Source organism: Pinus tabuliformis, chromosome X (genome assembly GCF_031772625.1).
Source record: "Pinus tabuliformis cultivar Carrire ecotype Pingquan chromosome X, CPIR1, whole genome shotgun sequence".
Lineage (NCBI taxonomy): Eukaryota > Viridiplantae > Streptophyta > Pinopsida > Pinales > Pinaceae > Pinus > Pinus tabuliformis.
This window is the reverse complement of record NC_142308.1, coordinates 1,506,411,310-1,506,483,398: the sequence shown is the minus strand read 5'-3', so window position 1 is coordinate 1,506,483,398 and position 72,089 is coordinate 1,506,411,310. Positions and strand designations below refer to the sequence as shown.

At 38.8% G+C, this 72,089-nt stretch overlaps 1 pseudogene; it reads left to right on the top strand.

Moving 5' to 3' along the window:
• The first annotated feature begins 37,040 nt into the window (after positions 1–37,040).
• Positions 37,041–37,748, top strand: LOC149145770 (pyrophosphate-energized vacuolar membrane proton pump 1 pseudogene; annotated as a pseudogene).
• Positions 37,749–72,089: the final 34,341 nt, after the last annotated feature.

The window sequence follows — 72,089 nt, the reverse complement described above, 5'->3', positions numbered from 1 at the left end:
CCAAAACACTAAAAATGCACTTAAGATGATAAACAATCCTTTTTCTTCAATGAACTTCTAGCTAAAGAAAGAGTTGAGAATGCAAATGCTTGTAAAAACAAATCTTTCCTTAACAATCAAATGAAAAGAAGAACTTTTTGTCTTTTCCAATAAACTAAAAAACGAGACAACTAGTTATGCTCACGAAAATTTCCCTTTCTTTTCAAACACTCAAATACTACAAAAACAAACTTTTTCAAAAGAGATTTTATTTTTATTTTTTATAAAACACTCAAAAATATTGAAAAATCTAATCTTGAGATCTATAAATTCTAAAAAGCTAATTGAAGTAAAAGCTTACAAGATTTATTTTCAAGGATGTTTTACTTAGTTATGAGCAAACTAAGGACTAATTTGTCCAGAATCATAAATTAATCAAAAAACAACCAGCTTTTGTTTTCTTTTTTTAAAAATGAAATCCAAAACTTTCAAAACAAGTTCTTTTGAAGCTTCGCAAAGAGAAAAACGAGACGTATTCCTAAACAAAGGCGGATTTTACAAATTGGTCAGACTCATAAGGAGACTTGCAAAAACCAGGGTGATCTGAGGTTTCTAAGGCTTCTAAGCTCTGAGTTACTACAAAGACCAAACAAAAATCAAGCCAGGCACACAAAGCTTCTAGAAATTCACCTAAAACCTAAATGCCAATGGAATTAACCTACGAAAAGTTTCTAACAAGACACGTGTAGATCTGGGCAGAGGCTAAAACACATAAACAAATCCTAAGCTTAACTGAATGAAAAGATTTTAAGTTTTTCAAAATTTTGACAGGGTCCGCAGGCCCCCAGTATACCCAGGTGCGGTACCGCTCTGTGTGTAAAGCAAAAGTGTGGGGATGTCCGCACTGTGTTACAAATAGAGGGTGTGGTCCTCTTCCAAAAGCGTGAAAAAAAAAAAATAATTCAAAATCTAAAAAACTGCCCAATCCCACACATCAAGCAAAAACCAGAAACAGAGAAACAATTTCTCAAGTCAAAGTAAAAAACCAAAAATTCAAGTCCCCAGTGGAGTCGCCATTTTGTCGGGAGGATGAATCGTTCTTGCAGACAAGACCGATCTCCCTAGTATCTAATGATATCTAGTGACAAGCAAAACAAACAAATTTTATCTTTCTCTAAATATGAAATTTATAAATAAAGGCCAATAGGTGTTTTAGGCCTACCTTAGGTCCAGTGCTAGTTTGTGGAAGCCACGCTCCGTTGATCCAAATGAGCTCCCTTTTAAAGAATCTACAAACACAAACAAGCACACATATTAAATAGCACCTGCATAGCCAATATAATAAAACCATGCTTATCATGATGATCAAGGAATTCATGAAATAAACCATAGAAGATGTCTTATTGAGAAAAATGAATCTGATTGTATTAAATTTAATCAAAGAAGAACTTTACAACCTTGGTGCCTTGATGTTGTACAAGCTCCTCTCAGGGTCCAGCAAGAATCTCCTCTACTTTGACAAGTTTCACTCTCTTCCCAAAGAAGCCAAAAGGTATGTAATCTCTCCTCTCAAGCTTAACTAGGAAGTCTCAATTCCAACAGAATTTACCCTAAAAAATGTTCAGCTTATAATCTCCCTAGGAACCAGCCCAATGCCTTAATTTATAGTGCAGAGGAGGGAAGTTACTAGGTCCACCTTCAAAGGGATAAGCTCCTCTCATCAAGGGGTTAGCTCCTTTAGTTATGGGATGCATGAACCACCTAGGAGCTAACCAACCACGTCAAGATTCCTTCTAGAAGCATCCAGAATTAACCCAAATTGAGTTTTTAAGAATAAACTTGCGCCTTTTTGACTTTCACAGCGGTCCACACCCACTCCTTTAGAGACAGAGCAGGCAGGTCCGCAGGTAACATGACCAAGGGGTGCGGGACCATAGGTAATGGTAAGAGAAAGTGCGGAACTAGAGGTTTATAGATTTTTCAAAGACTTTCTCTCATTTTTAAAGCTTGACATGGAGAGCTAAGGTTTGAGACTTGCAAAGGAGGATAGTATGAGTGGTGACAGACTCACACTGACTGCAGAAAGTCATGGTGAAAATATTTTGTGTAACAGTGGCCTCTGGAATGGATTCCTCAATCACTGGAAACAATGGTGTTCTTATTCATGTTGTGTTTCCATTAAAAGAATGTATAAATTCATGACACCAAATCAAGCTATATCCATTGAAGCAATGAAAGGCTGATTCCAACCCTTGATTTTGGAATAGTGACAACATTTATGGATAAAACTAAAAATAGGTTCCATCCAGCTCAAATCATTTTACATCTCATGATCTTCTCATCTCATAAATCCTATAACATCGTAAATCCTTCCAAAACATTCCATCCTCCTGGTCAAACATTGTAAATTGTTCCACAATCTTCAATCATTCTAGTTGGATGTTGTAAACCATTCTAGATCTTTGCTTTGCACTGCAAATGGTTTTTCAGAAATGATGGAAATTACTGTTTAGGGAAAACTATGCGGATTTAGGGTTTGATTTTAAACTTCTTTATTATGACTCAAAATGCTGCTAAATTTCATATCAAGGATAATAAGGCATACAAATTTGTTAGAAACCAATTAGGAATTGGAAATTATAGGGACAACAACTTGAGAACATAATTTTTAGTTTTTCCTCTCAATGCGATGAAAATATTTCGTAGCGTAGTAGTATGAAAATATCTCATAGCACCAACTATAAGCTTGTGATAGGCTGATTTTGTTGCAAAAAATTAGGGAATTCTTAGGATTTGGTTAAAAAACTTGTTTATATATGTTTATTATCTTATATTTTAATTTTTACAAAACAAATTGGAAGGCCCTTACACCCCTTTCACAATTAATTGAAAATCACAACCTATGAACATTTAGGAAAGGTACAAACTTGGTTCTAATAGCTAGCTCCAATGGGGATATTGTCTCCCCAGGAAATAGTAAAGAACATGTAAACCATGTGCCTGATCCATCAAGCTTCTCCCAAGCCTTACCTTGCAACCTACAATTGTGACCCTATCCTTTAGCAGAGATCAATCCTTATTGAAAAATGAAAACCAAATCAAACTGCTGGAAAATTGTTATGACTATGAGCTTATTCAAAAGAAACCTAATCTAATCCACTGAGTTTGTAACATCTCTCAGGAAAATTCCATGTAATAAAGGTTAATAAAGGCAAAATAAATAACCATGGTTGATGGTCAAGACATCCTACGGGGTGTTCATTTGGTTTATTATGGCTAAGGAAATTGGCAAAGGAAATGGCTAATGCTTTCGAAAGGTAAAATGGTATTTTTGGCACATTTATTTATGAAAATAATGGAAATTAGGAGAAAATGGAGGCGAATGGTCACAAGTTTCATGTGAGTAAAATTAAGGAAAATAATGGACAATTATTCCAAGTTGAATTTTTTGCAAGACATCACAGGGGGTGTTCATTTGGTTTATTATGGCTAAGGAAATTGGCAAAGTAATTGGCTAATGCTTTGGAAAGGTAAAATGGAATTTTTGGCACATTTGTTTATGAAATTCACAGAAATTAGGAGAAAAAGGAGGTGAATGGTCACAAGTTGCATGTGAGGAGTAAAATGAAGGAAAATAATGGAAAATGAAGAAAATAGAGGCCTCATTCATAAAAAGGCTTCTGAGGATTAGTTGGTAACCTTTTGTCGGTTTAGTTTCTGAGCTCTCTCATTATTCTCTCTCTCTCTCTGTCTCTGTCTCTGTCTCTGTCTCTATCTCTCTCTCTCTCTTGGACACTTAGAGTTTTCTTGGCACATTTTGGCATTGATTCAAGAAAGGAAAAGAAGGCAATAGGGAGCAAAGATCAAACAGGGAATCGAAGGATCAAGCCGCTACAGAAGGATTCATTGTAGGTATCAATTTTCATGTGTATTTTTTTTCTAGATTTGGCATGCATGGTATTTCATGTGGTTGTTTTGTTGTTGTGGCATGGGTTTTTCTAGGTGTAGCAGTCTTCTTAGCTGATCCTTGTTATTTCCGGATAGCCATGGTGTCATGGGGTTCTCATGTTTATGTTGAGCTGGATTATAGAATGGATTCAAAGATGAGTGGGGTGGATCTCTAAATGATATAGAACATAGCCTAGTGGTTCCTAAACCAAACTATGGGCCACGGTAAAGCCATTGGCCTAGTGACCCTTGCGCTAGACTGTGGGTTGTTGTAATCTAGTAATGTGTTGCCTCGGTGGGCCTAGGAATCCTTAACGATGAATGAAAAGATATACCGTAAAGAGAATAGGTGGTTTTCTATCTGTTGGGACTACTAATATCAGGTTTGGGATATGCCTTAGTTTAGGGCCTAGTGATCTGGGTTTGGCTTGTGGTAAAGTTTGAGAGTCTAGGAGAGAGGAAAATTACTCATGGTGTAGGTGGATAGATATGGTGGCATCCATGCATGTTTTTCCTAGTGATTGGGTGGAGATAACAGTAAATCATGTTATGATGTGTTAATTGTGGTCACTTAGTGATCCCAGACGGATTACGGTAAAGCATGGTTTCTATTGATGAGGGTGAGGTAGTTTAGCCTCGGTATGCCCTTGTTGGTTCTTTTGGTTTGAGTCCCACATTGATGTTTGTAATATGGCACAGGGTTGAATGAGTAAAGAGATATTTCACTCATCCATTCTATGGTCGGGTGCAACGCGAAATTCCCATCCTGGGTTTGGTTTTTACATCATTAATGAAAGGTTATTTCTCCTTGTATTTCTATGAGTATTTTGATGGATTATATGTTGTTTATATGGCTATACTTTCATGAGTATTTAGGTTGTTATTATGCTCGTTATATGTGTGTTTTATGAGAAAAACTATGTATGGCTCTTAGTATGTTCATACTTGTATATGAATGGATAATGTATCTATGGTTTAATAGATGGTAATGAAGAAAATTACATGAAGGAATAATGGTTCTTAGTGATTCTAAAATAATTACAATATCCCTATGTTTAATTTTGTTTGTTACACATGTAGATTACATGCTTGCAACATGTTTGATGAAATGCTTGTCATCGCTAGTAGGGGTCTAATTAAGTAATTGTTTAATTTATTGCTTTTTCACCATTGTTTCCATGCTATTTTTCTACTCCTATGTTATGAATCCATTCTGGCCATTGACTTGGGCTCTGGGCCTGAAAATGTGACTCAAATCTTGGGGATGATGGCACAGAACTGGAAAAATGAATCTCTAGATGTTGGTAGGAAAACCTGTGAGAGCGATTATGGGTTTCTCGATGTTGTCATGCCTATAGCATAAGAGCGAATCAGTCTTAACATGGTCAAAAACCCATTAGGACCTAAGGAAAAGTTGTCTGAAGTGTTGGATTGGTTCTTGAGGGTCGTGAAGTTGATGTTGAATGTATGTGTGTGATGCTTCCATCGATTCCACTTACTTAAGGTCACATAGGAGGTTGAATCCAATCATAGTATTCTCTCGTCTCATGTTTACCTTGGTTGGCTGGTCACCTAGGTAGATGTGGGAGGAGGGTGTTACAGAGTGGTATCAGAGCACAGTTCACCCGTTAGACTAGATGGGAGTTGTGTTTTGGTCATGCATTAATTTTAGTTGCATGTGTGTATATTACAATTGCATTTCATGTGCTTGTTGCATTTCCTTGATGTTGATGATGATGGTAGTAAGGTTGTCATGAGGAACTTGATGATTGATTTTGTGGAATGCATCATTATAAGTATATGACTGGTTACATAATATTGTATGTTTCTTACATGTTGATTATATGTCTCTTGAGTACATGCTTGTATGTTATCTTGAAATATTGTATGTTTTATTACATGTATCAGTCTTGTAGGTTGGTTACAAGAATTGATCGCTTAAGCTTGACTACATTCGTCTATGCATATGTGTAGTTGATTAGGCATTGCTTATGCATGTTGATTGTTTCATGTGGCATTGTGTACAATGGAGTAATTGTTGTTGTCATGCTTGAGGTCATAGCATGCATTGTTGATATGGCCTTGCATTAATGACTGGACCCTAGCTAGAAATATGTTTATGTGTTTATGCACTCACTTTATATATGTCTATATGCTATTATGTTTATTTTATACATGTATGGCATTGATTTGTTGATATTGTAGATGGGATATGCTCCCAAAATTATACTAAGGTACATTGATTTATTGTGATTTGGTTCGTTTGACATATTATGCATTGTAGGAAATAAATAAAAAATGGCTACCAAGGTGGTAGACTACATAGAATCTCCTTATGAATTAGATGGGAAGCGTGGTGTGGGAAACTCTTCTTATTTGGAAGACACATTGAGAATCTTAAATGAAGAAATAATGAGTTATAAGCATGACAATGACAAGATCATACAAGCATATTAGAAACAAGCAGAGGTTAATCCTATACTTCTTTAGAGTTTGTCTGAATTGCAGTGACAAGGACCACTTCGGATCATCCATAGACAAGATTATAGAACTAATGGGGCATATCCCAGTAGGTCTCTTGGTAGACACAAGTCATATAGATCATATATGGTGAGAGATGTTAGATTTTGGATACTCCAGATATAAGAGGCGATAGATACAGGTACTATTCTAGTTCTAGTTCTGATAGACATGGTGATCATCATTTCTATCATCCTTACAGGATGAATGATATGGAATACTTGCAAGATGAGTTTAATAAAGTGAAGCCACCTACTTTTGATGGAGAAGTGAAGAAGCCGGAAGATGTAGAGGCTCGGATACATGGGATGAACAATTTTTTTAAGTTGCATGAGTAGATACATAACATGAAGGCCAGAGTAGAGATCTCCATCTTGAAAGGTAAAGCAAACATTTGGTGGGATGATGTGAAGCAGGTCAAAGCTATCAAGACAGATGATTTGAGTTAGAGTGAGTTCAAGAGGACTTTTAGGAAGAAATACTTGTTACCAAGTTACTATGATAGTAAGGCCAAAAATTTCTATGAGCTAAATATGTGATGAATGATAGATGAAGAGTACACGACGAAGTTTCTCGAGCTATTGAGGTATGTAATGTGTCTTACTGATGAGAAGGCTAAATTTCAATGGTATTTCAATGGTTTTCCATTAGCATTTAGAGATCAGGTTGAGTATGACGAGCCTTGGTCACTTGAGATACTCATTGGGAAATTGAATAACTTCTATGAACAGTCAAAGAGTAAGAATGAATCTTAGCAATTATGGAAAGGGAAATACAAAGGTAAATGTAAATAGAAGCTTAAGATATCAACGCCTCAGAATGCAGATGAGAAAGAAAATGTGGCACTACAAAAGAGGTTAATGCAGCTATATTGGGACATGAGTTGCAACAACTACATAGATGTGTTGGTACTATTTTATTGGAGTGTTGGACATGTAGAAATGAAAATCTTAAGAGAGATTGGCTACATAATCATGGTTGTAGGCCTCATATATATAGTGCGCAGGAGGCACAAACTATTTGGGATTTTGGTCATAGAATTCCTCATATCTATGCAGCAATGGACAATAGGAAAATAGAGCATCAAGAATCTATCATTGAGAGGGACGGTAAGCTTTGTGATCAAGTTATTTACATTTTCATTGACCCTAGATCAAATCCTAGTTATGTTAGTCATGAATTGGTGGATAAGCGTGGTTTGAGTAAGGAATTGCATTCAGAGTGTTGGTTAGTGCAGTTGGCTATAGTTACAAAGAAGTGAGTGAATTATTGGGTAAGAGCTCATGCATTTGATTTGAATGGTATTCCTACTATAGCACATCTAAATGTATTACCATTGGGATCACAAAGTATGTTTTTGGGCATGGATTGGTTGTATATTCATAGAAACAAGGTAGACTCCTATGAAAAATCCATTGAGTGTGTCGATGAAAATGAAGAACCAAGAGTCTTACAGGGAAAGAAGAAACCCACATCAGTTAGGATGGTGACAACTATGTAAGAAAAGCGTAGTCGTAGGAAAGGTTGTACGGTATTCATAGTGCACATTTAGAGTGATAAGGGTAAGGAGGTTTATGATGCATATGTGTTGAGAAGGTACCCAATTTTGTAGCAGCTTTAGGATGCATTTCTTGATGACATTATAGAGTTGCCACCTCATATGGAGGTAGATTGTTCTATTAAGTTAGTGCTAGGGGTAGCGTCAGCATCAAAATCACCTTACATGATGATAACACCTCAATTGGTTGATTTAAATTTTCATTTTAAGGAAATGTTGGACAAGGGATACATTAGGCTAAGTGTATCACCTTGGGGTGCACTAGTATTGTTTGTGAAGAAGAAACATGGTGCTCCTAGGTTATGAATTGACTACAAAAAGTTGAACAAAGTGACCATCAAGAATAGGTATCTATTACCAATGATTGATGACTTGTTTGATTAGATGAAGGGAGAAGCAGTTTTCTTAAATATCAATATGAGATCCGAATACAATCAAGTATGCATCAAAGAGGAGGACGTTTACAAGACATTTTTCTGGACCATGTATGGGCATTATGAGTTTGCTGTAGTTCCATTTGGCTTAGCTAATCCTCCAACTACGTTTATGTGCATGATGAATAGTGTGTTGTGTCCATACTTGGATAAATTTTTTATTGTGTTCATTGATGATATATTGTTATATTCTAAAAATGAGGAAGAGCATGTCAAGCATTTAGTAGCACTATTGAGGTTATTGAGAGAGCATCAGTTGTATGCTAAGATTAGCAAGTGTAGTTTCTTTCAGATTGAGGTGCACTACTTGGGGGATGTTGTCTCCAAGGAAGGTGTTGCAGTAGATCTAGATAAGATAAGGGCCATCATGGAGTGGGTAGCTCCTAGGAATGTGGACGAGGTGAGATCTTTCATTGGATTGGCAGGCTACTATAGAAGGTTCATCAGGAACTTCTCACAAATTTCTTATATTATGACATCATTGCAGAGGGAAGGTAAGAAGTTATAATTGACAGAAGAGTGTGAGGCTAGCTTTGAGAAGCTTAGGAAGTTTTTGATGCATGCACCAGTGCTACAGATTGTAGATCTGGATAAAAAGTTTGTAGTATGCACAAATTCTTGCAATAGAGGACTTGGTGGAGTGCTTATGCAAGATGGACAGGTGGTATGCTATGAGTCACAGAAACTAAAGGAGCACGAGTAGAACTAACCGACACATGATTTGGAGTTAGTAGTGATCATACATGAATTGAAGATGTGGAGGGACTATATTCTTGGTAGGAGGTTTGAAATAATGAGTGATCATATTGGGTTGAGGTATTTGTTTGACTAGCCAAATTTGAACACTAGGCAGGCTAGATGGTTTCCCAATATTAGTGAGTTTAATTTTTAGATTAGGTACATCAAAGGTAAAGAGAACAGGGTGGAAGATGCTCTCAGCAGGTAGGTATAGGTAAATCACTTGGAAGTTATGAGCTCCTATGGGATAGACTTATAGGATAGGATCTTGCAGGGAGGTCTGCAGGATGTTAGGCATATGGAGATTATTCATAGGATGCAACAAGGTGATGGTACATGTACATGTGATATTATAGTTACAGGTATAGGTTAAGGTATAGGTACAGGTGGCAGTACAAGTTCACATGTACAGGGTATGGATTTTTCTCTTACAGTGAATGGATTAGTCAGATTCAAATATAGGATACATGTGCCAGATAGTAGTGAGCTTAAGAAGCTGATATTGAGAGAATTTCATGCAAAACCTTATTTAGGTCACCAGGGTTATCAGAAGACATTGAATGCAAGGAATTTTTTTTATTATTGATCGAATCTAAAGAGGGATGTAGAAGAGTTTGTGGCTAGTTATTTGGATTGTCAACAAGTGAAGAGAAAGTGTAAACATCCAGGTGGACATCTAAAACTGATTGTGATTCCATAGTGGAAATGGGAAGTCATTTCCATGGACTTCATCACATCATTTCTAAAGACAATGAGACAACATGATTCCATCATGGTTATTGTGGAAAGGTTGACAAAGGTTGAACATTTTATTCCAGTGAAGTCTACATTCATAGCTAATGATGTAGCAAAGGTATTCCTCAGAGGTGTGGTTAGGTTGCATGGTGTTCCAAAGAAGGTTGTGTCATACATGGATGTGAAGTTCACTTCCAAGTTTTCAAAGGATTTGTTTTCAACTTTTGGCACAAATTTGGCCTTCAATATAGCTTTTCATCTGCAGACAAATGGACAAAAAAAGAGGCTCAATAGGATATTGGAGGACATGTTGATGATGCATGTGATGCATCAACAATGAATGTGTTAAGAGTACCTCCTACTGGTATATTTCGCACAGAACAATGGGTATCAGGAATCTTTGAGGATGAGTCCAATTTTTATGGGTGGAGTTGCAACACTCCCATTAGTTGGATTGATCCGGTTAGTAGGGTATTTTTTGGACTAGACATGTTGGCAGACATGGAACGGGAAATGCAAGTGATCAAGAAAAAATTAAAGGCAACATAGGATGGGTAGAATAGTTATGCAGATAAGAACATGTTGTTCAAGGAGTTCCATGTTGTAGAACATGTGTATGTGTGCATCAAGCCAAAGAAGGGCTCCTTACGGATTGGATCATGTGCCAAGCTAGCACCATGGTTTTGTGGACCCTTTAGTATCATTGAGAGGATTGGGCCAGTAGCCTATCAAATTACACAGCCTCTAAAAGTGAAATTTCATTATGTTTTCTAGGTATCATTACTGAAGAGGTATGTTAAAGATGTTGATCTTGTGATTGACTTGTCTGTATTAAAGGTGGAACCAGATGGAGGATTCCAGCCGGAGCCTCAATATATATTGCAGAAAAAGGGTCTCATGCTCCGAGACCGAGAAATCAAGCAAGTTAAAGTGCAATGGAAGAAATTTTGTCCCATTGAAGATGCATGGGAGATGGAAGATCAAATGTGGGCTATGTATCCTTCCTTGTTTTTCGATTGAGGCAAACCATTTTTGACTTGGTGTTTTGGTGTGATTTTGGTATATGCTTTAGTATATGTTTTGATGACGTTTGGTATATGTACATATGTATATGGATGTAAATACCATCATGAGATATGTTATAAAGCTCCAATAAGTGGTATGGGTGTCATGTTGGTTTTCCTTTTAGTAAGGTGATCATTGTAATATTGCATTAAGCTATGTTATAAAGCTCCATCGGTAGTATATTTGCTCTTTAGTGATTTTGTTGAAGTCCTTGTTTGGTCTAACATCGAAGATGGTGTCCTCGAAGGGGGATGGATCTCTAACAACCCTAGTGAAAATTCCATGTAAGAAAAGTTAATGAAGGAAAAGACAATAAACATGGTTGATTGGACAATTATTCTAAGTTGAATGTTGGGCAAGACATCCTAGGGGGTGTTCATTTGGTTTATTATGGCTAAGGAAACTGGAAAAGGAAATGTATAAGGCCTTGGAAATGTAAAATGACATTTTTGGCATAGTTATTTATGAAAACAATGGAAATTAGGAGAAAAAGGAGGTGAAAGGTCACATGTTGCATGTGAGGAGGAAAATGAACGAAAATAATGGAAAATGAAGAAAATAGAGGCCTCATTCATAAAAAGGCTTCTGAGGATTAGTTGGTGACCATTTTTTAGTTCAGTTTTGGAGCTCTCTCATTATTCTCTCTCTCTCACTCTTGGACACTTAGAGTTTTCTTGGAGGAATTTGGCATTGGATCAAGAAAGGAAAACAAAGAAAGAGGAAGAAAAGATCAAGTAGGGAAAGGCAAGATCAAGTAGATAAAGTAGGATTCATTGTAGGTATCGATTTTCATGTGTATTTTTCTTTCTAGATTTGGCATGCAAGGTATTGCATGTGGTTCTCTTTCTGTTGTGGCATGGGATTTTCCATGTGTAACCAAGTTTTCAACCTAGCATTGTCATTTCTAGATAGCCATGGTGTGATGGTGTTGCCATGTTTTAATTGAGTTGGATTTCCAGATGGATTCGAAGCTAAGTGGGGTGGATCTCTAAATGGTAGAGCACATGGCCTAGTGTTCCCTGAACCAGACTTTGGATCATAGTAAAACCACTGGCCTACTAACCCCTAAGGTAGACGTGAGTTTCGATAAAGACAAGATTGTGTTATCTTGGTGGGCCTAGGAATCCTTTCTGGTGAATGACACGATATACGGTTAAGCCAAAAGGTGGGTTGCTCTCTGTTGATCATAGTAATCCTAGGTATGAGATATGTGGTAAAGCCTGGAAAGTGGCTCTCATTTTAGGGCCTAGTGATCGAGGTTTGGATTGCAGTAAATCCTGAGAGACAAGGAGATAGGAAAATTCCTCACGATGTAGGTGGAGAAATCTGGTGGCATCCATGCTTGTTTGGCCTAGTGATCAGGTATAGATCACATTAAATATCATTATGATGTGTTCATTGTGTTGGCCTTGTGATCAGGGATGGATTACGGTAAATCCTAGTTTCTATTCATGAGGTTGAGGTGGTTTAACCTCAGTATGACTTGGTTGGTTCTTTTGGTTTGAGTCCCAGATTCATGCTTGGAATATGGAATGACAGTGAATGGATAAAGAGAGATTTGGCTAAGCCATTCTATGGTCGGGGAGAATGTGGAAGTCCCATCCTGGGTTTGGTATTTGCATCATTAATGAAATGTTATTTCTCCTGGTATTTCTATGAGTATTTTGTTGGATTATATGTTGTTTATATGGCTATAGTTTCATGGGTGTTATTATGTTGGTTATAGATGTGTTTTATGACATCGTCTATGTATGGATCTCCGCATGTTTTTACTTGTAAATGAATGTATAGTGTATATATGGTCTAATAGATGGTAATGAAGGAAATGACATGATGCAATAACGGTTCTTAGTGATTATTAGATAAGTACAGGATCCCTATGTTTAATTCTGTTCGTTACACCTATAGATTACATGCTTACAACATCTTTGGTGAAATGTATACATCGCTAGTAGTGATTTGATTAAGGTCTTGTTTAACTTATTTCTTTTTCGTTATTGTTTCCATGTTATTTTACTACTCCTAAGTTATAATTCCATTTTGGGTAGTGACCTAGGCTCTAGGTCTAAGAAAGTGGCTCAAATATTGGGGTCGATGCCAGAGAACTGGAAAAATGAGTCTTTGGACACTGGTAGACAAGATTGTGACAGTGACTTTGGGTTTCTAAACACTTTTATACCTATAGAATGAGATCTACTCAGTCTTAAGTTGGTCAAAAATTTAGTATCACCCAAGGGCAAGCTATCTGAAGTTTTGGGTTGGTTCTTGAGGGTCCTAAACCTAATGTTGAATGTTTTTGTGTTATGTTTCCATTGATTCCACTTCCTTAAGTTCACATAGGAGGTCAAATCCAATCATAGTAGCCTATTGTCACATGTTTACCTAGTTGGATGGTTACTTTAGTATATGTGGGAGGAGGGTGTTACAAAGTGGTATCAGAGCATAGTTCACCCTTGGGACTGGATGAGCAATGTTTGTTGGTCATGCATGCATGTCAGTTGCAGTTGCAACTCAAACTAAAATTTGAATCTAATCTGAACCTTAAAAAAATTGTACAATTTTAGTCTACTTTCTTACTCCATGCATGTTGCAAAAGGATCCTCACAAAAAACAAAACTAATATGACCGTTTTGCCAAATTTTGTCACGCTAAAAAGCAGTTGTTGGGTGCAGGATCCCCTAAGGGTAGTTTTGGACTGAAGGGCCCATATTTTGGTTAAATTCTATAATCCAAGTGTAAAGACTCCACGTTTTGTGCTCACGGAGCGTGTAGGTGTTAAAGAGTCATAGGGTTGTCGACCATTATTTTGGAAATCTAATGTCAGCTATAAAAGATCTACCCACAGTCCGTGGACCACGAGATTGTATAAATAGATCTAATCTCTAAGTTGTTTGATAGCAAGAATTGAAGATGGAAAAGAAGAGATCATGTATGAAAAACAATGCTGAAGTAGAAGTCTAAGTTTTGGGTTGTAGTGTAGGTAGAGGCTCTACAACTGAGTGCGCAGAGGCTTAGGGTGGAAGTCTACATCTAAGTGTGCGGACCCCTGCAGTTGAGTGTGCAGACCCCTGCAGCTGAGTGCGCAGACCCCTACAGCTAAGTGCGCAGGGTGGGTTGAGTCTATAATCTTCTAGAATTATCAATAAAAAGAAGTATTCTATAATTTCTGTGTCTTTATTTCCTGTTTATGCATCTTGTTATGTTGAGTAGGAGTTTCACTTATAATGCTTATATGATTCATGAATGTTTGTAAATGTATTGGTTAAGTGAATGCAAGTAACAACATCTATTTACGCGAAGCTAACTAGGATCAGTTAATAAGATAAGTAATACACTTATCCTAGTTTGGGAGATATCATAGTTAACTTTCCTTGCAGTGCGAAAGTCCCTGAGCCCATGTTGGGGCTGTGTGAAGGTTGATCGTATACTTTCACAAGGGTATTGAAGGCCGGAATAGAGGGTTTGTCTTACAAGCCCTAGAGTGAGATCACCTGCACGAAGGCAGGGATGGGAGAGATCAAACGACATCACAACCATCTCAAGGGTGCGAAAACTTGGTTCCAGCATCCCCCCATACTACTTCAAGTGAGACTTCAGTCCCCGCTCTGTGGGCTGATGCCAAAAGGGCCAGTAGTGTAGCAATTTGTTTGGCTAATTAATGTTGAAGCTATGTCAGCCCCCCTCAAGCCAACAAATTGTACCATTGTTTGGATCAGGATCTGCATAACAGATGTGTGACATCGTATCATAGGAATCCAACTAAGAAGGAGATTGGAGACTGGTTGGATAAAAAAATCCACAAATTCATGGCACAGGAGAAGAAAAACCCATGACTGAGAAAGGAATAGTGATTGGATCGGTACCTGTATATAGAGATCCACGAGATATTTTTCTACTCTTTCCCTATTGAGCTATACAAGTGGATCACGAAGCTAGCAAATAGCCAAGGAAGGTGGAAACTAGACGGTCCTATTGTGTGGACCCCAGAGTTAGTGCAAAGTTTGGAAGCATCAGAGGATATGATCAGCCGTTATCGATCATTGGCTTGATTGCATCATAAGAGGATTTTTTATTGAATTCGCGGTCGACACCTCAGTCAGCTATAGCAAGGCAAAGTGACACTTTTTAAAATGACCATGAGGTAAGTACGTAAAATCTTTGAATACTTGGTTTAAAATGTTGTTGTGCAAAAAACAGGTTAAGCAGCTACCTTGATGTTTGGGACTATGTGAAGCAGAAAATTTTCCACAAACAAAGGAAATAAGGGTCCAAAGTATAGCCCCTTGATTTCACCTCCACGAAGGGATGAAGAAGTGATAGCAAAGGTTTCTCTACAAAGTGCTATTCAGTTAATAAGACAAGGATTCCCGCGAATACCACCTCTTCCCACACCACCTCCGACTTCATCGCCATCACCTCAAACTTCACTTGTACCACCTCCACAACGGTTTAGTATGGAAAATACAGTGAAGTTGTCTTTGTTCAAAGGCTTTGGAAATGAGGACCTGGACCAATTCTGGTTCGTTGTGAGGGCTATATGGGAAGCTCAAGGTGTTACAGATGATCACATAAAGAAGGTGACACTCGTTAGTGCTTTGCAAGATCCCGCGCTAACCTGGTATATTAAGTACTCTAACAATAACCTGAATGCTGGAGTAGCAAACATCCAGGCAACACTAAATAAGGAATTTAGTAGGCCTAAATCTAAGGTGCAGTCGATTGTGGGATTCAAAAGATCACAATGCAACTAGACAAGATGCCTTGGGAACTAGATCAGAGGTTCAAATGTACAATCCATGAAACCAACATGAATTTCACAGATGGACAACATCGCGAGTGGTTTGTGGCTTCGATACAACCACACTTAAGAAGTGTGTTGTCATAGCAGAAGATAACAACTCAGGCAAAGGCCTTGGACATTTCCATGAGACTACATGAGACTCTGTTGCAAGATCCTAATCTAGGAGTTCAGCAGATCCATGCACAACTGAAGAATCTTTACCTTGAGATGCAAGGTCTAAAGCAGGATAGGGCGGTTCAACTAGAGGTATTATGCGAGGAAGTATGCTTCTTGAAATGCAAGAGTCAGGGTCATGACAAAGACCATTGCCTGTTCTTTGTGAATTACCGTGCAAGGGGAGGACCAATTCCTTTAAGTCTGGAAGCTCAAGCAAGACGTAGTGTGGGGCCTGCATTATGGTGCGCTATCTGTCAGGTAGCTGGAAAATATGCCACGGATAACTGTCACTTGCTACAAAAGTATGTACAAGCACTGCAACAACTATTCTCCAACTTTTGTAGGTTAATAAGACATGATGAGCATACTTGCAGGAGCTATGAATTGATGATGGATAGAACTCCTGCCTACGGGGTTTAGGTCGAAATGCGACCCCTCGACTAGATTGTAGGAATGGCGCGGACGGAATTTCTAGGGCATGGACAAGGCCGAGGTGAAGGAGGACCTGGTAGAGGTCGAGGAAAGTTGATTTGCTACAATTACGGAGGACCAGGACACTATGCCCATGATTTCACTAATCCAATGCATTCGTCATGCAGGTATTACATGTTCTTTGATCATTAAATAGAAGATTATCCTACACTGATAGTTAGGATATGAGACAAAGGGGCGCTACCACCTCCAATGCTTCAAATCTTGTAGATGATGAAATCTGAGCCACGCGAGGAGCATCCGAACGTAAACATAGTGCTTAGGAGTTGGATCGCGATAGGGGATGACAAGGGGAAAAAACCAGAAGACAATACATGGGTTCGCAAAGGCCTGGGAAAAGAGGCTGAATTCGACTTGGAGCATGCTCGTGAAGCCTTCATGGAAGCTAAGAAGAGCTTCGCTAAGGCTTCCACCTTAGGAAGCAAGTATAAGCCTGAGATGGAGATGGACCCTTCTATGCTCACAACTTTCCTGGAAACCTGTATGAAGTTATGGTGCGATAGTAAGGCTATGAAAGGGTTACAAGAACTCATCAATAGATGTGTTGGGACTGTGCCAGGTGAGCCGTGCGTAGTACAAAAAATTGGCAAGCATAAAATGAGGACGGGACAGGAGATGAGACTGGCAGAACAAATAGGAGAATATGAAATGGATCAGGTCATTTTGGACCTGGGGTCAGATGCGAATGTCTTACCAAAGCAGACTTGGGAGAGAATGGGGAGACCTATGCTACAATGGTCTCCGATTCAGCTAAGTATGGCGAATTAGTAGAAAATCATCCCCATGGGGTGGCTGTAGCGGGTGACCGTGGACATTGAGGAGGCAAGCGTGCTAGCAGATTTTGAAGTAATAGAGTAGTCGATGATAACAATCCCTACCCTGTGCTCCTAGGAATTAACTGGGCTACTGATATGAATGGGGTAATCAATCTACAGAAATGAAAGATGATTTTTGAGCAGAAATCACTACACGTAATAATAACCCTGGATCCCGCTGAAGGATCGTGCTATATGGAACCAGTCCGCGATTATGAGAGTTATGATGATTTGGATTGCATCTATAAGATAATAACATGAGACCAAGACTGAGTGAATCCAACTACAGATGGACAGATAACATGGGATCGCGAGAGTTCTTGCACTTTGGATTCCAACAAAGAAATAGAATGTTGGCATAATCGATTACACGAAGTAACTATGCTTAATTGCGACATGATGACCTGGTCGCTGCGCTGTGTGTCATCAGAGGCAAGAAACCTGCCTACATATCATGGTATAAATGAGGTAGATATCCTTTTGGATGGATTTGAAAGGGAGATACCAGAAAAGCAGTGCTTCTAGGCCTTGGACTGAACACTGAGCGCTACACCCACAAGATGGTGGGGTACGCACAAGGGAAGCTTTGATGATTGGTGTGAATGTAGGAGGATGATAAGAACATGATTTGGCAAGCCTAATATGCGATTGAAAAACAAGTATTATGGGCAGAATGATCTGCGCATGCATCTGGCCAAATGGACATAGGCTTACGTCGAAAAGCCCTAACCTGAGTGGGTGCACCTGTTTTGTCATACCCTAGATATTATCCTAATGTATATAGAAATAGAGCTCTACCATGGGATAGGTGATTGGGATATCCTACGTAAAGGATACATGATGACATTTAGTTTTGAGGACGGGTTTGATAGTATTGATGATGTGCTACAAGACGTGAAAGAAGCCATATTTAGGATACCGTAGGATCCTTTAGACCTAATTCAGCCTGAATGGGCTACTTAGTTGAGGCACACACTCAAATTTTATAATGTAACTGTTGAAGATGAGGATGAGGATCCGCGGAAGACCTGGAAACAGAAGGCCACCTTGAGGTTCAAGGACCACACATTAAGAACCCTGATATAACATCGCCAGTGAAAAAAAAACAAGTGAACATTGGTATGGAGGTAGAACCCAAATTCACGAAGATTGGAGACTACTGGGACGATGTGACGGTGGATAGGGTTGTTGAATTTCTCCGCAAATACGAGGACTTACTCCCTACCAACTTTTCAGATCTGAAAGGAATAATCGAAGACCTAGTTATGATAAATATCACGTTAAAGCCCGACGCGAAGCCAGGTAAGCAGAGGCCTTACTGACTCAATCTGAAATACAAGGAGAAGGCTTGGTTAGAGCTAGACAAGATGCTAGCAGCAGGAATCATTGAGCCTGTGGAAGAATCCAATTGGGTAAGCCCTAGGGTGGTGCAAGAGAAAAAGCAGAAGGATGAGATCAGGATATGCGTGGATCTTAGAAAACTGAATGACCTAGTGAATAAGCCTGTTCTGGGGGAGAGAATCTACAGATGGCTCTTATTGTTCCAAGAGTACGATAAGCTTGGATGGCTAAACATATGACCTAACCACCTGTCACACATCGAGACAGGTAAGGAACCCACTAATTTGGAGGATGGATTACTTGACACGTAGTTATTTGCAGTTCATGTCACGGATGGTCATTTCGAGTATATAATAAGCTTCCTACCAATAGGAACTGCACCGAAAGGATACTTTGTCCAGCAAAAGAAGAAATTAGTGGTGCACGCAATAGATTTCTCTATCATTGTTGGGCATCTATATAAGATGGGGATTGATGAGATATTGTGATGCTATGTACTTGAGTTTGAACGAAGTAGCATCCTCATAAACGCTCATGGAGGTGTCATGGGAGGACATTATGCAGGGAGAGAAACTGCACAGAGGATTCTATGCACAGAGTTGTGGTGGCCAACCCTTCATCAGGATTCAAAAGCATATTGCAAGGAATGTGATGTATGTCAAAGAACAGGCAGGCCATCATAGAGGGATGAAATGCCTTTGAATCCACAAATGATGTTGCAACCTTTCGAGAAGTGGGAAATAAATTTTGTAAGACCCATTTAGCCACAAAGGAAGACAAGGATGAGGTACATTATCACTACGATGGATTATTTAACTCGTTGGGTAGAAGCACAGCCAGTGAAGTATTGCACAGGCGTGACGACCGTGAAGTTCCTATTTCAGAATGTACTGACATGATTTGGATGTCCCAGGATCTTGATGAGTGATCGTGGAACACACTTCCTGAATGAGACGATCAACACATTAACGGAGGAATTTTTGGTATATCACCAGAAGAGCACACATTATCACCCACATGCTAATGGTGTAGTGGAAGCATTCAACAAAGTGCTTGAAAAAGCTTTGACAAAGGTTTGCAATGCTCAACAAAGTGATTGGGACCTATGAATACTTGCAGTATTGTGGTTTTATTGAACAACATGCAAAAAGATGATGGGACAAACCCCTTTAAGGCTTGTTTATGGTGTGGAAGTTGTAATGCCTATGGAATACATCATGCCTAGTATGTGCATAGCAGCTCTCACAGGTATGACAGATCGTGGAGTCCTGGAAGAGAGGCTCGCACATCTAGATGAGCTTGAATAAGAAATATTTTTGGTTGGGTTTCACCAACAGGTCCAAAAGCAATGTGAAAAGGCATGGCATGATCGACACCTCAAGCTATGCACATTTAAGGTAAACGATCTGGTTTTGTTGTATGATAGTAAGTTTGATAAATTCCCCGAAAAATTTAGGATGCACTAGTTAGGGCCTTATGTTATTAAGAAGATTACCGACGGAGGAGCAGTACAAATGGTCAAGTTAAATAGAGAACCCTTCCCATGAAAGGTGAATGGTAGTCACTTGAATCCATACACTGCCAGTCTGGCCATGTGACTAAATGAAAGTAGCATAGTCTTAGTGCTCCACGTAGTTGAAAGGAGGCGCATGACTATAAAATACACTTCCCAGGTTGGGGAGCTGTGCAATTTCAGGACTGCAGGAAGCAGGGAAGTGTCACAAGGTCCACAATAGTGCGAAGGCAGCTGCGCTACTCGTGGAAATAATGGGCAGGTCCACCTGAAAGTGACTGTTAAAGTCACTTTTTCACAATAGCAGCGCAAATATAAGCAGGGAAGGTGATGCAGAAGTGTCGCGCGAATGAGGTTCCTGTGCCTATGATTGCACTAGTAGCCCAATGCATTGAGGGACTCCAATTTAACTGGGAGAATTATCTATGTGGTGAGTTCCTTGTGAACTATCGCAAGGCACAGGAGCAGGTTAAGACGTTCCACTAGGTGTGGCTCTTACTGTCGATTGTACCGATGGCATGGGAGCTGGTTTAAGATAGCTAATTCCCTTTGGTCGCACCAGACCTTCCAGAGGCAGTGAAGTATGCTTCGCGGTGGGTGACTAAGGAAACATAGTGCGTAAAAGAAAGAAATGTCTTTTGGATCTTGATGGAGATGAGTTTCCGGATGGGGATCAATCGTAAGCTGTGGTGGTCACCCACAATATACACTAGTTTGTAGAGCTTTGTAGAGTTCAAAGTTGAATTTCACCATGTCTTTATCAAGGCGTAGAAGGACCCTACGAAGACATGCCATAACTTACCATATCTGGCAACTGATGGAAGTCACCTTCACCCAAGGCTGAGGTAGAAACAGAGGAGCTGACAGAACAAGGTGGCGCAGACCTGCAGATGACGTCCACCCAACTCAAGCGTCAGCGACCGTCAAAGAAGGTAGTGTCACGGTAGAAAACCAAGGATTTAAAGACATCCTTGGACCCAATCACCCTCAGTGAGGGGGATTTGCATGATATGGCATAAATGATGAGGGATGTCACCACAGAAGCCCTCGAATAGTTCAAAGAGCAACAGTAATTGGTATCAGTAGCTCTCCAAATAGAGTTGCAGGAGTTGCAGGCTCGCACTCCACATGCTAGCATAGTGTCCACCAGCCTCGCGATCGTTACTTCAGTTGCTGCAAAGATGTTACACACAAGGGTGACGAACACGATATTGCTACTAGATGGGGCACTTACTACAGAAAATGAGGCCGACAGACCCACTATCCGCAACCTAAAAGGGGTGGGATTGAATATGGCCATACTCCCTCGAGAGATGCTCCACCTCTTTGTAGGTTTTAACCCCATACATAAATTACCTGAATACAAATTCTAAAACACAAAAAAATAAACAATGCGAGAGCATAACACATAAAGCACATATACATAGATATTTTCCCCTGGATCCTAAAACCGGGACTACCAGATTGATTTCCCATTATGTTCCTTTTAATGTTTCAATACATATATATACATGTCGAAGCATCCAATACCATGGACCGAAAACCATCGCGTCCAAAACCATGGACCAAAAACCATCATGCAAAAAAACCATGTGTGTAAATCATACACAAGACCATAGGTAGGTCCTCCCAACCTAATATAGGGTCCAAAAAAAAAATTTTCTAGGGCGTTGCCCCGGACCCCATAGAGGGGGGTTACCTTCACCCATCAAACCCCCTGTGATGCCCCCGCTATGCAATTGGCACAACGAAGGGGGGGCTCTGATCCCCCTCTAACCCCCCGGTTAACTACGTGGGTTAGTCGTGGAAAGAATATAATAGAACCCAACATTCTCCCACTTGTTATTTTCTTTCCATAGGGGGCCACAAGAGAGCTTAGTCATGTATCCATCCGTACAAGCCCATTGTTTCTCTACACCAAGAGAACTTCTCAGATCTCACAGATTTTGTCAATGCATATGCATTATTCTTCAAAGTGTCCACCTTTACCAGCAACACCTTTTTGTCTTCTATCATATCCCTCACAAAGTGATACTGAACATTAATGTGCTTTGTCTTTGAATGGTAAACAGGGTTCTTTGCCAATAAAATTGCACTTTGGCTGTCTCAGTCTATCCTTATAGCTCCATGTACTAAACCAATACTTCAACACAATCTCTACACCCAAACTGCTTCCTTTCTTGCATGGATTTTCAATTCATGGGAGGTAGTATGGGCTCTGTAGTAGGTGAGAAAATAAACTGTCTAATTGAGCGCGCTACCATGGAATCTCTTCCATTAATTATGGCATGTGCTTCCGGAGGTGCACGGATGCAAGAAGGAAGTTCTAATTAATACAGATGGCTAAAATAGCTTCTGTACTATATATTAATTAGAAGCAGAAAAAGTTGTTATATATATCGATTCTGATGTCACCGACAACTGCTGGAGTGACTACTAGTTTTGGCATGGATGCGATGCATTCTGCCTCTGTAGTTGATAGTGCCACTACAGATTTTTTCTTACTCATCCAACTGACTGCACCTCCAAATAGGTTGAACACATACCCACTTGTAGATCTTCTCTAATCCAGATCTCCAGCCCAGTTTGCATCAACAAAGCCACAAATATCCAACACTCTGTCCAATCTTGGTCTTCCTGGTAGTGCAAACCATAATCACTGGTGCCACGCAAATACCTGAAAACCCGCTTCACTCCTGTCTAATGCTCTTTTCCCTGGTTTTGACATAAACCTACTCAATACTCCCACAGCATGTGCAATGTCTGGTCTAGTATAGACCATTGCATACATCAGGCTATCGACTACACTTGCATATGGAACATAAGACATATCCTCTTCTTCTTCTTGTGTCTTGGGACATTGTTCAACAGATAGCTTTACACCTATAGGAATAGGAACCTTCAATGGTTTACTATCCTGCATATTAAACCTCTACAGTATTGTCTCAACATACTTCCTCTGGTTTAACCAGAGCTTCCTCTTTGCCTGATCTCTTTTAATTTCCATGCCCAAAATATAGTTTGCAGCACCAAGATCTTTCATGTTGAATTTGGAGGAAAATTGGGTCTTCAAATCCTCGATAATTTCTTTGTCATTTCCAACCAGCAACATATCATCCACATACAAGACTAGATAAATAACACGGTCACCAATTAATTTAAAATACACATAGTGATCTTCTTTGCTTCTCGTGAAGTCAAGTCCTCGTATAAATGTATCAAATTTCTAATACCACATCTTCGGTGATTGTTTTAAACCAGACAGAGACTTCTTTAACTTGCATACCAGTTCCTTCTTACCCTTCACCGCAAAAACTTCAAGTTTCTTCATGTAGATCTCCACTTCTAGATCCCCGTGAAGGAATGATGTCTTCACATCCATCTGTTCTACCTCAATATCAATAGCAGTGGTAATAGATAATAGTAATCTAATAGAATCTACCTTGGTAACAGGAGAAAAAATATCACCAAAATCAATTCCCGACACCTGGGAATAACCTTTTGCTATTAACCGAGCTTTGTATTTCTCCACCTTTCCTTCTGCATTTGTCTTCTTATTGAACACCCATTTGCTGCCAATGGGTTTCCTTCCAACCGACAACTCCACTAGATCCCAAGCCTCATTTTTGTGCAAAGATGCCATTTCATCAACCATGGCCTCTTTCCAGAGTTTTCCATCCTTTGAATCTACTGCTTCCTTCATAGCTTTGGGATCATCATGAGTAATAAATTAAGAAAAATTTGAATAGAAATCAGATGGACTATACCTTTTTGATTGCCTTCTTCCTCAAACTGATATTCTCACACCCAGAGTTTGTGGCTCTTCATCTTCTGATTCCTCCTCTGCTGTAGAGTCTGATTCTTCCTCCTTAAGCTCGAACTCTATATTCTCATGTTCCTTGGGTTAGAATTCATGTTCAATAACATCTTTCACCTCTCTGAACACCACATCTCGGTTGTACACAACCTTCCTTGTTACTAGGTTCCAAATCTTATCACCCTGTAAACCATCCTTATACCCAAAAGATGCACTTTTCTGATTTACTGTCGAGCTTGTTTCTTTTCTCCTTTGGAACGTGTACATATGCATCACATCCAAATACCCCCAGATGTGAAAGAGAGGGTTTATTAACAGTCCATACCTCTTTTGGAGTCCTATCCTCCAACGCTGACGAAGGTGATCTATTGACCAGGTAACATGCTATCTCCACCGCCTCTGTCTAGAATTCCTGTCCTAACCCGGTACCACTGAGCAAGCTTCTTTCCCTTTCCATCGATGTCTTGTTCATTCTTTCTACAACTCCATTTTTATTAGGGGTGTATGGAGTAGTCTTCTGCCGTGCTATACCACACTTCTTATAGAATTCTTCAAATTCCTTGCTGCAAAACTCTCCACTGTTATCTTACCTCAGCATCTTTATCTTCTTCTCTGTTTGGTTTTCCACCAGAGCCTTAAATTTTTTAAACCTATCAAAGACCTCAGATTTCTTCTTAAGGAAATATATCCATGTATTCCTTGAGAATTCATCTATAAATGATACACAATACACAGACTTACCCAGTGATGGAACCTTCATAGGTCCAAACACATCACTATGCACAAGCTCTAGTATATGTTTCACCCTCTTACCACCAGAGGGGAAACTCACCTGATTCTGCTTCCCATAAACACAATTTTCACAGAAATCAAAATCCAAAGAGCTATTACTCATACCTTCTACCATACCTTTACCATGAAGTATTCGAAGGCCCTTCTCTCCAATATGTCCATGCCTTTGATGCCACAACATGGTCTTCTCTCCAAAGACCACTAGATTTTCTGCTCCACTTTTAGGAACCATAGAATTGTTGCACCCATCAACAACAATGCTACCTTGTAGCTTGTAAAGAGTTCCAATCTGAACACCCTGCATCAATACCACTGCTCCCCAAACAATCTTGTAGGTATCCTTCTTGAACATTGTTTTTACACCTACATCATCCAGCTTGCTTACAAAAATCAGATTTTTGGCCAATGTAGGAATATTCAGAACACCCAAAAGTTTTCTAACCCTTCCACCTTGAAACTTCAACTTTACTATTCCATGACCAATGATTCTAGCCTTCTTATCATCCCCTAAGAGGACATCACCACCATCTTATTTCTCATCCTCGCAGAACCAATCTCTATGGGGATTGAAGTAAAAGGATGCACTTAAGTCAATCAACCATTCCTCATGATCTACATGTGTACTTGAAGAAGCCAAGTACACATCTCCACCTTCATCTGAGGTGGTTTTCGCCTTTGCAGAAGGATCATCATCAGATCCCATTCCTTTGTCAGGATATTTAGATTTACAGTCCCTTTTGTAGTTCCCTTCCTTTCTGCATTTCCAGCACACAACCTTTACATGATTTCCTGGAGATTTAGATCTCCCTCTATATTTAGATCTCCCACTCAATGACTTATTTTTGTTTCTATTCTGGGAAGGTCCTCGTACAGACAAGGCATCACCATTCTGTCTCTCCATATTTTTTTGTCTCATCTCCTCCGTCAGCGAGGATGAGACTATTTCATCAAACTGCAAGGCAGTTGCATTGCTACCTATTACAATAACCAGACTATCCCATGAATCTGGTAAAGAACACAACAAACTGATGCACTTATCTTCATCTAAAATATCAATATCAACAGACAGTAACTGACTTACCACAGTATTAAATCCATTCATATACTCTATCACCGAGTCTCCATCTTTCATCCTCAGGTTATACAACTTTTTCTGCAGGAACAGTTTATTCACCAGAGACTTAGACTGGTACAAAGTCCCTAACTTGTCCCACAAAGCCTTCATCGTAGCTTCCCCTGATACATTCAACAATACTGAATTTGAAATTCACAATCATATTGTGCTCTTTGCCTTCTGATCCAACTTCTTTCATTCATCATAAGACACTCTCGATGGTTTAGTGCCTGGATCTACCGCAATCCACTAATCTTTATCCACCAACAGATCCTCCACCTTGAGTTTCCATAACTCAAAACTCTGACCATTAAATTTCTTGATCTCTATTTTTCCACTACTGACCATCTTCTTTCACCACCAGAATCAATCTCATAGATCTCCCACCGAACAGGGTCTACCACAAGCCCGAGCGAAACCCCTTAGCAATAAAGGCATCCCCTTGAAGCCAAATCAACTCTGATACCAAATGTAGGTTTTAACCTTGTACAGAAATTACTTGCATACAAATTCTTAAACACAAAAAATAAACAATGCGAGAGCATAACATATAAAACACATTCACATAGAGATTTTCTCCTCGATCCCAAAACCGGGACTACCAGATTGATTTTTCATTATGTTCCTGTCAATGTTTCAATACACATTTATACATGCCTGAGCATCCAATACCATGGACTGAAAACCATCGTGTCCAAAACCATGTGCGAAAATCATGCACAAAACCATAGGTAGGTCTACCCAACCTACTATAGGGTCCAACAAACAAAATTTTCTGGGGTGCTACCCCAGACCCCATAGAGGGGGGTTACCTGCACCCCTCAAACCCCCTGTGAGCCCCCCGCTATGCAACTGGTGCAACGAAGGGGGGGCTCCGACCCCCCTCTAACCCCCTGGTTAACTACTCGGGCTAGTAGTGGAAAGAATATAACACAACCCAACACTCTTGCAGTATGGAGTCACCACGAAACTTAGGGCCCGGAATAGTTGTGCTCTATAGGTGATGAGCAAGCAACGCATCAATATCGAGCAGTTGGTCGTAGCGCAATGAGGTGGTGAAACAGAATAAAAAAATCATGCAGGTAGTGGAGGAAGCCTGCCGAATGGTCCCAGAGTTAGGAATTCAAGCAGAAGAACCGGTTGAGGTGTGTGTCTGCAAGTTGGCCACAGGGGTGTGCGACGCTCAGACAAAGATGGCCATGATTCAGCTAGAGTTGAACTTGCAGATCATAGAATTACAGTTGAAAACTCAGCCTTCAACTCTGTTGGAAGTGAGGGAACAACATGCCACCACTATTACAACAACAATAATAGTGGTTGACGGTGCAGTAGCAAACTGCACGTGACTTTTTGAATAGTCATTTGAGGTCCTGAGGTCCTCAACACCTTGCGGAAGGACATGAATGTAGAGCACTTCAAGACATAAGCGCGTGAGCTACAAAAAAGATATGACGAGGTCAAGGGGAACATGTAGACGATCACCCTTACACAGAGGCTCACACAGATGTAGGAGGAAAAGGTGCTTAAGGAATAGGTGGATGCTGCTTGGCACAAAGAAGCAATCCTAAAAGCATTCCTAGAGCCATGGACAGATGAGGCATATATGATCACAGCTTCCATTGAAGGAAATCTTACAACACTATACGTAACTCAGCAGAAGATTTAGGGTGGAATTTCAGTGGAAGTCACCGAGTAGAGAGCGGAAGAAGTCCAGCAGGCAGCCACTCAGTGCGCTACCGAGGCTGCGGTCATCCAAATGGAACTGGGAGGTCTTCGCACTCAGATCTCCGCACCTGTAGAGCGACTTGAGTGCGAGTCATGATGTTTGTGTTGGGGGCCTGTTAGGCGCGGGATCCCCCAAGGGTAGTTTTGGGGATAAAAGCTCATATTTTGGTCAAATTTTATAATCCAAGTGTAAAGGCTACGCATTTTCTGGTTGTAGGTATTAAAGAGTCATAGGGTTGTCTAGCCTTATTTTGGAAATGTAATGTCGACTGTAAATGATCTACCCATGGTTCGCGGACCTTGGGATTGTATAAATAGAGCTAAGCCCTAAGTAGTTTGATAGAAAGAATCGAAGATGGATAAGAAGAGATGATGTATGAGAGATAGCTCTGAAGTAGAAATCTAGGTTTTGGGTCATAGTGTAGGTAGAGGCTTTGTAGCTGGGTGCACAGAGGCCTAGGGTGGTAGTCCACATCTGAGTGCGCAGACCCCTACAACTAAGTGCGCAAGGTACGCCAAGTCTATAATCATCCGGAATTATTAATAAAAAGAAGTATTCTACAATTTCTACGTCTTTATTTCCTATTTATGCATCTTATTATGTTGGGTATGAATTTCACTTATAATGCTTATATGATGCTCGAATGTATGTAAATGTGTTGGTTAAGTGAATGCAAGTATGAACATCTATTTACGTGAAGCTGACTAAGATCAGTTAATAAGATAAGTAAGACACTTAGCCTAGTTTGGGAGATATCGTTGTTCGTTTCCCTAGCAGCGTGAAAGTCCCTAAGCCCAGGTTAGGGCTGCGTGAAGGTTGATCGTATCCTTTTGCAAAGGTGTTGAAGGTTGGAATAGATGGTTTGTCTTACAAGCCCTAGAGTGAGATCACATGCATGAAGGTAGGAATAGGAGAGATCAAATGAAATCACAAACATCTCAAGGGTGTGGAAACTTGGTTCCAGCATCCCCCCATATTATTTCGGGTGAGACTTCAATCCGCACTTCGCGAGCTGATGCTGAAAGGGCGAGTAGTGTAGGGATTTGTTTTGCTAATTAACGTTGAACCTAGGTCAGGCCTCCTTAAGCCAACATCGGAAAATGGAATAGTCATTCTAAGATCCCGAGGTTAAAATTTCCTATAATAAAAATTAATAAAGGAAAAATAAAACCAAGGTTAAGGGACACTTATTCGAAGCTAAATGTTGGGAAAATATCCTATTAGGCATCACTTGGTGTGTTTATGGCTAAAGGGAAATTGTCAAAGATGATGGAAAAGGATTTGAAAAGGTAAAGAGACATTAATTGGAATATTTTTAATGAAAATAAAGAAACTTAGGAGAAAGGGGAGGTGAAAAATTACAGGTTTCATGTGAGGAGGAAATTAAAGGAAAGTATAGGAAAAATGAAGAAATTAAAGGAATCAATAATAAAAATACATCATAGCATCAATTGTTATCTTTTTGTTAGTTCAGTTTTGGAATTCATCTCGTAGCGGAGAAGAGCACCAAGAAGAGAATGAAAGAAATCAAGAAAAGGAAGGATAGCAAAGGAAGGAAAATGAAAGAAAGGAAAAGAAGGGATCAAGCAAGGAAAGGTTGGACCAGGCATCTTCAGTCGAAATACTTGGAGGTAACAGATTGCATGTATGATTTCCTAGATAGTTTTGGAATGCATTGAATATGCATGTGTATATTTTGTTTTCATTGTTGTTAGTGGCATGGATTTTGTTGGGTTTTTTACTGTGGTTTCAACCTTACCTTGCCATTTCTGGATAACCATGGTGTGATGGGATTCTTGCTTGGTTGATATTTGGATTGATCGAAGGTTTTAGATCCAGGTGAGGTGGTCTCAGGATAATCCCAAGGGTTGGTAGTGGGTATGGTTTTCTCTGGGAATCCCTCTACAGGTGGGTGGAGATAGGAAAATTTCTCAAGGGATGGTGAAGGAATTTTGGGGCATCCAAACTCGGTTTGCTTTTTTAATCTCAGGATAGGTTTGGGTGAGATCATAGTATTGTGAGGGTGGAGATGGTTTAACCCTTCATTTCCTTGGTTTTTTATGGATTATTTTATCCCATGAGATCCCACATTCATGCTTGGAATATGGCACAGGGTGATCGACTGAAAGAAATAATTTTTTCGGCCAAATCTATGGTTCAGTGTTAGGTGGAAGTCCCTGAATTTGTTGTATTTTTCATATGGTTGGTAAAAACTAAGTTCCTCATGATTTTTATGAGTAAATGCACTTGTTATTATGTGGATTTAATGGCTGTTCTCTCATTGTTATTCATCTGGTTATATGTCAATTATAAGCATGGTTAATTGACATATATAAGTATGCAGCTCAACACATTGATATTAATGAATTTTTGGATAATGAATACAAGGCCTAATTGGTGTTATGAAAACCATTGTGAGAAGGAATTTTTCCTTCTTGTTTATCCTTAGATAAGTTTTCAAATCATTATGGTCATATTTTCATTCATGACATATAGGTTGCATGTTCAGCATGCGTTTGATGGAATGTGAATCCTAGTTGGGAGCAGTCATGTCAAGTCCTAGTTCAAGTTTTTGTTTATAATATTTGTTTCTATCTCATTTATCATTTTTGGAAGTTTCACTGACTTCTGTAGAGAGGCTTGAGTCCTGACCCTGAAAAAGTGGTTCTGAATTCAGGGCCGCTGGCATAGAACTGACTCGAAAAATCCACAGTCACATGGAGGCAGAATTATAAGTGTGACGGGAGGGCTATAGTAATTGGCATGCCTTACAAATGGATTGATTGTTGCTCTAGGTCATTAAAAAATATAGTTATCTAAAGGTTTGGACACCTAGAGGGGTTGGGTTGCTCCTGGAGGTTGTGTAGCACGTAAGGGAAGTTGAGAAGGTATTAAGTTTTCAAATCCATTTTCTTAAGGTCATATAGTAGGTTGATTCTTATCACAGTGGTCCTCAGCTTATGTTTACACACGTGAAAACTTGTGAAAGTGGGTAAATGTGGGAGGATGTGGTTACAAGGTGGTATTAGAAAGGGTTAAGCTCTTTTATGTTAAAGTATGATATTTTAATGGTTATGGTTGTCATGAATGGGGTCATGGTGTAGAGTTGTTATGGTCATGCATGATACTTCTTTATTGATATGATTATGGTTATACAGGTATCACACTAATGTTGATTGATCTTGCAAATGAGATAAGCCTCCCCTAAACATCAATGAGGTGTGGTTTTTAATTTGATATCTATTTGGTTTACCTGACATGGTACACTTACAGGAAGATAAAAACCAAAGATGACGAGAAAAATGGTAGACTGAAGTTCTCATGACTCTTCCTATAGATCACTCGGGCATCAAGGTGGAAAGAATTCTCCTGGTATATGATGAGCCCCAAAAATGTACAATTATTTGGGCTCATTCAACCTCCTAATTTGGCTTAGTCCACCATTCTCATTAGTTTATTGCATGTTTTTTATTATATTTATGTTAATAGAGTGAATTTGGTTAGTCATTATGCCAACAAGTCTAATGGGTGCTTTGTGTAGCCTTTTTGGTCAACTTGGAGACAAAATTGAAGGTCTTAATGAGCACTTGGCAGCCAAATTCGTGGGAGAACAAGCTAGAGGATTTGTAGGAAGGTGTCCCCCTCATTTATGGGCCCTTACCTCGAATTCTCCACCATCAGCTCGGAGTTCAAAGGCCACCAAATCAATGAGCACAAGGGCAGCCAAGCAAGTCAAGTTGGACTGCTGTTAACTACAAGTCTTGGGTAGCCAAGTCCCTAATTTTTAGGAGGACTGTTGGGTCCTCAAATTGTATAAATAAGAGGGCTTAAGACCTCATTTCAGTTAGTCATTTTGGGGAGCTAGTTGGTAGTCATTTTTGGGTTAGCTAGTTAGTCAATTTGGTTTTTGCTCTTTGTAAGCCAGTTTTGGCATGACATTAGACTTTCAATTATGAATAAAAGCAAGCAGTTTTGGATCAAATTCTGAGTTTTTAAAGGAGCCTAAAGCTCTCGGGGTTGGGCCCAACCTGAGAGCTTAGGCCTCCTTCCTTTGTATCAATATTGTTCCTTTAGCATTTCGTTTCCATTTTCCTTTACATGCATTCGAGTATAGCTGCTGATTTAGATTTCCTGTAGTGGTTAAACAGTTGCTGATTTGGATTTCCTGTAGAAGTTAAACAGATTGGTTTTATCAGTTAGAATTGCTATAGTTGTTTGGAAGTAGGCTGAGTAGATTAGAGTGAATAACAGTTAAAAAAGAACAGGCTGACTGTATGCTCATGATCCACCTCTTTCTAGAGGCAGGGATCGCAGACTGTGCTGCCCATTCAAAAACGTTTGCTTACATGTTAATGCTCTATTGAACGCAGTCTTGGTGATGGATAGAAGTGTCCATGAGTGTCAATTTCTTGGAATGCTTCATTGCTTCAGTACCATATATCAGTTTCCTTCACGAATACATTGCTGTTCATTGGTTTAATAAGTTGTTGGCATAAGTTAATAACTTTTACTTGCAGGACTTGGATGATTTGTCTCATTTACACCGCGCAACGCTACTCCATCGTTCTCCTACCTTCCTGAACCATGCCCAGACCAACTATCCATCCTCCAACGAAGCCCTTTGTTCCTCAACTACCCCACTGCTCATATCCCCTGTTTTTTGCCTTCCATTCCCTCTATTTCCTCTAAGACAAATCTGCCTCTACACTCACCCTCATCTCCTCACCTCACTGTTGCTGAGCCATTACCACCTCATTTCCATCGTACATATCCCCCTATACCACTCCATCACTTCACCATCACCCAAAACTCCCACAGTAGGACATCCTGTAGAAGTTAACAGACTTCCTGTAGAAATTCCTGAGTTTCCTGTAGGATCCCCTGCAGACATCCTGTAGGAGCCCACACACTCGGTCGCTGAGCATCTGAACGTGAGGAACCTCTGTGGACTGATGCTAAGGATCCCTTGGAACCTCTCCTAGCCTCCCTGACCTTTCCCAAGCTTTCCTTCCCTCTGCACCACCTCTGCACAACCAAACCCTAATAAGAACAAAATCACAATCACTCCATCCACTTAAGAAAAAATACAAAAACATGTCTTTTCAGATGCAAGTAGTTTAATTTCATGCATTTCACATCACTAGAAGTAATGGCATCATCTTTAGACATTTGCACTCTCACTATTGCATCATAGAGGTTAGACTAGTCAGATTAGGGTTTACTAGGGTTTCCATGTTTTGGTTGGCTTTCAGTTCGTTTTTGCCAAGTAGATTAGTCTTCTTTGAGATAGCTTTCGTCCATCATTTAGCAAGCTTCTTCTGAGAGCATATAGAAGTTGGCTTGAGCCCTAGCGGACTTGTGCCAGCTGACCAAGTGACAGCTGCGACAAGAGCTAGTACTTGTGCATACAGTACCGTCGCTTCCAAGTTTGTACGAACTACCGGGTTGATAAAATTAGAGATAGGAAGCCCCAGGAGTTATAGCATTATTGCTACAATACTGGAGCCCACCATCTTTTTGGCGCCGTTGCCGGGGAAGCGTCAGAGTATTAGTGATTGTTGCTATTCTTCTATTTTCTACTACAACCTTCTGCTAAGTAGTTTATTTCATTTCCATTCTGCAAAAGTAGCATAGACATTTCCTGCTTTCATAGATTAACATTTCCTGCTTTCATAGATTAGCATTTCCTGCTTTCATAGATTAACATTTCCCGCTTTCATAGATTAGCATTTCTCGCTTTCATAGATTAGCATTTCAATTCCGCAATTTCATTTCTGCAAGCGTAGATTAGCATTTCAATTCTGCAAGCGTAGACTAGCATTTCATTCCTGCAATTTCATTTGAGCAAAATAGATTAGTCTTTTCCTACTTTCATTTCAATTCCGCATGTTCATTTTAGCGAGATAGTTAGTTGCAGTTCAATTTATTTCAGTTTTGCAAGTAGAAGTAGAAAAAAACAAAAATCAAGCAAAAAGATTTCATTTTATGCCTTGTAGGAGTAGAGATAAGTTAGAAAAATGATTGCAAAACACCCCCACTGCTTCACACAGCCTTCTCTCTTCTTCGATGGTTGTGATTGAAGAACCCCTGGGTGGACATCAAGACATATTTGAAGAACCTCTAGGGGAGAAGAAGAAGAAAACATTCCTCTGGAGCAAATGGCTACAAGCAGAAATATTGGGAGCAACATCTTGTCCAAAGATGAATTTGAAAATCAGATCAAAGATTTCAAGAGTGATATGAGGCAGTTTCTTGCCATGCAACTGGATACCTTGCGGATCCAACAGAAGCAAGAGGAAGCCAAGAGGGCTTTGGTCATTTTTTGTCCTAGGTGCACTAGAAAGCATCCCAGGAATGAATGTCCAATGCCCTCCCTAGAAGTGTGTTTCATCTGTGAAGAATACCATCCTACAAATCAGTGCCCTTCCTTACCCAGAATCAAAGTTGCATATCAGAGAGCCAAAGGAGCCACTGAATCACTCTATTACATGAACCAAAGTTGGCCGCATAGACCTAGATCTCATCAGTGGGAACTGCAAGGGACACCCGAGACCTATTATGACCCTTATCAAGCCACTTTCATGCCTTCTTGGGGTCCCCCTGCTCATCCTTCCTGGTTCACACCTCCTCCTTGTTCCTTCATAGACCCATATTATGCCCAACCAGTTGCTCATTCATTTCACTCTTATGCTCAGTCACAGCCTCAGTGGAATGCACCTTATCAGGAGTGGAGGCCCCAGTACAACTCTCATCCCGCTCATTGTCCTCCACCACCTGCTCATCCACAACCATCGCCTCCTCCTCCACCAAGGAAACCCCAAATGCCTACCCAACCACAATGCCATCCATCTCCATCTCAATTTCACACCTCCACTCAACTACCCGTACCATTTCCAAACCTACCCATTGGAGCAGCTCAACACAATTGCAAATCTGAGGCACAACATGTGCAAATGACTCCTTTTGAGCTCAATGATGTTCACCAAAGCTCAGGAAGAGTGTTGCAAAAGAGAGAATCTATTGACAACATTGAAGGACCAAAGGAAAAAGAAGGTTCCCAAGAGGAGATCAAAGAACCATGGGCTGCACTTGATGAATAGAAGAGATCAGAATCAGAGATCGAGAGAATTCCTTCATGGTCACCATCAAATCTTCCATGTATTCAAGAGAAAGATCAGCAAAAAGAGGAAGATGAGAAAATCATGATAGAAGGTGACATGAAGAATGATCCAGATCAGCAAAAGGACCAAGGATATCAAAGCTATATTGAGACATGGTTCCAGATAGTCACTAAGTTGCAGCAGTACTCTCTTCCTCAGCTATGTTTGATCCCTTCAAGATCAGATCATTTGGTCTCTGAGATCTGGATACCTATCAAAGCATGCATTTCAAGCCTTCACATCATTTTTTCTCTAATCTCGATGTGCACATGGCTCCATTGGAAGTATTCTTATACTTGAGAATGATTTTGTTTTCAAGTAGGGTAGGGTAGAAAAAAGAAAAAAAAAAAGAAAAAAAGAGAAAAAAGAAAAAGAAAAAAAATGAAAAAAGAGGAAAATAGAAATCTAAGGTGAAAACCTCCTCGGAGGCGCCTTAGATTGGCTCATTGATTGAAAACCTCCATGAGGCGGTCAATGGGTTGGAAAAAATAGAAAAGAGAATAAGATCTCTGGGTGAAAACCTCCCTTGGAGGCGCCCAGGGCAGGCAATTAGGGTGAAAACCTCCATGAGGCGCCCTAGTTGTTTTTCAAAAAAAAAAAAAAGAGAAAAAAGAAAAAGACAAATAAAGCTAATCTCCATTGAATAAGTTCATGTTGCAGCAATGACATTGCAGGTTAAAGAAGGACGTTTCATGATAGGAGGAGCACTCAAATCAAGGTCAAAGGACTTTTTCTTGTGCCTTCTACAGGAAGCTCTGTATTTCTACAGGAAACATCCTGTAGAACCTTTGGACGAGCCAAATCCAATTTCAAAAGTGAATTTGATGGTGGGAATATGTTGATTAGGCCTACAAGCACTTGTGTGTCCATCCCTTGCCTTTCTCCATCATTTTTTCACCTCCTTGTGCTTCTCGTTGTGCTTCTACAGGAACTTCCTATAGAAATTGTGGGAAACTAGGCATGCATTTCAAAAAGTGGTTTGGCAAGCATGGTAGCTTCCTCAAAGGTTCAGAAGTCCTCCTGCAATCTTCCAACTCCTCCTCCATCATCTCCATACCTACATCACAACCAAAATTCATTTTGTCATACCATGCAACCAAAATGCAAAGTGCCTTGAAGCAAAAACACATAGAGCAGAATTTGTTTATGCCATAACTTGAAAACCATGCATCCATTTGACAAACCGTTTTATGGGGAATTGTACAAGGTTGATGACAACATGCCTGAGCAGTTTCATGCAATTCCGGTGCACGGTTTCCAAGAAATCAGCCTCCATCACCGTCAGCCATTTTTCATTTTCTCCATATCCGTGCATCCGTTTTAAAACTTGTTTCATGGGGAGATGCACATGGGTGATAGTAGCCTACCCAAGCAGTTTTAGCCGATTCCGATGCACGGTTTCCGAGAAATCGAGCTCTGAAATCTTTAGCCATTTTCCATTTTTCTCGAAATCCGTGCATCCATTGATCACGATTTTGCTATGGGAGATGCATAATGATGATAGGAACATGCTCGCCGAGTTTCAGATCAATCCGATCTACCGTTTGGGAGAAATGGTAAAAAGAAGTTCTGGTTTTGTGACCATGCAGCAGCAGCAGCTTGAATGGGCAGAGTTGAACGTGGAAACGATTGCATGCAGCTCAGATCTGGCCAGAGGACACCTGCACAAGGAAAAACAATCAGAAATCATTAGCCAAGCCTCATGCAATCAAAGAATCAGAGCATGCAGCAGCAAGAAGCTTCACAGGCAGCCGTTTGGCTTCAGGTACGTGACAAAACCTATTCCTCTATTGCATGAATCTAATTCAAGAACTGCATGAACGAATGGAGTGATGGAATTAAGCCATGAATTTAGGAAGGTTCACTTAATGTCCAGTTCTCTAGCAAGTCACGCAACATGCAGGGGTCAGCCATGCACGTGAAAGTAAAAAAAACGGACAGTTAGTGTCAGTTGCTTGAACTCCAGTGCAGCGGATCAAGAAGAAAACATACGGTTCATAAGTAGAACATGCAGCTCATGATAGCCTAACTGTCTGCATGGCCAACACATGTCTCTGCCACCTCACTCCAAAAATCACGCAGAAATCTGAGCGCTCAGCTGTTGGTCAACTTGCACTTGCAACATGATTCACTCGAAGTGTATTCAAATTCAGGTATTGCTTCCCTTTTTGTGAAGTTACATACTCCGAAATGTGAGCTCATGCTGTGGAACTATTGTTTGTCTTGTCTCAAGATGGAGATAAACGAAAATTAGCAGAACATCTTGGAGAAAAATATATGAAATGGTTAGCAAAACTTATTTCAACATCTTCAAATATGGTCTTGGCAGTTCTTCCATGGCTCTGTTTGGCAGCGTAGGTGGTGGTATTTACACCAAAGCAGCAGATGTAGGTGCTGATCTTGTTGGCAAGGTTGAGAGGAACATTCTTGAAGATGATCCACGCAACCCAGCTGTCATTGCTGATAATGTTGGTGACAATGTTGGAGATATCGCTGGTATGGGATCAGATCTATTTGGGTCCTATGCTGAATCTTCCTGTGCAGCTCTGGTTGTTGCATCCATATCATCATTTGGAAACTCTCATGATCTTACTGCCATGTGTTATCCCTTGCTTATTAGTTCAATGGGTATCATTGCTTGCTTAATCACAACTCTGTTTGCAACTAACATATTTGAGATCAAGGCTGTGAAGGAAATTGAGCCTGCATTGAAAAAGCAACTTATTATCTCCACAGTGGTGATGACTATTGGCATTGCTGCTGTAAGCCTAGTTGCATTGCCTTCATCCTTCACTATCTTCAATTTTGGTGCCCAGATGGTTGTAAAGAACTGGGAGCTTTTCTTCTGTGGTGCTATTGGTTTGTGGTCTGGCCTTGTTATTGGTTTTGTCACTGAGTACTACACTAGTAATGCTTACAGCCCTATCCAAGATGTTGCCGATTCATGCAGGACTGGAGCAGCAACTAATGTTATATTTGGGTTTGCTTTGCGATACAAATCTGTTATTATTCCCATATTTGCTATTGCAGTAAGCATTTTATGAAGGAAAGAAAGCTGCCGCAGTCGGAAAGTATTGTCATGTCAGGAACAGAAACGTGAATCAAGGTTAACCAATGGAAAAACAGTGATTTAAAGGCCTGGAAACACTTTTTCCCATCCAGCTTTGGCATGCAATATCTATTCTCGGGCAGTTCATTGTACGTGTGTGCTTTTATAATACATTAGACTTGCCATTTGTGTTGGATTCGTCAGCTTTCAGGCAGCGCAGTTCAAGGAGAAGGCACCCCCAGCCAAGCAAGTAAAATCAGTGAAATTGGTTCTACAGGAAGCTAGCAGATTGTTTGTACAGGAAGCTAGCAGACTGTTTCTACAGGAAGACAGAGACTGTTTCTACAGGAAGCCAGCGAACAGTTTCTACAGGAAAGTTTGAAAAGCGGGAAGCCAAAGGAGAAATCGGCCGAGATGCTAGCCAAGGAAGTCACCAGGGCCATCAAAGACAAGGGGAGAGATTTGGTTGCTTAGAGGATGAGCAACACTGTCAGTAGGGGGGTGATGATGAGCCCCAAAAATGTACAATTATTTGGGCTCATTCAACCTCCTAATTTGGCTTAGTCCACCATTCTCATTAGTTTATTGCATGTTTTTGATTATATTTATGTTAATAGAGTGAATTTGGTTAGTCATTATGCCAACAAGTCTAATGGGTGCTTTGTGTAGCCTTTTTGGTCAACTTGGAGACAAAATTGAAGGTCTTAATGAGCACTTGGCAGCCAAATTCGTGGGAGAACAAGCTAGAGGATTTGTAGGAAGGTGTCCCCCTCATTTATGGGCCCTTACCTCGAATTCTCCACCATCAGCTCGGAGTTCAAAGGCCACCAAATCAATGAGCACAAGGGCAGCCAAGCAAGTCAAGTTGGACTGCTGTTAACTACAAGTCTTGGGCAGCCAAGTCCCTAAATTTTAGGAGGACTGTTGGGTCCTCAAATTGTATAAATAAGAGGGCTTAAGACCTCATTTCAGTTAGTCATTTTGGGGAGCTAGTTGGTAGTCATTTTTTTGTAGCTAGTTGGTAGTCATTTTTGGGTTAGCTAGTTAGTCAATTTGGTTTTTGCTCTTTGTAAGCCAGTTTTGGCATGACATTAGACTTTTGATTATGAATAAAAGCAAGCAGTTTTGGATCAAATTCTGAGTTTTTAAAGGAGCCTAAAGCTCTCGGGGTTGGGCCCAACCTGAGAGCTCAGGCCTCCTTCCTTTGTATCAATATTGTTCCTTTAGCATTTCGTTTCCATTTTCCTTTACATGCATTCGAGTATAGCTGCTGATTTAGATTTCCTGTAGTGGTTAAACAGTTGCTGATTTGGATTTCCTGTAGAAGTTAAACAGATTGGTTTTATCAGTTAGAATTGTTGTAGTTGTTTGGAAGTAGGCTGAGTAGATTAGAGTGAATAACAGTTAAAAAAGAATAGGCTGACTGTATGCTCATGATCCACCTCTTTCTAGAGGCAGGGATCGCAGACTGTGCTGCCCATTCAAAAACGTTTGCTTACATGTTAATGCTCTCTTGAACGCAGTCTTGGTGATGGATAGAAGTGTCCATGAGTGTCAATTTCTTGGAATGCTTCATTGCTTCAGTACCATATATCAGTTTCCTTCACGAATACATTGCTGTTCATTGGTTTAATAAGCTGTTGGCATAAGTTAATAACTTTTACTTGCAGGACTTGGATGATTTGTCTCATTTACACCGCGCAATGCTACTCCATCGTTCTCCTACCTTCCCGAACCGTGCCCAGACCAACTATCCATCCTCCAACGAAGCCCTTTGTTCCTCAACTACCCCACTGCTCATATCCCCTGTTTTTTGCCTTCCATTCCTTCTATTTCCTCTAAGACAAATTTGCCTCTACACTCACCCTCATCTCCTCACCTCACTGTTGCTGAGCCATTACCACCTCATTTCCATCGTACATATCCCCCTATACCACTCCATCACTTCACCATCACCCAAAACTCCCACAGTAGGACATCCTGTAGAAGTTAACAGACTTCCTGTAGAAATTCCTGAGTTTCTTGTAGGATCCCCTGCAGACATCCTGTAGGAGCCCACACACTCGGTTGCTGAGCATCTGAACGTGAGGAACCTCTGTGGACTGATGCTAAGGATCCCTTGGGACCTCTCCTAGCCTCCCTGACCTTTCCCAAGCTTTCCTTCCCTCTGCACCACCTTTGCACAACCAAACCCTAATAAGAACAAAATCACAATCACTCCATCCACTTAAGAAAAAATACAAAAACATGTATTTTTAGATGCAAGTAGTTTAATTTCATGCATTTCACATCACTAGAAGTAATGGCATCATCTTTAGACATTTGCACTCTCACTATTGCATCATAGAGGTTAGACTAGTCAGATTAGGGTTTACTAGGGTTTCCATGTTTTGGTTGGCTTTCAGTTCGTTTTTGCCAAGTAGATTAGTCTTCTTTGAGATAGCTTTCGTCCATCATTTAGCAAGCTTCTTCTGAGAGCATATAGAAGTTGGCTTGAGCCCTAGCGGACTTGTGCCAGCTGACCAAGTGACAGCTGCGACAAGAGCTAGTACTTGTGCATACAACACCGTCGCTTCCAAGTTTGTACGAACTACCGGGTTGATAAAATTAGAGATAGGAAGCCCCAGGAGTTGTAGCATTATTGCTACAATACTGGAGCCCACCAGTATAGAAGATACATTAAGGAGTTTGAGGGTAGAGATTATAAGTTGTAAGGAGGACAATGACAAGTTGGTTAAGGCTAAAGAAATACTTGCAAAGGATCAAGAGAAACAAGTAGAGGTCAATGTAGTTATTATTCAGAGCTTGTCATCGTTGCAGAGATAGGGAAAGATGAGGATGAGTAAAGAGTAGGAAGAGAAATATTGTGGAGCCTATGGTAGCAGGTCTTGGTCCAGATACAATTTGTATATAGGGGATACAACTTGAGGTGGAAAATCCCTGGATACACCTGACAGAAGGATTGGTATGTATGGGAATCATTATAGTTCCTCATCCAAGAGAAATCATCACAATCATCATCATCATCATTCTTATAGGAAGGGTGTGTACTTACCTAAGAAGTTCAATAAATTTAAGTTTCCTACATTTAATGGAGAGATGAAGAATTCAGAACATGAAAAGCCATGGTTACTTGGGATGAAGAAATTATTTAGATTGCACAACTATTCAAATAACATGAAAGCCAAGATATCCTATTTAGTTTGAAAGGGAAAGAAAATATTTGATGGGAATATATGAGGAATGTGAAGGGAATTCGAGAAGAAAAATTGATGTGGGATTAGTTTCAAAGACTCTTCAAGATGTAGTACTTGTCGGAGAGGTACTATTATGACAAAGCTAAGAAGTTTAATGACCTGCGGATGGTTTCTATGATAGCTCATGAGTATACTAGCAGGTTCCTGGAGCTATTGAGACATGTGCCTTATCTAAAGGATGAGAAGGATAAGATTCAAAGATTCATTAGCGGGCTTCCAGAAGCATATAGATATATGATTGAGTTGATGAACCTAGATCATTGGAGGAGACCATCTGGAATTTGAAGCATTGTTATGAGAAGTTAAAGTGAAGAGTCGAGCCTAAGCATGGCTTTAAAGGAAATGATAAAACTAAAGGGAACTGGCCACCGAAGTGGGGAAGACCTTAGGATGCAAGTGAGAAAGAAAACGAGGTTCCTTACAAGAAGAAAAGAAAAAAAAAAGGTGATTGTAGGGAACCATTGGAGTGTTGGATATGTGGAAAGATCACTACAAGAAGGATGTTCCATTGTACCAAGGTGGTAGACATCATATATATAGTGCCCAAGAGGCACAAATAGTTGGGGATGTTGGTAATAACATTCCTCATATTTATGCAGCTATGGAAAACAAGAAAGTAGATAACCAGGCATCCATTATTGATATGGAAGATAAGCTATGTGGTGGAGTTGTTTATATTTTGATTGATCCTAGATATCATTATAGTTATAATAATCCTAACCTAGTGGATAAGTGTGGCTTGAGAAAAGAAGTCCATGGAGAGTCTTGGTTGGTGCAGTTAGCTATAGTACTAGGAATCGATTTCAGCACATCCGAATGTACTATGGTTGGGATCATAAAGTATGATTTTGGGTATGGATTTGTCGTACCTTCACAGGACCAAAGTAGATTTTTATGACAAGTCCATTGAGTGCCTAGACGATAATGAGTACAAGAGAATTCTACAAGGAAAAAAGAATCCTACATCATAGGATGGTCACACCTATGCAGGCTAAGCATAGTTGTAGGAAAGGATGTGTGATGTTTCCAGTCCATATCTCTAGTAACAAGGGTAAGGATGTTGTGGATGTAGAAATATTAAAGAGGTACCTTGTATTACAACAATCTCAGGATGTGTTTCTAGCAAGTATTCCAGAGTTTCCTCCTCACAAAGAAGTGGAATTTTCTACTGAGTTGGTACAAGGGGTGGCACCAACATCTAAGGAACCTTACAGGATGAGAACTCCATAATTAGTAGAGTTGAAGTTCCAACTGAAGGAAATGCTTGATAAGGGACATATTAGGCCAAGTGTATCTCCTTGGGGTGCACCAATATTGTTTGTGAAGAAGTAGGATGGTACTCTCAGGTTGTGCATTGACTATAGGAAACTACACAAGGTGATGATCAAGAACAGGTACCCATTACTAAGGATTCATGACTTGTTTGATCAGATTAAGGGAGCGCCAATGTTCTCAAAGACTTATCTGAGATTGGGATATCATGACGTACACATCAAAGAAGATGACATCTAAAAGACTACTTTCAAGACAAGGTATGGGAATTGTAAGGTTTTTATAGTTCCATTTTGTTTTACTATTTCTCCATCTACTTTTATGTGCTTTATGAATAGTGTGTTGTGTCTTTGTTTGGACAAGTTTGTTATTGTATTCATTGATGACATCTTGATATAGTCTAATAATGAGGAAGATCATGTCGAACGTTTGGCTGCAGTGTTGAGATTGCTAAGATAGAATCAATTGTATGCCAATATTAGCAAGTGAAATTTATTTTAGGAAAAGGTGCATTGCTTGGGACATGTTTTTTCAAATGAAGGTGCAGCAATAGATCCATAAAATATAAGGGATATCATGGATAGGGAAGCTCCTAAGAATGTGAATGAAGTTAAATAATTCATGGGGTTAGTAGGTTACCACATAAGTTTCATATGAAAATTCACACACATTAAATATCCCATTACATATTTGCAAAGGAAAGGGAAGAAATTTGAATGGACAAAAGAATGTGCAGTGAGCTTTGAGAAGTTTAAGCAGTTGTTCAAAAATGCTCCAGTTCTTAAGATTATGTTGTAGCGGCTACATACACCCTCTAAAATTTGACCTTAGCTTTGTTTTGTAGCCTCGCTACCAAGCATCCTTATAATCATGTCTTTCACTACTAAGTACATATGATTCAGCTAAGTTTAAGAGGCTTATCATCTTGTGCTTGCCAGCTTATTTTCCTCCCACCCGTAGGCTGACATTCCAAAACTTTGTTATTTTCTGGTTGTTATGCTCAATTGGAAAATTGTGTAAATTTGAAGGGGAACTAGCCTTCCTCTCTAGAATTGTGAAAACCATCTAGACAACCTACTGCTCTCTAGAAATGTGCATAACATACAAGCAACGTTCCCTCTAAAAATATCGCAGTGTAGCCCATCATTGGGCTTGTTCTAAAAAATTGTGCAATTCTAGTTGATATCTAAGGCTTCAGTCCAAAAATTGCACAAAACCTGAGGGACATCCAGACAAGCTCAACCCAGAAACTGTGAAAAAGTTACTCCAAGGCTTGCAGGTTGTTGCATGTTCTCCCAAGTTGATCGATTCCCTCCATGACTGACCAATCTTGGTTTGCATGCATGAGATGCTTTTCTCGAAAAAAGGAAAAAAAAAGCATCCTTATATTTTAGGGATCCATTTTTAGTAGCTGGAGGTTAAATGCAAAATCCGTTTTAGAAACCTCCCGCCAAGTGTCGGTTTTTCCTAGATTTGTTGGAAGCTCCTCATAAGCATTGATATTATCAAAACTATTTATTCGACACTTCAAAGATCATTCCTCACATCGATCTTGGAGATCTTCCATCCTATTGAAGCCTTGAAAATATTTTCTTACAACATTGGGGGAAAACCACCCAGTACAGACCTTGGTTGGCAACCCCTTTTCCATTTGGTGTAGTGGTTCCGACTGGGGGTAATGGGACCACTTTCCCAATATAAATTATGATAGTGCTAATGGGGTGATATATGATAGTTTGAATGAATGTTTAAGCTAAAAGTAATCTAATCTAAACTAATAATCACATTCATATATCCTAATTTAAACACTATCTAGCTATGACTATACCCAAGAATAAAATTGGAACATGTGATCTACAATATGTCCTAAAGCAATTGGTAATAAAGATCATTCAACTGCAATAAGAAGTGAAATCATTTTGACAATAATTGTTTTGGATAAATAGTTAGCCGAAATGATTGTGAAAGATATATCACATAAGAAATTGTTCATATATTCAGCATAAAATTTAGGCCATCACCATACAAAAGTGAAATAATGCTAACCAAGATTTAAACTTTCATACATAAATAATTTGAAGAAAAAATTATTTCTTAATACATAAATAAAACAAAATCATGAGATAAAAGTAGCATTTGTAATAAGTTCTGCTCATGTGTTTCAGCAATATCGACCTACTTCCAGTCAATACAACACCATCTAAGAGTACAATATTGCAATTTCAGTAGACTATGCTAGATAAGATGAACATAAATCTTATTCCATTCATTTCACCAGAACTTCCTTAAAGGGACGAAAGTGCATGTTTTGAATATTGTTTCTGATAAAATTTCTGGACCCCTCTCTAAAGGCATGAGAGGGGTTTAAATATTAAACTATAAATCCTAATAATAGATTATTACAAAAATAGTTGAGGAGGTTTAAATGACCTTCCTCAAATTGTGCAAAACAAAACAAAAATAGAAAGGAAACATGGTGACTAACTCCTTTGGGTTTGATATTTGAGATCGCAAATGTCCGTCATGAGTTTGAGCTGTGTCAGTTAACTGATCCCAGATTTAAACTGCCAAGTGAACACGACATCGGTCAGTGTTGACACCATTTTCTGTGTGGAAGAGGTTACGCATCACATGGTCATCCACTGTTTGTAAGGTTTAACTAAATACTGCCAGTACTCTTCCGAGTTTAACCTAGTCATTTGCCTAATTGCTTCCTCTTTTTCTCCTATTTCCTACCTCCACTGTTGTTCAAGTTATTTAACATTCGAAAGGAAACCTAGTACAAACTCTACCACCAAGTATGTGCTATGTAAATTTTCATTGATGTTTTCAATAACAGTGTTTGTTGCTACTGCTGTGACCATTGTTGCCTTTAATTCTTGTCTAAGCCAAGAATCCTAGTCTACAAATAAAATTTCTTTATGTGACTCCTCTATTATAGGTAAATCAACCTTTGTCCCATCCTCTGAGTTCTACCGCATGATGAAGTCAGAAACTCTTTTCAAGTCTTCATCATATTCGAGTCTCATGTCAATGACTTGACTCGTTCACTTGTCACTAGTCTCGCAATAAGGACTCAGATCTGAGACCTTCTCGCATAGAATTTCCTTTTGGTGCATTAGTTGTGAGTTAAGGTTGACCCCTTCAATTATAAATTGATCAATATTTGGAATTTATTCATACTTATCTGTTAATTCTTGTATCTGCGCTTCCTTTTTTGCTAAACTGGTTTGATGTTTTATTTGCATCTGGTCGAATTCTTGCTGGAGATTAGCTATTTACAATTCCACTTGTTGGTTAGTTTTTTCTTGCTCTAATTGTTGTTACAACAACATAAATTTATTTTCCTTTTCTCTGAGAAGCATGTGTAACTTTATTGCTTTATCAATAGTCATTGTACCATAGGCTCCTGCAAACTGAGACAGTCTAGTAAGGTTGTCAGATGGGTCGATAGGTGAATCTTTCCAGACAATATCCATCAGTTCATTATCAGAAGTAGTAGCGGTTGTAGAATCAAACTTCCTATTCTTTCTCTGCCTTTTGATGACATCTGTGTGGGCTGGGCTATAGAACACGTCTAAAGGAGGAATCTCCTCAATTCTCAAAACAATTACAGAGGTAGGAGTGGCAGGAATGTGCTCTACCTCTTGAGTACTTACAATTTTTTCTACTCTATTTTCTTGAGATGTTTTATGTTGTGGAGTCTGTGTCTTAGTTGCTTGTCCCTCTATATGGAGCTTTTTATTAAAATTCTCCCATTCTTTCTCTAAATCAATCACCGGGTTTTTTTTTATTGGGTGGAGGTGGAATGAATTTCAGCCTATTTTTTAGCTAAGGTTTGCTCAACTGTATTTTCTGTAGATTCGGTTGTATCATTTTCTGACTCCTTACTTTTTCTTCCCCCATTTTGTGACTGTTCCTTTGATTTCTCTGATTCCCTAGTAAACTTATCTTGGGACTCTGCTTCGAAATCACCTTTAGAATTTTCTTTGGAGTTCCCTTTTAGACTTACACTGGGATTTGGGTCCCTTATTGGTTCAATCAGTAATTGGTCCAATAGGACCTTTGACAATCTCCTTTCTTAGTATTAATGAAAGGCTTCAAGCTCTTTTGGTTCAAAAAGTAGTGATGACATGTGCTTCATCTCTATGAATGTCTCTTTCTGTAGAAAGATGTCATCAAATTCGTCTTCCTCATGACTGAATACCTTCACTTTTACCATGGTAGTAAAGTCTTTGGCAGTGCCATTTGGGTCATACTTCCTTCCTGGTAATTTAGGTAATTTAAGGGATTGCATCATCTTTGCTTCTTTGAATGCATGCCCCAGATCGTTCAGTGAAAATTCTCCACACTGCAATGGAAATGTAGGTCAAATGGTCTTTTTTGCTTCCTTTAATCCTTTTCTTAGCCCACCCTCACTATCTGTTTGATAGGCTATCTCTCTAGCCATCAATTTATCTGAAACATAGTATGGGAGGACGTGCGGCAAGGTAATGCTCCCAAATACATTGATATATGTGAATGTTTCCTCTCCAAACCATCTGTCCACTGGGAGGATATCCATCTCGACTTCCTTAGAAAACCTAGGGGCATCATGGTTGTAAATATGTTTATGGATAGGGAGCATGACTCCATGACAATTTTTTTTAAATGCGAGTGAAACTGAGACTCCCAGATGTCCATATGATATATATATTAATGGGAAGTGGATCTTTCAAAATTCACTTCCATCCCTGGATAGGAAATTTTGAACCAAAACAAATTCCATCCATCACATAGGCACTCATAAAGAATGGAGGGTAAACCCTCAAATAGATACTCCTTTTCCTCTTATAATCCATTATCGCCTTTGCTACATTATCAGACAAAATTTGGGCCCAATTCAATATGGTTGTGTTTACTACTACATCTATTAATGGCATCCATTCTGGGGAGAATTTAGTGTTATCGGGCTTGCAAAACATCCTACATAGCATGGTTGCTACAAAACTATGAGGAGGAGAAATAGATGTAGTAGAGTACATACCTGCTTTTTCATTTTTGATCTTGCCCTCATTATTTGATCATGTTTGGGTGACATCTGCTGGGTCCTCATTCCCTTTGGCAAACTTCTCAAGCAACGGTTTGTTGTAGATGGCTTGTGGCTCTGGTAGGTGGTACATAAGTCGTAGGTTTTCTAGTGAAAAAAATCTCATAACCTCTTGGCTTCATGTCTTAAATTCTCTGCCCGAGATATCGACCTGATTAATAATCCACTTGACCATATATGTATAAAGGATTATCTTTGGGCACGTGGCTATGCGATGTAGAAATGAGCATGCCGTCTCAAAAATGGAGGCATCCGAGGAAACATGACCATCAGCTATGACCTTTGTTTCCAGAGGTCTTGGTTCCTCTTCTTCTAATAAATCATGCATGGTTTCCCACGTAGAGGTTCCTCCTTCTCTGTTGCATGTAGTATCTGCGAATAAAGGCGTCAATTCTGATTTCTCATATGCAACTTCCTTTCCCTTGTTCGCCATTGCTCCCATAGACTCCTTCTCTGGAATTTTCCTGAAAATGGAGAAAAACAACAGTTATCGAATATACAGAGATAAGAATGAACGTAAGATGGAATAATAGAGATAAGTTGAAAAGGTGATAAGAAAGGAGTTTTATTTGAACACATGTGAGAAGATATCATATCACGTTGAATGCCTTTTCACACATAAATGGCATTAACCTTTACTAAATGCCCACTAATGGTTTGTTATATCTTAGATTTAATGCTCATTAATGTCTGCATCGTAAGTCGGGAAGAAAGCTTCTAGGGTGGCGAGCCTTTAAATTGTGAAAATGTTGATTTTGCGATTTGCGAAAAAACATCACAGATCCCATTATCGCATTATGTTTATTTTCTTTTCTTATCATTTCTTTTGTTTCTGTGAGATGCGAGATGCAGGAAGTTCACTATTATTTTCCAAAACATAGCTCATTTGTCAGGTTCTCTTAGGTAAAGCCCTTTTTATTAAGCAAAACACCTAAATATTTGTTTGTGACATATTTCGAGAGTGGATCCGGGTCTCAATCACATTTCACAATTTCGACAGATGGTAAGTTTGTGGTGTTCTTTTAAATGTTAGAAATGTGATGCGATAAGGGAAATGTTGTCATCACAATTTCTTATCTCGCACATTTTAAGGTAACTTGTTAAAGTGCTCCTTTTAAGAATAGTGATATGCGACCCAGGCTTTAGTTTTAACAAGAAATGCCTTAGGACTTAGTTTATATAGGACATGTACTAGTTTTGAAGTGTTATAGTGCAGAGTCCTATTTTGATCGCTTTTCGCTAGATTTCATGGATTAGCAAGGCTTTTAATCATGCTTGATTGTGTGATATGTGGGAAAGCAGACAATTACTATTTTTTGAAAAGGTGCTTGATTGATATCTTGTCTTATTCCAAAAATTAATAAGAAAAATTCCTAAATGCTAAACTTATTTTTGGAAGGATTTTTTAAAGGGTACCCATTTATTAATGTAATATTGACTACTACTATAAAGAAATGGGGGGTTTTTGAATAGCACAACAATTGGCGATTCACTTGGAAGAACCAATTATCTTTGAGAATTTTTTGAAATTTCTAAAACTTCCAAAATAAATATGGCTTAGAATATAAAAATTACATAACATATAAGGTAAGTAATATTTCTCTTTGAATAATAAAAAAACATCCACTTAAATATCATTCTTTTGATTATTCTCTCCTCATAAGAAATTAACTTTGTCTACATCAGTCATTACTTAGTTTTAAAGATAAAACCAGGGAGGCTCTTCATAGATTAGTTTTTGGTATGCTCAGTTGTCATAGGTAGAGCCTCTGCTACTAGCAGGCATTCATAGCCTCGACAAGGTTACCTCTTAACCAGCAATGATTTACAATTTTTAAAGATAAGCTCACATTTGTATACTTATTGCATTTATTTTTTTGAAATAATTCTTTTTCTTCAAAATTTCATTTTTATCCATTAAAGGACAATGTCTTAGTTTGGTGACCAAAATTGACAATTCCATTCACTTGATTATAACTTAACTGAACAATCTGGCTCTTGATGAGACCCCTTTTCTTTTAATGAATATAATTTCAGGCCATTACCCTGTTTTGGTTTGCAGTATTGGTAATGTCAGCTAATTATAGCCTTATGATCATGGTATGTCAGCTCTTGATGAAACCTATTATCCCTTAAGTTTTAAGTATATCTTAGAATTACACTCTAAAAAATGTAAACTGAATAGATGGGGGGAATCATTGGCCCCTTAAGAGCTTCTGGATGACAATTGTAGAGTTTAAAGAGGCTTTTCTGTAGAGAGATTTTGGTTTTTTATTGATACTTTTCCTGACTGATGTAGAGTCAAGGTTCCTTTATAAAGTTAAGTTTTCATCAAATATCAAATAATTTTGGTAGAGAATAAGAAATTTCAGAGAAACAGAACTTAACCCTATATTCTATGTGTGAAAGTTATTTTCATAATAATCTTTACTTATACAAGCGCAAAGTCAAAAATAAAAAGAGACTATTTTTTGTAAAGCCAAAATTAAATGTTCTTCAATTGGTATTATTCTTTCTAAAAAATAAAAATAAAGGAAATAATATACAGTGAATAGAAGAGATCATCTTCTACGGAAAATTTTTCTTTAAGATCTCCCCATTAATAGGTAGATATTCTCTAATGCTGCAATAAAAAGGTTGATGGGCCTATTTGTTCCACAACCTGAAATGGGCCAAGACATATTTGTTGGAACTTGGTATGCTTACATTTTTCCTCGTGGGCTTTATCCCATTTAAATACTAAGTCTCTGAGTTGAAAAGATTTTGAACTTAAAAAATTTGAATCAAAAGAAGATTTGACTAATTGTTGATGATGTGCGTGTGTGATTATGGCCTTTTCCATTTCGTCTTTGAGCTTAAGGATTTGTAATTGTATAACTTGCATAGAAGAGGAAGGAGTTTCTTTAGTGAACTGAACTACAACTAAAGAGGGAATAGCTACATTTGTAGGTAGGACAACTTCTTTCCCATATACCAAATTAAAAGGTGAAGTGCCAATGGAGGTCTTCTGAGTTATATGATCTGCCCACAGAGAAAATATTAAAGAGTTATGCTAGTTCTTCTAACTTTAGTCAATAGTTCGTTTAATAATCCTTATGAGATTTTTGTTTGTATATTCATCTACTCCATTTCCTTGTGGATAATAGTTAGCAGAGTACTTAAGCTTAAAACATCTTTTAAGAGAAAAAATTGTCATATCATTGCTTGAAAAATAAGATGCATTATCAAACATCAGGGCAGATGGCAGGCCAAATATGGCAATGATAAATTCATCAATTAATTCAATGATGTTTTCAGAATTGGCTACCTTGAATGGAATGGTTTCCACCCATTTTTTGAAGTAATAAGTTGCTGTAAGGATATATCTATGCTGCTTATAAGAATGAGGAACAATCTCAGCTATTATGTCCAATCCCCATTGTTCAAATGGTTGTTCAATATTGACTGGCTGTAATGGTAATGTCGATTTTCTTTGTCTCCCAGCAGCTATCTAACGAACTTTACATATCCTTACATAACTATGTGTATCTTTAAATAATGTTGGCCAGTAATAGCCAACATGAAGGATTTTACGTGTGGCTGTATCTCCCCTAAAATGTCCACGAGCTGGTCCATCATGGAGTTCCTGCAACACCTTTTCTACCTCAAATTTTTCACGGCATCTAAGTAAGGCAAAATCATAATTTATTCTGAACATCACATCATTGATGATTTGATATTGTATAGATTCTAGCCTCAAGGTCCTTCTCCTTATAATTTAATTGCATTGGGGCATATCCATTTCTAAAGTAAAATATGATATCATCATAACCTGACTTAGTGTCATTTAGGCTTACCTCATATACTTGTACATCATCACCTGAGTATTGTAGTTTTCATAAATTAGACGCTCCTGCTAACATTTTGCAAAAACCTTGACCTTTTACAATTTTCATTGGTCTGATTTCAATGTCATATTCTTGCAGAGATGTCACCCAATTTTCCCTCTTCTCACCTACATCCCTTTGTATCAACAGATTTCTCACTGCTGAGAATGGAACTATTGTTTTGGCGGGTTTTGAGGAGAAAAGGTCTGAAGAGTTTTATTGATTCAAAAACAAAAAAATATTGTTTTTCAACATCTGTATAGCTCAATTCATCCCCCTGCAAATTGGTGCTAAAGAAAGAGATTGGGGCTTCAAATTTTTCTTCATTAACTTGTGTCAATATGGCGGCATATGATTTCTCGGAAGCGAAAGTATATAGAATGAAATGATTTGAAAAATTTCGAGTTGCTAATGAAGGAGCATTAATGATTACTTGTTTAAACAATTCAAATGCTTCGTGTTCTGTGTGTCCCCATTTAAAAAGTGAATTTTTATTTATCATAGATTGAAAAGGTAAAACAATTCATGAGAAGTTAGGGACAAATATTTTAACAAAATTTATCTAACCTAGGAAAGATTGCATTGATTTTTTGTTATGAGGTAAAGGAATTTCATGTTGGAAATAATACTGAGAGGGGGGGTGAATCAGTATTATCAGATTAATAAAACTTTTTCAATGCTCAAAAACATATACGCTACTTCAGTTAAGTGAACCAGCGTGTACACGATACTGTGTCTAAAGAAAACAACGTATAACCAGAAAATTTATAATTCAGTTAGTTTATCTTCAGTTAAGTGCATCAGGTCATTATTCACCATATTAAGAGTAAACAGATGCAGTATAACAGAACAGATCATCACACAAAAGCCACACACATGAACACCATGATATAAGGTGGAAACCCAATGTGGGTGAAAACCACCTGCTGCAAGTCGTCTCTATCTTTCTTTAATAAGAACTTCAGTTTACAATCTTTTGTACTGGTGCAGCCTTATACCAGTACGCAGGCTACAACCTGCAGAAGGCTTCAACCTTCTCTCGTTCTCCAAACTTCCTTGGAAGGGAGCTCCAACCCCCTTTGCTTTTGTACTAGTTAAGATACTAGTACGTAGGTGCTGGCCTACAATCTTCTTTCCTTCAGGTACCACTTTTCATCAATTTTCAGCCTGGATACTCCTGAAGCACAACATTACAATCTGAAGACCATGATTCATTCACAAATCATTGAAGCATGAAACAACCAATACTAGCATCATCAATCTTTGAGTCACTGAACCACTGAAACCCTGTCAAACCCAGTCACCAGAACACAGAGAAGACTACAGAACTCTGCAATAACAGTCAGATCCAGCTGCAACCCAAAAATCAAGCTCCAAAAGATATACGCTACTACAATGAAGGCAACCCGCGTATACACGCGGTTTTACCGAAGACAACCTGCGTACAGATCTAAAAATAATTTTTTATAACTTGCAGCTGTACCAGATTTCAGTTATACCCAGAACATAACATTGCGTCAGTATGCAGATCTAGAAATACGCATAATCAACCATATAAAGATAGTTCATTTCAAACCATTTGATCCCGATCACTCCTTAGATCTTGTTCTCCATCAACCGATGAGATCTCTCCTTAGCGCAGATCAAGCAATACATCATCAACCAATAACCTGCGTACTGGATCTAATACTTCATCAGATATTCAAGACTTTTTAGATACCTTTGCCTAATGATTTCCTTCTCCTTATATAGCCTTAGGCCTTGTTCAATACCAAGAGCCAAAACCATAGAAATCCAATACCATCATCTTCAAAACTAGGGATCAACACGTCCGTCGAGACACCAAGGTCCAAAACCATAGGCACAACTTCCAAGGAATAACCGCCATGGACCAAAGATAAGTTTTTCACATACACGCGCTTTTACTGAAGCCAACCAGCGTGTACACGCGACTTGGTATATAGCGAACCTGCGTATACGCGACTTGGTATATAGTGAACCTGCTTGTGTACGCGACTTGGTATATAGTGAACCAGCGTGTACGCGACTTGGTATATAGCGAACCTGCGTATACGCGACTTGGTATATAGTGAACCTGCTTGTGTACGCGACTTGGTATATAGTGAACCAGCGTGTATAAATTTTTCTTCCTACTTGTAGACTGATCATCAATTCCTTGCTGCTATCCTTCTGCACTATGATTTGTTATCAGTGTGATTTGCCATCAAGGACAACACTTGTCTCATAATGCCAACAATCTCCCCCTTTGGACTTGATGGAAACAACACCAAATCTCTCCCCCTTTGTCATCAAGGGCAAAGGGTTGTGCTCCCCCTGAGTACATGCTGATATCTTTGCTTGGCTGTGCTGAAACATGCTTCCTCTGACTGTAGGCAAGATCTGCAAAAGATGTTCTTCAAAGGAACCAAGACTTATACACCATAAGGGACCTTCCTATTACCAAAAAGACTCAATACATACATCCATACTCCCAACCAAGAGGGGATACATCAGAAACAACCAATTATATTACATCATTCATCCCAGGCATAGTGGGGAAACCAACATAGGCCGTTACATGACCTTGACACCATAAAAGAGATATCACAGAAGAGATAGAGACAACAAATCTAGACCAAGACTTATGAAAGTCACAAGCAGCATCTGATACACCTCTTTTAGATCAGCATCCAAGATTTCCTTCTGAGCTCCTTCTCCTGAAACCAACAACAGTTGTGTACTAGAACCAAAAGCATCTAAATGCCAACAATGCTCTATGAGACTTTAATCTGCTCCCCCTGAACCTGTGCCTGCTGCTCCCCCTGAACCTGTGCCTGAAGAATTCTGGCATACCCATCTCAGACCTTCTCCGACCAGAGTCTGCCCTTGCTGTTCAGAGCTCCATATATGCGACTTCTCCTGCAGAAAACGGTGTATGCACGCGGATATGCTTTCTGCAACATGCGTACACCATACACGCGACTTTCCCAGTATAAATCGGCGTATATACGCGGATATCCCTTACGTAACTTGCGTATACCAAGTTTTCTGTAGAACAGACAAGCTTCAACAGCAGGATGAAGCATCAACTACTCCCAGCTTTTGTCTGAGATATTCAAAAGTTTCCCTGGGCAGTGGTTTTGTGAGAATATCAGCAACTTGTTCCTTAGAAGGAACATACTCCAACTTGACCTTCTGCTCAAGCACTTGTTCCCGAAGAAAATGGTACTTGATTGGTATGTGCTTGGTCTTTGAGTGCATGACTGGATTCTTTGAAATGCTGATTGCACTTGTATTATCACATAAGATAGAGACTGGTGAAGTGCAAGTGATTTAAAAATCCTGCAAGGTCTGCATCATCCAAAGAAGTTGTGTGCAACAAGATGCCGCAGCCACATATTCTTCTTCAGCTGTAGATAAGGCAATTGAACTCTGTTTCTTGCTGAACCAAGATACTAATCTGGAGCCCATAAAGAATGCACCACCACTTGTGCTCTTCCTGTCATCCACGCTTCCGGCCCAATCTGCATCTGTATAAGCATGAAGTGTGAGATCTGTATCTCTAGGATACCATAATCCATAATTTTGTGTCCCTTGAAGATATTTGAAGATTCTCTTCACTGCCTGAAGATGAGTCTCCTTTGGATTTGCCTGAAACCTCCCAACTATTCCGACTGCATGCATGATGTCTGGTCGGGTACCTGTCAAATAAAGCAAACTCCCAATCATGGATCTATAAGTTGGTTGATGAACTGCTGCTGATTCATCATTTGCACTGAGGCTGCATCCTGTAACCATGGGTGTACATACTGGCTTTGAATCTTCCATGCCATACTTCTTCAAGATCTGCTTGAGGTACTTGGTTTGAGACAAGAAGATGCCTCCTTCATTTTGTTGGATTTGCAATCCAAGAAAGTATGTCAATTCTCCAAGTAGTGACATTTCGAATTATTTCTGCATAACCAAGGCAAAGTTTTGACTCATAGTCTCTTCATTGCTGCCAAAGATAATATCATCTACATAAACAACAAGTATTAGCAATTTGTTATTTTCAATTTTTATATAGAGATTGCTATCTGCTGATCCTTTTGAAAAGCCTTGTTGGTGAAGATATTTGTCCAATCGATAGTACCAAGCCCTTGGAGCTTGTTTGAGACCATAGAGAGCCTTTTTTAATTTGCATACAAGGTTTGGATCATTCCCAAGAATGAAACCATCTGGCTGCTCAATATATACTTCTTAATCTAAGTCTCCATTCAGAAAGGCTGATTTCACGTCCATTTGAAATACCTTGAAGTTTTGAAAGCTTGAGAGAGCAAGGAACATTCGGATGGCCTCAAGTCTTGCTACAGGAGCAAAGGTCTCTTCAAAATCTATCCCTTCTTGCTGTGCATACCCTTTACAAACAAGTCTGGCCTTGTTTCTAATTACTTCTCCATTTTCATTCAATTTATTCTTGAAGACCCATTTTGTCCCTATGACATTCTTATCTTTTGGTCTAGGAACCAGTTCCCAAGTGTTGTTCTTTTCGATCTGCTCAAGTTCTTCATCCATTGATTTGACCCAACATTCATCTTTGCATGCCTCTTTCACATTTTGTGGTTCAGTGGAAGAGAGTAATGCCAAATAGCTTGAAGCTTCTGCAATTCTTCTTCTTGTTTGTATTCCTGCTTCTTTCTACCCCACAATCTGAGATTCTTGATGATTCTTTTGAACATATCTGGATGGAGTCTTCTCTTCTATTCTTGCCTGCTCCTCTGGTTCTTCTTGAGGTTCTTCTTCTTCATCATTCTGCCTTTGAGTGTAGCCTTCATCTTCTTCAATGTCTTCATGATGAACTTGCCTAGGAATATATCCCTTCTCATCAACCACTACATCAATGCTGTCAACAATTCTGCCAAGTCTTTTATTGTAGCACTTGTATGCTTTTCTATATGGAGAATAACCAAGAAGAATGCCTTCATCTGCTCTTGGTTCAAGTTTGCCAAGTTGCTCATCAGTATTCTTAATATAACATTTGCTCCCAAATATTTTGAAGTGCTTCACCGAAGGAGTCTCACCACTCCAGAGCTCATGAGGTGTTTGAGTGCTGTTTACTCAGACATTTGTTTTGTTAAGAATAATAACCGCAGCATGTGCAGCTTCACCCTAGAAAGTTGCGGGAGTACCTTATTCATCAAGCATAGCACGAGCCATTTGTTGGATTGTTCTGTTCATTCTTTCCACCACCCCATTTTGCTGAGGAGTTCTAGCTGTAGAGAATTCTCTTCTTATCCCATGTTCTTCACAGAAATCGAAAAATTCGTTTGAGGTAAACTCCCCACCTCTGTCAGATCTGAGGCACTTAATTTTGTGTCCTGATTCATTTTCAACCAAGGCTTTGAAGGATTTGAATTTTTCGAATGCTTCATCTTTGTGCTTCATAAGTCCTAACCAGACAAACCTGGAGAAATCGTCAATGAATAATATCAAGTATTCTTCTCCTCGAGGTGTTCTTTTTCTGAATGGACCACATGTATCTGTATGTACTAGCTCAAGAGGCATGCTAGCTGATCCTTCCTTCTCTGGAAAGTTAGTTCTGGTTTGCTTTCCAAACTGACAAGATTTGCATATAGTGTTGTCTGGAATTTTGATATCTGGAAGACCATGAACTGCCTGATATTTGCATGCTTTCCTTATTTGTGAAAAGCTTAGATGCCCCAACCTTCGATGCCATAACCAGTGTTCATCATCCTTGCTCAAATAGCATTGTTGTGGTCCTTCTTCAAATATGTATAGATTATTTGGAGTCCTTCTTCCTTTGATCACTGTTTTACCTGTATCAAGATCACGAACACGACATCCATTTGATCTAAATATTACCTCTGTTCCTTGATCGCACATCTGACTGACACTCAGAAGATTATGCTTCAATCCATCAACATACAAAACATTTCCAGCTTTGACCTTCTCTTTCAATGGAGCCACACCTTTTCCTTTTATGGCTGCAGAGATATCGTTTTCAAAAGAAACTTTCTTCCCCTTTTCTAATGCGGTATATGACTCAAGCTTTTCTTTGTCCCCTGTCATATGCTTCGAACATCCGCTGTCAATGTACCATAGACTTTCTTGACCTTCTGCATAAAAGGCTATCCCACATCTTTCTGGTTGTGGTTCCTTTATTCTCCATGTTCTGACATTTGAGTTTTGCTCCTTCTGAATTGTCTTCCGGAACCTGCTCCTACATTCAGAGTCTTCATGACCAAATTTATTACAAATAGAGCATTCAACTTCATTTTCAAGAACCGAAAAGTTGTTATAAGTCCTTTTCATGGTTTTAGTCATTCTCCCATGCTTTTGAGCTTCTCTAGTCATGATTGTCTTGTATGCAACACATTGAGCTGCTTTGTGACCGAAGTTATGGCAAGAAAAGCATTGGCCATTAAAGAAACTTCTGCGATAATCAGATCTATCATCCAACCGATTGTAGCTTCTATTTATTCTTGGAGCAAATTGGGAAGATTTTACCTGTGGCTGATTGTAGCTTCTGTTTGTCCTTAAGGCAGTTTGTCCCCAAATTTCTTGATGGTCTTTATTTGTTCTTGAGGTAAACTGTCCCTGATTCACCTGATTACTTTTATTTGGCCTTTGCTCGCTTTTCCTTGCTGCATCAAGATAACTTTTAGAGGTAGAGGCTTGAGATGTTTCTCCATTATATCCAAGACCTGTCTTGATCAGAGGAGATCGCTGCACATTGATAATCTCATCCAAGGTTTCAGATCCTTTAACAAATTTAAGATTAATAGCTTTTGTTTTCTCAATCTCTTTTCTAAGACCAACAATTTCACCTTCTAGTTTTTCAAGATGTTTTTCCTTTTCATCAATTTGAAATTGTAGAGTATCAATGATCATATTCTTTTCTTCTATACATCTCTTGAGTCTAGTAATTTCATCATAATGGTTATCCACATCTATAGCATCCATATAATCATCATCTTCAAATGCCATTAACAACTTATATTCATTACCTCGTTCATCTTCATCACTATTCGATAGACCATCACTATCTTCATGAGTGTAGTAGCTTTTCTTATTTGCACTCTGTTTCTTGTTCCATCTAGCAGGTTCCTTTCCTTTATCCTTATAAGGACATTTTGCAGCATAATGACCTACTCTTCCACAAGCAAAGCATTTAAAAGGTAACTTGCCTCTGAACCTTCCAGAACCCCTTTGAAGATTTCTGACAAAATTTGATTCTTCTTCCTCTTCTTCTGGGACGAGGCTTGCTTCATAATAATCTTCTTTGCCTGATGCCTTGAAAGAAGCTTCTCTTCTGTCTGATGGACCTCCCTTTCTCATTTCATAAGCAGTTAGAATTCCATGTAGCTGAGACATAGTAAGAATTCGTAGATTTTCCTTTTCTTCTATTGCAGATACTTTAGATTCAAACCTGGGGGACAATGATCTTAGAACCTTTTCAACCACTATAGCCTCTTTTATTTCTTCACCCAAATTTTTCATACAATTAACAATCTCATCTACCCGAAGAAAATAGTTAGCCACACTTTCATCATTATACATCTTGAGAGTCTCATACTGAATCCTGAGAGTTTGAAGTTTAGCACGCTTTACCTGTTCATCTCCTTCATAGCTCGTGACAATTTTGTCCCATATCTCTTTTGCGGATTTGTAGTGCATTACCTTCATGAATTCCGTTTGGGATATACATCCTAATACGGTACTGACTGCTTTTGCATTTGTTTCATACTTCTTTTTCTCAGCTGCATCTGTGGGAGTAGCTGAAGGAAAAGCGTAGCCTGTTTCTACGATGTCCCAAACTTCTGTACCAAGAGATTGAAGATAGGCAGTAACTCTTACCTTCCAATAATTGAAGTTTGTCCCATCAAAAACTGGTGGCCTGATTGATGCTTCTCTCTCGTAGTTGCTCATGATGAACGATTTACCTTCAAGCGATCAAGCTTCTCTGAAGGACCTGCTCTGATACCAATTGTTGGAAATAATACTGAGAGGGGGGGGGGGGTGAATCAGTATTATCAGATTAATAAAACTTTTTCAATGCTCAGAAACATATACGCTACTTCAGTTAAGTGAACCAGCGTGTACACGCTACTGTGTCTAAAGAAAACAACGTATAACCAGAAAACTTATAATTCAGTTAGTTTATCTTCAGTTAAGTGCATCAGGTCATTATTCACCATATTAAGAGTAAACAGATGCAGTATAACAGAACAGATCATCACACAAAAGCCACACACATGAACACCATGATATAAGGTGGAAACCCAATGTGGGTGAAAACCACCTGCTGCAAGTCGTCTCTATCTTTCTTTAATAAGAACTTCAGTTTACAATATTTTGTACTGGTGCAGCCTTATACCAGTACGCAGGCTACAACCTGCAGAAGGCTTCAACCTTCTCTCGTTCTCCAAACTTCCTTGGAAGGGAGCTCCAACCCCCTTTGCTTTTGTACTAGTTAAGATACTAGTACGTAGGTGCTGGCCTACAATCTTCTTTCCTTCAGGTACCACTTTTCATCAATTTTCAGCCTGGATACTCCTGAAGCACAACATTACAATATGAAGACCATGATTCATTCACAAATCATTGAAGCATGAAACAACCAATACTAGCATCATCAATCTTTGAGTCACTGAACCACTGAAACCCTGTCAAACCCAGTCACCAGAACACAGAGAAGACTACAGAACTCTGCAATAACAGTTAGATCCAGCTGCAACCCAAAAATCAAGCTCCAAAAGATATACGCTACTACAATGAAGGCAACCCGTGTATACACACGGTTTTACCGAAGACGACCTGCGTACAGATCTATAAATAATTTTTCATAACTTGCAGCTGTACCAGATTTCAGTTATACCCAGAACATAACATTGCGTCAGTATGCAGATCTAGAAATACGCATAATCAACCATATAAAGATAGTTCATTTCAAACCATTTGATCCCGATCACTCCTTAGATCTTGTTCTCTATCAACCGATGAGATCTCTCCTTAGCGCAGATCAAGCAATACATCATCAACCAATAACCTGCGTACTGGATCTAATACTTCATCAGATATTCAAGACTTTTCAGATACCTTTGCCTAATGATTTCCTTCTCCTTATATAGCCTTAGGCCTTGTTCAATACCAAGAGCCAAAACCATAGAAATCCAATACCATCATCTTCAAAACTAGGGATCAACACGTCCGTCGAGACACCAAGGTCCAAAACCGTAGGCACAACTTCCAAGGAATAACCACCGTGGACCAAAGATAAGTTTTCCACATACACGCGCTTTTACTGAAGCCAACCAGCGTGTACACGCGACTTGGTATATAGCAAACCTGCGTATACGCGACTTGGTATATAGTGAACCTGCTTGTGTACGCGACTTGGTATATAGTGAACCAACGTGTATAAATTTTTCTTCCTACTTGTAGACTGATCATCAATTCCTTGCTGCTATCCTTCTGCACTATGATTTGTTATCAGTGTGATTTGCCATCAAGGACAACAATTGTCTCATAATGCCAACATTTCAGAGATTTCTCTTATTCTATCAGTGCCATTGTGAATCCATGCTTTGGATACAATGAATACAAGGAGCTTTCCTTCACTTAACATGAAGAAATATTTCTTAGGATTAAGAGAAATTCCATACCTTTGACAATGCTCAAACATTTGTTTTAAATCTCTCAGATGATTACTCTGTTTTTTGGAAAATATAGTAATATCTTCTAAGTATATTACTACTGATTTGTTTACTAAACCTTTGAAGGCTATGTCCATGGCTCTTTGGAAAGTAGCACCAACATTAATCAGTCCAAATGGCATCTTTTGATAAGCATAAGTGCCCCATTTTGTCCTGAATGTAGTTTTCAACTAGTCATCTAGATGTACTAGGATCTTATTATAACCTGAGAATCCATCCAAGAAAGACATTAGTTCTGAACCTGCAACTGATTGCAATATTTATTCCATAGGAGGTAATGGAAAGTTGTTCTTTTGACATTCTTTGTTTATATTGCGGAATTCTATACATATCCGAATATTACCGTTCTTCTTTCTGACTGGGACAAGATTGGAGACCCATCTTGAATGTTTGACAGGGAAAATAATCCTGGCTTTTAGCGGTTTGTTCAATTCAGATTTAATGTAATTCTCTAAATTAGGATGGATTTTTCTTAATTTCTGTTGAACACGTTTTTCATCAAACGTCATGGGGATAGTATGTTGAAAAATAGAACTATCATATGTTTTAATATCTTCATAGTTCCATGAGAAGACATTCTTATCAGTTCCAAGGTTAATCAATTCAAACCTCAGAGTTGAACTTTGAAGTTTTGAATTGGTGGTTCATTTGAATCTGTCCTTGAGGCCATATAAATCTTCTAACTTAACCACGAAATTTGGTATAACATTATTGGTTGTTTCTTGCTTAAGTAGGTTGTCATGTTGGTCTTCATTAACTATCTAGTCATCATAAGATCCCTCTGATGTGAAAAATATTATGATATCCAGATCATTATTAAAGACTCTCTAGTTGGTGATATTCTCGTGAATAGAAGGCCTAAAAACAAACTCAATAGAAATGCGATCAGGACTATAATCTTCTGGTGGAATAAGCTTGGAAGCCACATCAGCTAAGAGATCGACACTTGCATTTTGGAGTTTTGTAATAGGGGAAATATTAAAGGCTATAAAGTGGGAATTCAGGTCATGGACTAATGACTAATAGTGTTTCAAATGTCCAGGCAAATAGTGTATAATATTTCTTACCCGCTTTATCACAATTTTTGAGTCTCCAAACACTTAGAGGTGTTTGATATTAAGGCCAATGGCTTTATAAAAACATTGAACTAATGCTTCATATTCAACAGTGTTGTTTAGGCAATCAAATTCAAGTCTACATGCTAACATAGTCTTTTCCCCTTCTGGGCTAGCTAATATGCATCATGCTCCTGCTCCACCATTGGACTTAGATCCATCAAAAAATCATTTCCAAAATAAAGAGCTAACTACATGTTTATCTACAAAATTTACACACTTAGAAGTATCTGTTTGGTAAAAGTTTTCAACTTGAGATACAACAGAGTTTTCCAAGAAAGGTGAAGTATAAACGTTAAAATTTCCTAGAAATGATTCTACCAATTAGTTTCCGATGATATTGTTTCTATACGCAACTAGTCCATTTTCCCCTTCTAGCTAGGTGACTATGCACTTTTGTTGTTTTTCGCGATCAAACCTTATTTGATTTGTCTTTCCATTATAGGGAAGCCACATGTGAGACAAGTTAGTCGCAAAATAGCCAGTAAGCTTTTCTAACCAGTCTCTACTAAGGATTAAGCCATAGAGCACGGGAATATCAGCCACAAGAATGTCAATGACTTGACAAACTTTGAAAAATGACGAGAGTCTGATGGTTACTTGATAAAGTTCCTCGACAACATTGAATTGAGATTGATCTAACTGTATTATACATATAACAAATTTTTGGGGCTGAACATTCAACTTTTCACAACCGTTCTAGGTAAAATGTTAGATGAAGCTCCTAAATCAACTAAAAAATTATGTAAGTTCCTATTAACAATTTCAAAAGTAAGGAGAAATGGAGGAGTATTGGATTTGGATCTTCCTCTGATTAGAGCAATTTTGGTCAAATCAATCTTGTTTAAAGAGATGCTAGGGGGTCTTCCCATTTCTTGGGCAGTTTGTGAGATCACAACAGCGGGAAGAGGTGAAGTAGGTACCGCTTTGAGTTCCTTGAGGAGTAATTTCTGTTGATCTTTCAACTTGGTAAGCTTATGAAAGGTGATGTTTGCCATAATCTTTTTCATATCATCAACAATATTATACTCCATTCCATCTGATACTATCAAGGTTTTAGTTGAAGGTGAAGAATTCAATTGGGAAGGAGTGGTTTGAGTGGATTTTTGTGAAGATTTCTTAACTGTTGTTTTTTCCTTGGGAGGTGGTGTTGAAGCCTTCTACTTTGGATTTGTTTATGGAAAATCAACAAGTTTTTTACTTCTAGTAGCAACAGGAAATGCCTCTTGTGTTTCTTCGTTGGGAATTATAAAATCCCACATCCCTTGTAACTCTGCCACTTCTTCATCATCTGTTTGTTCTTCATTTCTTGAAACTTCATCTTCCTCTCCATCTGATTCATCATTTGATATAGCATTTGGAGGTTTAGGATAAGCAGGGGAATCCCTTTTAAATGGTCTAAAAGATTTCTTAGAGGAAGCCTCTGCTACCTGTTTTGTAATATCAACCATTTCGTTAGACATGGTTTTGAGAACTTTCTACAAACCTTCAAGATCAAAAGGATATTTTGGTGGTTTCTTCTTGGATTCATCCCTAAAAGTCACTTTCTTGGAATTTTGTTATTCTAATGCATTTTTATTATCTACATCTAGAATGCGTTTTTCTACAGCTATTGCCTCTTTCATATTTTCTGCCAAACTTGGTTTGGCAGCTCTATTGACAAAAATAGTTGTGTTTGAAGGGAGAGAAGAAATATACCACTCATTTTGGACCTCATCACTTGGTTTAGATTTTGTTGTTATCTTATTTGATAATATATTGAAGTGAGAGTTGAAGTATTTTATTGGTTCTTTAGGTTCGACTGTCAAATTGGAGAGATCAGTGATTAGGGTAGTTGTTGATCTATCATCTACAAATTTAGTTAAGAACTACTCTTGAAAAGAATCCCAACTATTAATAGAACCTGATGGTAATCAAAGGTACCATGATCCTACTGGTCCTTGCAAAGTATATGTAAATAATCTTACAACTGCATCTTCTTCTACTACTTCATTCATTTTAATGGACAACATAAAATTGTTTATGTGTTCCTCAGTCAGTAAGCCACTATCAGGATTGAAGTTTGGTAACCATTTCTCTGGATGGGCTAGAAAATGATGTAAAGGTGAAGCCATCCTAACAGCTCCTGGCTTTGTCCATGGCCTTGGAGTATTTTGAGCCATTGTTGGTATCCAAGTAGAGGAAGATATCACAATGGTTGAAGGTGATTGGGTAGAGGAATAGTGAGTTCCCTGTGTGAATCACGATCTGGAGTTGTGAGGTGGATGATTGGTGTTGTCATGATATGGATGGAATGAACAAAGATGATAATTGTGGTGATGAAATAACCTCGCTTTAAGATTCAGATGGTGTCTCCTTATCGTTCTTATGGCTTGGTAGAGGGAATTAAAATGGTGGGATTCCAATATTTTCGCTTTGTGCTCTAGTTAATCATTGAGATGGAGTACACTAAGAGGTAACACTATCTTGGTATAACTGAGATTCTTCTAGAGATATCGAAATCCCATATAATTTATGAATCAAATATTGGACGCCAGGCGCTTTAGTTGAAGAAGAATGATCTGGCTTCTTTGGGATTTCAGTAGTGGGATTTGTAGTTGTTTTTCAGCTTCTCTCTTTGCACTAGGAGATTTGGAATGCGAACAAGAAATTGGACGTGATGGTGAGGGAGTTTTACTCTTAGAATGGCCTATTAATTTGGATTTACTTTCCATTCATAGTCAATCCCTCCTTCTAGTGCCAAACATGTTGAATCCTCAAAAATCATTGCTTACAACATTGGGGGGAAATCGCCCGATCCGGACCTTGGTTAGTAGCTCCTTTTCCATTTGGTGTAGTTGCTCCAACTGGGGGTAATGGAACCAGTTTCCCAATATAAATTATGATAGTGATGATGTGGTGATATATGATAGTTCAGAGGAATGTTTAAGCTAAAATTATGCTAATATAAACTAATAATCACATGCATATATCCTAATTTAAACACTATCTAACTATGACTATACTCGGGAATAAAATTGGATCATGCGATCTACAATAATGTCCTAGAGAAATTGGTAATAAATATCATTCAAATGCAATAAGAAGTGAAATGATTTTAACAAAAATCATTTCGGATAAATAGTTAGCCAAAACATTGTGAAATATATATCACATAAGAAATTCTTCATATATTTAGCATAAAATTTAGGCCATCACCTTACAGAAATGCAATAATGTTAACCAAAATTTAAAATTTCATACATAAACAATAATGATAACCATTTTTAATAAGTTCTACTAATGTGTTTCAGCAATATCAACGTACTTCCAATCAATCCAACACCATCTAAGAGTATAATAGTGCAATTTCAGTAGACTATGCTAGATAAGATGAAAATAAATCATGTTCCATTCATTTCACCAGAACTTCCTCAAAGGGATAGAAGTGCATGTTTTGAAGATTGTTTCTGATAAAATTTTTGGACCCCTCTCTAAAGGCATGAGAGATGTTTAAATACTAAACTATAAATCCTAATAATAGATTATTACAAAAATAGTTGAGGAGGTTTAAACGATGTTCCTCAAATTGTGCAAAACAAAAAAAAATAGAAATGAAACATGGTGACTAACTCCTTTTCATTTGATCTTTGAGATCATAGATATTTGTCATGAGCTTGAGCTGTTTGGGTTGACTTATCATACATTTCAATTGCCAAGTGAACATGGCATCAGTTAGTGTTGGCACCATTTTCTACATGGAAGAGGTTAGGCATCACAGAGTCATCCACTGGTTGTAGGGTTTAACTAAATATTGCCAGTACGCTTCCTAGTTTAACTTGGTCATTTTCCTAATTGCTTCCTCTTTTTCTCTTGTTACCTTCCTCCACTATTGTACATTGAGAAGGAAACCTAATAGAGACTCTTCCACCAAGTTCACGCTATGTAAATTTTCATTGATGTTTTCAATAACAATGATTGTTGTTGTTGCTGCGATCGATGATGCCTTTTCTGCTAGTCTAAGCCGATAATCCCAGTTTGCAAATAAAATTTCTTTATGTGACTCCATAAGTATAGGTAAATCATCCTTCCTCCCATCCTTTGAATTCTACCAGGCGATGAAGTTGGAAACTATTTTAAAGACTTCATCATATTCGAGTCTCATGTCAACAACTTGACTCGTTAACTTGTCACTACTCTCGCAATAAGGACTCAGCGTTGAGACCTTCTAGCATAGAATTTCCTTTTGGTGCGTTAGATTGGAGTTAACGTTGAGCACTTCAATTATAAACTGATCAAAATTTTTGGACTATCTTCATACTCATCTATTAATTCTTGTATCTATGCTTCCTTTCTCCTAAACTGGTTTGATGTTTTACTTGCATCTGCTCGAATTCTTACTAGAGCTTAGTTATTTACAATTCCGCTTGTTGGTTAGATTTTTATTGCTCTAACTCTTGTTCCAACAACATGATTTTATTTTTCTTTTCTCTGAGAAGCATTTGTACCTCTATTGCTTTATCAATAGTCGTTGTACCATAGGCTCCTACAAATTGAGACAGTCTAGTAAGGTTGTTAGATGGGTCGATAGGTGAATCTTTCCAGACAATATCCATCGGTTCATTATCGGGAGTAGTAGCAGTTGTAGCATCCAAATTCCTCTTCTTTCTCTGCCTTTCTAAGAAATCTTTGTGGGTTGGGCTATAAAACACATCTAAAGGAGGAATCTCCTCAATTCTCAAAACAATTTCAGAGGTAGGAGTTGTAGGAATGTGCTCTACCTCTTGAATACTTATAGTTTTTTCTACTCTAATTTCTTGAGCTTTTTTGTGTTGTGGAGTCTGTGGCTCAGGTGCCTATCCCTTTGTATGGAGCTTTTTATTAAAATTCTCCCACTCTTTCTCTAAATCAATCACCGAGGGTTTGTTTGACTGGGTGGAGGTGGAATGAATTTCAGCCTATTTTTTAGCTGAGGTTTGCTCAGTTGTGTTTTCTGTAGATTCAACTGTATCCTTTTCTGACTCTTTACTTTTTCTTCCCCCATTCTGTGACTATTCCTATGATTTCTTTGATTCCCTAGTAGACTTCTATTGGGACTCTCCTTTGGAATCATCTTTAGGATTTTCTCTGGAGCTCCCTTCTAGACTTATGCTGGGAGTTTTCTCCCTTATTGGTTCAATCACTAATTGGTCCAATGGGACCTTTGACAAGCTCTATTCTCTGTATTCATGAAAGGCTTCAAGCTCTTCTAGGTCAAAAATTAGTGATGACATGTGCTTCACCCCTGTGAATGTCTCTTTCTATAGAAAAACATCATCCAATGCGTCTTCATCATGAGTGAATACCTTCACTTTTACCATGGTAGTAAAGTCTTTGGTAGTGCCATTTGGGTCATACTTCCTTCATGGAAATTTTTGTAATTTTAGATCTTGAATGATATTTGCTTCTTTGAATGCATACCCTAGATTATGCAGTGCAAATGCTCCACACTACAATGGAAATGTAGGCAAAATGGCCTTTTTGGCTTCCTTTAATTCTTTGCTCATCCCACCCTCACTAGTTGTTTGATAGGCTATCTCTCTAGCCATCAATTTGTCTGGAACATAGTATGGGATGACATGTGGTGAGTTAATGCTCCCAAATACCTTGATATATGTGAATGTTTCCTCTCCAAACCATCTCGCCACTGGGAAGATATCTACCTCAACTTCCTTAGAAAAGCTAGGGGCATCTCAGTTGTAAATCTGCTTATGGATAGGTAGTATGACTCCATGACAAATTTTGTAAAAATGCGAGTGAAGCTAAGACTCCCACATGTCCTTATGATATATACGAATGGGAAGTGGATCTTTCATAGTCCACTTCCATCCCCATGATAGGAAATTTTGAACCAAAACAAATTGCATCCATCACATAAGCACTCATAAAGAATGGAGGGTAAACCCTCAAAAAGATACTCCTTTTCCTCCTATAATCCATTATCGCCTTTGCTAAATTATCATACAAAATTTGGGCCCAATTCATTATGGTTGTGTTTACGACTGCATCTATTAATGACAGCCATTTTGGGGAAAATTTAGTGCTATCTAGCTAGCGAAACATCCTACATAGCATGGTTGCTACAAAATTATGGGGAGGAGAAATAGATTCAGTAGAGTACATACCCGCTTTGTCCTTTTTGATATTTCCCTCATAATTTGACTAGGTCTCAGTGACATCTCCTGGGTCCTCATTCTCTTTGGTAAAATTATCAAGGAACTATTTTTTGTAGATGGCTTGTGGCTTTGGTAGATGGTACCTAAGCCATAGGTTGTCTGGTTAAAAATATCCCATAATCTCTTGGCTTCTAGTCTTAAATACTTTGTCTGAGATACTAGCCTCATCAGTAATCCACTTGACCATATCTGTATAAGGGATTATCTTTGGGTGCGCGGCCATGCGGTGCAGAAATGAGCATGCCATCTAAAAATAGGAGGTATATCAGGAAACACGACCGTCAACTTTGACCTTTGTTTCTAGAGGTCTTGGTTCCTCTTCTTCTAATAAATCATACATGGTTTCCCACCTACAGGTTCCTCCTTCTCTGCTTCATGTAGTATCTGTGAATAAAGGGATCATTTATGATTTCTCAGATGCAGTTGCCTTTCCCTTCTTTGCCATTGCTCCCAAAGACTCCTTCTGTATATTTTTCTTGAAAATGGAGAAAAACAACATCTATTGAATATACAGAGATAATAATGAACATAGGATGGAATAATATAGATAACCTGAAAAGGTGATAAGAAAGGAGTTTTATTTGAATGCAAGTGAGAAGATATCATATCACGCTGAATGGATTTTCACAAGTAAATTTTGTTAACCTTTACTAAATGCCCACTAATGGTTTGTTATCTCTTAGATTTAATGCTCATAATGTCTGCATCGTAAGTCGGGAAGAAAGCTTCTAGAGTGGTGAGCCTTTAAATTGCGAAAATGTCGATTCTTTGATTTGCAAAGAAATAACGCAGATCAAATTATCGCATTATGTTTATTTGCTTTTCTTATCATTTCTTTTGTTTATGCAAGATTCGAGATGTGGTTTGCTCAATATTGATTTCAAAACATAGCTCATTTGTTACTTTTTCTTGTGTAAAGCCCTTTTAATTAAGCAGTGAACCTAAATATTTTTTTTCTGATGTATCTCACGAGTGGGTCTGGGTCTCAATCTTATTTCACAATTTCGATGAATGGTAAGTTTGCGGTGTTCTTTTAAATGTTCGAAATACGATGTGATAAGGGAAATTTTGTGATCACAATTTCACATCTTGCACATTTTAAGGTAACTTGTTAAAGTGAACCTTTTAAGAATAGTGATATGTGACACAGGGTTTAGTTTTAACAAGAAATTCCTTAGGACTTAGTTTATATAAGAAACCTACTTGTTTCAAAGTGTTACATTGTAGAGTTCTCTTTTGATTGCTTTTCGCCAGATTTGATGGATTAGAAAGGCTTTCAGTCATGCTTAATCGTGCAATATGAGGGAAAAGTAGACATGTACAAGTTTTTAAAAAGGTGTTTGATTGATATCTTGTCTTATTCCAAAAATTAATAAGAAAAATGCCTAAATGCTAAACTTATTTTTCGAAGAATTTTTTAAAGGTTCCCCATTTATTAATGTAGTATTGAATACTACTATTAACAAATGGTGGTTTGTTGAATAACATAACACATCCCACATCACATCTAGGAGCATTCGACACATTCAACCCGACTATTTTCGGGTAAGTTTGTTTTTCTTGTCTTTCGCTACTTTTCTGTCGCTTTTGATATTTTCATTTTTGTGAGTGATGTTTGCTTGGTTTTTTTCAACAAATGTTGTCATTTTAATGCATATTGGCTTGTAGAAAAAATGTTTCAAGTTTTTCAGTGCATCTCATTGTTGTCACATGCATGACACTATTTCTTCACTAACGATCGTTGTCGCGGAAATTCGCTTCACACACTCATTTGTTTTCCTATTTTATAAATCTTGCACTCATGGTTTGCATGAATGATCATTTCAATCTTTCTTGCACTCATATTTTCCATGCATTCGTACTTTTCATGTTTTCAGTCACCCATCGGCAGGTTTGGGCTGCCTTGGCCTGGACCTTGCCTTACTCAGCTTGAACTGTGCATTTTTTAGAGTGAAGGCTACGAATTCCTCCTAGAAATTGAGCAGATTTAGCCCATTACTAGTCTCGAAGCTTGCTCTATGCAATTCATAGAGGCAATGCCCTACTGACCCCCATAATTGTGCAGATGCATATTTCTGGGTTGTAGTCATTCCTAACTGAAACTGTGCATTGAGAAATTTTAGTCCTCACCAGACCAAGTTGGACTATGCTTTACACAATTTCAATAGTCAGCTATCCAACTGACAGTCCAAACTCTATTATGTGCAGTTTTGGTATTCATTCTCCCAGCCTCCCGGTGAAAATTGCGCAATCTTTATAGTCAATCACCCACATGTGTTGCATGTTAGTCCTCAAGTTGCTTTTGGTTTTCAACTAACATCGTTCTTGCCATGAGTGTTTCTTTGTCTCCATGTATCATAGTTGTTCATCTGTCTCTCACCAGTATAGGTGAAATGGCCTCCAAGAGAGCAGGGTCAAAGGACACAGTCGAGAGTGCAACTGGAGATGCAGTTGAGCAAGTGTCTATGAGTTTTCAAATCTATGAAGACACTTAACTATTAATAGACAAGGATATCAAGACGAAATGTTAGGATATCAATGAAACCTTCTCAAGCACATTTGAGGAGAATCTGGAAGACTGCAGGGTCTATATCAACATACACAAGTCTGGCTCATACCGCATTTCATGCACATATCCCACATTTCCATGCGTGCACATGATCCACTGGATTGTTTTGCATACCGAGCTATAGACAATGGTGTTGATAACTATTAGTGGAATAGAAATTGCTACCTTTAGGGAAAATGACTTTTAGGAAAGGCATCACTTACTGTAGTTGGTGATCACGATGGATACACCCTTCACCAGACCCAACAGTAGTGCAAACTCAAGAGACATCTTGAAGAGCTGGGTGAAAGAGCCTTCCATGTTGAGGGCAATGCCCAACCAAGTGTATAAGACAAGAATAATGAGAAAGATATATCATCTCTTGGTCATATTCACATGTCGCTTATACAACCAGGAGAGTACATAAACCTTCCAGCAGAGCTGGGTGATTGTATTGGATCAGATGGCGAACGAAGGGATACCTTTCAACTAGTCTAACATGTTGGCTCTCCGGTTGGAGGAACATGTAACAGAAGCCTAGAATCCTCCCAAGGGTCAGCAAGCAAAGCTATTAATGTTTGCTTACATACTTGATGTAGTCGATGTCCATAAGTAATTTTCAGGCTTGGGTTGGGCAATGACACCCTCGGAAACCTTTGTGCACACTTATTGTAAGTTGTTATCCAAATGCAACTTCAGTGTAGTTATCACACAGTTATAAGACCATTTCGTCACCCTAGTGTACATGATGATCTTTAAGCAGGATCCACTTGGCATGTCATAGGTAGCGTTGAAGGCATTGATTGACATATTATACTGGTATGCCTCACCCCTTGTAACCTTCATCGGGATGTACAACACGGAGAAGGATCCACATGTTTTACCAAATTTTTCCATGGATAAGCTCATCATGCAAGAAGTGTCAAATCACATCTCAACTAGGTTGTCAGATAGACTGCATAGGAAAAAGAAGGCACCTTGGCCTGCTCTTCCTTTGTGAATCGATTTGTATGAGATCCAGAATCTCAAGCATGCTGAGGCCAAGATGGAGGAAGTCAAGAGATCCACCTTTGGCACAAGAATTTTCAATCTGTATGACCCACATTTCTTAATGAAGGACCACTGTGCGAGAGTGCATCATCCTTGGATCCATTGGGCATGTCATTGGCTTGAGGAAGACACATGGAGATATTTCTATCACTTCTCTAGGCTCAATGAAACGGTTAGCATGGTTATAGAATATTTAGAAAAGCAGAAGGAAACAACATCTCAGAGAATA